This window comes from Agelaius tricolor, unplaced genomic scaffold (assembly GCF_023055355.1).
Source record: "Agelaius tricolor isolate 1412-34295 unplaced genomic scaffold, bAgeTri1.0.p SCAF_6, whole genome shotgun sequence".
Lineage (NCBI taxonomy): Eukaryota > Metazoa > Chordata > Aves > Passeriformes > Icteridae > Agelaius > Agelaius tricolor.
In genome coordinates, this window is record NW_027269266.1 from 55556525 (window position 1) to 55628613 (window position 72089).

The following is a 72089-nucleotide window of genomic DNA, read 5'->3' on the forward strand; positions in this document are numbered from 1 at the left end:
GTATTTTGAGGCTGCTTCCCAAGCCTCCAAAGCATACCAGAAACTTTTGGAGAGATGTCCAGAACTGCAATGTTATGGACAATTCATTCTGTGTGAATAAAATTACCTCAACAGGCAATTTCCTGCTGCCCCCCAAAATAGTATTTATATAAGCTAGAAACACAGTGAACTCTGGGTTATTTAAAAGGTCAACAAGAACACAATACTATTCATCTCTTTTATTATGAGAGATACAAAAACAGAGTGTAGTGAAGCTATCATTAGAAACATGAACTTTTTTTCAACCAACTCTATTTACATACACAAAATTCTCCAAGTGGAAAAAATATCAAATGTGAGACACATCAGAATACACCATATATACAAGTTTAGAGATTTAGTATCTGTTACTCCATACACAATGGCTACAAAAAAAGTCAATTCCTACCTGTTTTCCACAAGTATTTTAAATTAAGTTTATAAGACAACCCAAGCAAAATAAAGCAGAATCTGGGGAATGTTCTGCTATCTGAATGGTTACTTTATTAAAATAGTACAAAATAATAGAGCCAGGTTTTCAAGTCACGCTGAATATTCTGTCAAATAGTCCATACTCCAAACTGATGTAGGTAGAAAAACAAAAACTGTTACTGATTTTTATTGTCATCAAACCAGAAATATATCAGAAGTTCAAGATGCACTCATTTTCAGATCACTAATCAGCTACTAGGAAAAGCAAGTATTTTTGTTTATTTTATAAAAACTCTTCCTTCAAACAGAAAAGCCAAATAAAATACTTGACCTTGCTTTGTATGATCAGACATTCTGATTAAAAGCATGAAATACAAGAAGACACACCACTTGGTATGATTCTTAACTGGAACCAACTACTGCTTAATAGGTAAGGCACTTTTTCCTTTAGATCAGTCCACTTCCCTAGTTTAGCTCCATTTCACACAGAGAGGTGATTTCAGCTATGCCATCTGTGATAGCAGAAGGGATGTTGTCATGAACTTTTGCTCTCCAGGTATGGATGGCCTCAACAATACCTTCTGGATTGCTTGAACCCAAGTCACATAGTGAATATACGGCTGCCAGCTGCACACCCCAAGGAATAGCTGTAAAAAGTTAACAAAAATCAGCTTATAGATACTTTTTGATAAGCAAAAATGTTTTAGGGAATCTTGAATCTATAGAAACTATTATTCAAGAACTGAAAATAAAACACATCAGCAGTTGTGATGTCTAACACCATAATGTAGAAAGATGACAACGTGCAAACAAATTCTGTAACATCTCATTTTATACTAACACTTTCCAGTTTTCTCAATTCAGCAACTTTTTAGTACTCAAAGGGTGTACAGGAATTAAGAATCTAGTGACTTTAGCTCAGAGTAATCAGACTTAAGAAAGCAGTCAGGTTTACACTGAGTCAGAAAAACAGGCATACGCTGTACACTATACACTACCATGTTAGAACTTGAGATTGCAAGGAAGAGAAGTTATACAGGTGGTTCAAAACAGCTCCCAAACAATAACAAATGCTTCACTGCAAAATGTACTTAACATCCAGAGTAACTTAACAATGTGGATTTCTGCTGCTCTAACTGCCTTGTTTCATCTCATCAGGACCTTGAACTGTCCGTCTCCCAATACAACAATTTTATTAGTAAGCTTCAGCATAAATTGCTCAGTTAAAAAATTAGTTACTACTGCTCAAGTTAGAATCACCCTTCAAGTGATCTTAACTTGATCACCCTTTAAGTGATCTCTAATGCAGCTGGCAGGCTCTTACATGAAACAGTCCAATTCCAAGGTGTCTGAAACCATCTCACATTTTTCCTCTGTCTCAAACAGAAGGTAATACTGTTAATAGCTCATTAACTTTGTAACAGAAAGGGACTCAAACTGAAAACTGTTTGACCTGTTATATACTAATAAAAACTGCAAGAGCAGGCTGTTTTCCCATGTGTGCCTTAAAATATATTCTGGCATTGCAGAACTTCACATTGTGGATGTTACACTCAAGTTCCTCTAAAAGAACATTACCTTCCTCTTTTGCATGCTGTACAAACAGTCCAATTACTGAACTAATATTCTTCACTGCAGCAAGATAGCCTTCCTTCAAACCTATTTGTCCTAATCGACCTGAAAGAAAAAAAGTGTTACTACATATCTGACTATTTAGACAGTCAACTTCCCAGCTTTTATACTTCCCAACTGTCTGTCTGTCTGTTGAAATATCAACAGAAAATGTACATTTTAACTACAAAAAATTCCTGTTACCATGTTGTCTTCGGAACAACAGTTGTCTTATTCCTTGTGTAACTGAAGACCCCAATGCATTTTTCATCAGATTGATTCAACCTCCTATAGGTTTACAATTTTTAAGTGTAAAACTCAGAAAGAATGCAATTTTTTAAATAAACCCTGTCATATAGCCTACATACTGAAAATATTTATTGAAACTCAAATTATATATATTTACATCAAATGCCACCTAGATCCCAAATAAATTAATCTAACTTAAATTTATTATGGTATTAAGTTGCATAAAAAACCGCATTTTATACATTTTGCTGGAAACTATATGGCATGAAGCTGTGTCATGGGAGGTTTAGGTTAGCTATTAGAAAAATATTCTTCACCCAGAGGTTGGTTAGGCACTGGAACAGGCATCTCAGGGAACTGGTCACAGCACCAATCCTGTCTGATTTCAAGATGCATTAAGCATGTGGTGTGATTCCTGGAGCTGGCCTGTGCAGGGTAGGAGTTGGACTTCAATGATCCCAGTGGGTCCCATCCAACTCAGGATTTCTATGATTCTATATGTGGCTACAGATAATTTTATTTTAAATACATAAAACATGTTGGTATTTGTTATCATGAATCAATATGACATCTCTGAAAACTTAAGTACCTTCTTTCCACAGGCTGATAAACAGAAAATACCTGCAAAAAGATCCAATAAAATTCAATAATACTTCAACCCCCTTTCCAGATAGGCCTGACACTTTCATAAAGACATACTTATACAAAATAGAAGTTCAACCAAGAATTTAGATTACTTACCAATTAGCCTGAGTGTCAATGCTATAACACTATCACGAATTGATTGAGCAGTTTCATGCCCCTTTCTCTTCTTTATCCAGTTATCCATAGAAGGCCAAAGCACTTTGCTGTGAAAGAAAAATTAATTTGAAAATCTCATACTGCATGAAGGGGTAGTTATAGTATTCATACACAAATGACTCTTTTGTTTGTTACTAACTTTACGTAGACTGACTTGACAAATCTATATGAAATCGTGTTGCTTTCAAATGTCATGCTGATATGTTCTGTAAGTTTCTTATATGACTGAAAATTCAGTTTTTTTTTTACGAGTAGGATGTGATGCTTGTTTTTAAACCTAAAATGACCCAAAGTAAGACTTTTTTAATCCTTAAAATTATGCTGATAGACCTAGTTACCTAGGTCTAGGTAGAGTTACCTAGATAGAGTTACCTATTATGCTGATAGACCTAGTTACCTAGGTCTAGGTAGAGTTACCTAGGTCTAGGTCTAGACCTAGTTACCTAGGTCCTATTACCAGCACAACTCAAGAGACAATCATCTTGGTATGGCTTTAATTAAGACTACATATGTTTCACTGAAGCTAATTTGTATTAATTCTGAAAGTATTTCAACAAAAAAATCTTCTTTACTATCTGAAGGTATGGAATTTATATACAAGACGATGATTATAAGTATCACTTATTATGTTATGTCACAGATAAACAAATGTCTCCTAAGTCATGTAACCTCTATAGGGAAAATCAAGGCTGTCAGATCAGTGTAGCAGTCAAAATGGAGTCTTTCAAACAAGGTTAAGTATGGTAGCAGTCCATATCCTGGATTTTAGGTTCAAAGAAAAATTAAGACATTGACTCTAAGTATTATAATTATTTTAGAATTAAAATCAGACTGAAATCAACATAATACATTAATGAGTATGGATATATTTCACTTCCAGCACGTAAGCAGTGTTATTTTCATATCAGAAATTCCACCTTCATTTTCTACAGTGGGGGAAGGGGAATTCAACAAGTGCGTTCAGAAGAAGATAATCACTTTGCTTCACTGACAGACAATCTCAAAATCTTATACAGCTATTTTGAAAGCAATTCTTTACTAGAATAGCTCTAACAGGGTTCATTTCTTGGGACAATACCATAAAATACTACATTTCCTCATTGATAATTTCTCCTATCTTAAAATAATGCACACATACACAGTAATCTAGGTCTCATCAGGCTGAAACATCCTCATTTTCTAAATACCTATGCAACATTTTATTATGTTAAAAGCTAAGTCATAATGAATTTGGGAAACAAAAAAACACCACCAAAACAAACCTCAGAAAAAAACACAAAGGAAAACATTTGAAAGTCATGATCACCACAATACCTTATAACGTTATCATGTGTCCAATCCCACTTCATATGAGAGCAGAGTAAATCAACAGCAAATATATACTGCCAAGCATCTTCACTGAGATCTTCTCCATACTGCTCACTCAGGTGAAATTCTACTTTTGTACATGACTGCATTTCTAAAAGCAGGTTTGAGACCATAATACCAGCATCTAAAGATGAACTCTGGAATTTTAGAAGGTAATTATCTTAATGCATAAAAAATTACCAGCCCAGAACCAAACTCTTTACAAATATTTGATACCGACTGTGTACAGCATCTTACACCATATATCCAACTTTCGGGTTGAATTAGCACAAACAAATAGAGTACATAAACCAAAACCTTCAAGTACTAGGTATTTTTTCTGACACTTTTACTAAAAGAAGAGTTTGGGAAAAAAATACCCAAACAAGAAAACACACAGATCTCACACCCACTCTCTCAACTTCTCCTACAATTTGGGGATTTTTATTTCTCTCACTACAGGTAAGAAGTGTGTTTTTCCAGTGCAAGAAGATTAGTCTAATATAGTCTAATAATTAGTCTAATATAAATAGTTTTAAAATTTATTACTATTTATTCTTCATTAGGGGCGAATTTGCAAGCAAATACTTTCAATAGTTGAGGTAAATAAATATGTCATGTGAAACCATTCTGCCAATTAAACAGCTAAGGGAAGAAAGGAAATTTAAAAACAAACATTTTTTGAATATCTGACATATAAAAAAAGTCTAAGCTTATCACATAAACAGAATAGGTGCTTGGCAGATCTCCTCAGTACAAAACCTCATCTAATTGACAAGTTCTGCCATGGTGCAAGGCACTAAAATGACATGCTTTGACCAAGAAATAAATACCCATCCCAAGTGAGCTTTACTTTCAGAAGTAGAAAAATCTTCTCCTAAAATTATATGTATAACAGACTGTTAATCACAATCTACTTGAAATTTTTATCTGTATTTCTACCCAAGTAAAATAGAGCTTACAGACAGGATGATGTCATCTCCTATCTTCAATATAGAAAATTCTGAAGTATTTCTCCCCAGCTGCAGTAGCTCTCATATTTCAGAGATCCATTAATAAAGTAGGTAGTGTGAGTGCAAAGAATTAATATTTCCAGGAACATTTACTAGGACATTCTTATGTGTATCTCTACTGGCATGATACTAAAAGCTGTAACCTAACAGAATGGAGAATACAAATTCTTTGCTAAACAGGGACTGCAGCACAGTGTAACTGAATACCAGAGATTAATGCTACATCACAACTGTGATATAATAGTAAAAAAAACCAGATACAAATCCATGCCAAATTAATTCACTCCTGCACTAAAGCAGGTTTAGGGGGCTGTAATTTCAGTAATACCAAATTAAATTCAGGGCTAGTTTCAGAGATTAAAGAAAAAAAAATCATACAACACTGAAAGGCTATGACGACAGCAGTAAGACTACTGCATTCCTCAAGGCAGTTGTAGAGCAGCATGTTAGGATAGGGAATAGATGAGCTATTGTCATAGTTTAGGAATGGTATTCTCCAGATTAGTGCTCTCACTGAAACCAAGCACAGCTAGCTTCCTCCCTCCTCTCCCTTCCTATTCTCTGTGGCGGGATGGAGAGGAGAATTGGAGGCACAAATATAAAGATCACAGGTTGAGAGAAGAACAATTTACTGGAAACAGCAATGAGATAAGAATACAAACAGTAATAACAATAAATACTAATGATGGAGGGTACAAAAGAGAGACCAACAATTCACATGGAAACAACAGTACACAACCTCTCCCTCCACCACACTATGCTGGCCTGGAAGGGACTCATTCTCCCTGGAAGATACCCCCTTCCCCACATCCCTGGTAATGATGTGAGGTGGTACAGAATTAATCTCCAAGTCCTGGCCATGCTCCCTTTTGGCAACTAGGACAGCTATGAATCAATATGATTTTGTTCACTTGATATATACAAAATTATTTAATTTCCAGGAAGCAAGCCTGGCATTAATATGGAGTTTTCAAATATATGGGGCCCTAGCCTTTAAACAGACACACCAGCCTGTTACACAAACTCCTTTAGAAGCAAAGCACCTCTGGCTTTCCATTTGCATGATATAAAGTTGCTCCCAATTATTTCAATTTTCCTTTCTTGCAACATTCTTTTCAGGATGGTAATATGTGCCTGCTGAAAACTGATAGAAATTGAATGATTTGGCAAATGCTAAAAGGCTTGAAGTCAGCTCTCACTGATCATCCTTCTCCTGGTATCACTGGTTTTGTATTAATCACACCAACTGCTTAAGTAATTGAGTTTTTTGTGATAAACAAGTATTTACAGTCTACCTTGCTAAAAGATCATGAGTAAAAAGAAACCAGCTCATCTTGAAAATAACATATTATCTGTTACACAGAGAACTACAAAAGACAAAACAAATACATATTTTAAAAAGCAACAATATAAAGCAAAAGAAAGAAACATCTCAAAGAACAGTTCCAAAGATGGAAGGAATTCCCTAGTCCAACAATGCTCTAGTTAAAAGTTTAAAAACAACTTTTACTTTTAATGTTCAGTAGATGGGAAAACAAGAAAAGTATTGTATTCTAGTAGGGTCTAGACAACTAGGGGGAAAATGCCTGAAGCAGCATTAGTTGTGCAGCTGTACAGCCTCCATGGGATATTCACACCTTTCATTAGAAAAGAAAGTTGCTTGATTTGATTCAGCCAGCAAAGTGACCAATGCAGACAAAAGATGATATTGACAATGAAATCAGATATTACCTTTTCCCAGTTGAGATAAGCACTTAAACAGGCCAGCATCTCATTGCTTGCACTCTTCCTGACAACTAATTGCATAGCTTTGTTAATTGCACCTTGGAAGACAAATATGTCAGACCATACATTTGTGATAAATAAAATCAATTTTTCTGAGTCTGGATAGTCTAAGGAAAAAAAGAAATAATTAAGTAAATTTTTAACATTTTAAAACACAAAAATGAATATATTTTGGCATTAAAAGCTAGTGCATTCAGCAAGGTAACTAGGAAAAAAGGCACAGAAGTCACATCAGAACTGAAGCCTAAGGGAAGGGAGTCATACTAGCACATCTCAGTCCTGAGACTAAATAAGAAGAAAATATCCAATTAAAAAAACAAACAAGAAACACCAGCAGAACCCCAACAAACCTTAAGCCACCTCCCCCATTGTAATTTCACTCCCTCTCCCTTCATCTTTCTTACTTCACTTTAGTTCACTAAGGAGAGTGGTCTTAGAGCATTGAAACTGGATTCTTTTAGGATTCAATTAGACTGGAAGATGCACTCCAACAACCTACCTAATACATTCCAGTCACAAATAAGCACTCTGATCACTGGGCCAAACTAGAATTGGTAAAAAACCAAAAATCTACAGTGCTTGCTAATACTTTGCACCCATACACCTGTGAAATTATATGTAATTATATATCTGGATATATATATATAAAGCTTGCAAAGAACTTTCACATAATTCAAATCTGATATTCCTCAGCAGTTTTCCCAGACTTTGTCAGAGAAATTGCATATTATGCAAGTTGTATGTAAGCATATATGAATGTTGCATGCTACTATTTATACTTCCATAGATGTAAAAATTTGTGCTACTCCATATAATTGAAGAATCCTCATTCAATAAAGTAATTCAGAGCAAGTATCTGACAACTATCTGTTGACAGGACAGTTCCAGACCATCAGTGGGAACCCAAAAGACCCTTCTGAATACCAAAGCTGAGAGCTTCAAGGCAAAATACTGAGATAAAACATGAATGTGTAGATTGCAAGCAATAACAAATACACTGGAATAAGTAAAAAAGCAGATACTACTTCCATGCATGAAATGCTATACTGGAATGCATATGCCTGAAACACAATACAAAAAACAATGAAATCTAAAAGCTGAATTCACTTTTCACTTCAGCATAACATCTACATTTTTTGAAAGATCTTAAGTACTAGAAAACATATCAAAATATATCAAACTAAGAAGCGTTAATGAACATAAAGGATATACACTTCAATGAGGTGTTTTGGATGGAACTTCTACTCTGATGCTGCTCATCATGTGAAGAATTCAGTTTTTTCTATCAGGACTGCTGGTGTACTAGAATTACTGGCAACTAGAATTGCCTGCCCAGGAATTTGAAACACTTATAAAATTCACTCAACAATGAGTAGAGTTCAAGGGGCATAAAAAAAATTAAAAAAAGAAAAAAGGGAGGGAACAGAGGAGAGGTGAAAGGAAAATTAACCAGAAAGGTAACATTTTATTTATAGTCACTTAAGGCAGAACACTTGAAAGGAGAACAGAAGAAAAACGATGGACAAGTTATCAAGACAACAAATGATGTTGGTCTAAAGAAGCAATACTGACTGTTCATAGTGAATCTGGTAATTGTGTAGCTTGGGTTGCAATAATTCTGATGGGAATATGTGAAATTACATGAAAGAGAAAACCCAAAAATAAACGCATAGTAATCAAATAAAACCAAACAAATTTTAAAATGCCTAAACAGAACTTAAGATGTGTTTACAGCTGTCCTCACTCAAAAAATTACTATAAAACCACAGAACAATGACAATAGAAACTTATGCAATTCAATGTATAGAAGATAAAATAATCCAATAAAAGTCTGCATTAAGCTATTAAAGTTTGGATCTTAGAAAGGAAAAAGGAAAAAAGGGGAAATGTTTAATATTTGCAAGAGCCCACAAAAAGAAAAAACAGTAAGATACTGCAAAACAAAAAGCTTAATTATTATTTTAGATGCAGAAAATATATATCTGACAAGTAATAGTTTCTAACATGGTGCAGTATTAAAACTATTAACATGAAAGAAGTAAAAGTAGAATTATAACAGACTGAAGGATAGAAAAACAGAGGGGAGAACAGGAATTTGAAAAAGAACTCAAACAAAAATATTACAGCCCCTCAAAAAATGGTAACTAAGAACAAAATGAAATCACAAACCTTTTTAAGATTAAAACAAAAAAAAGATGGGAACGTTATATGAAACATAGCAAGTAATTGAAACAATCTCAAGCTTTAGCACTTTGCTTGTCAGTGCTCTTGAATTTTATTTTAATGTTAAACACAGATACCAGTATACTATTTTCAAACTTAGTGAGTTTTAATCTTCCAAAACTAAGATTCTTAACTTTGCAATAGTACATATGTGTTAACTTTGTTCCTGTGACCAAAAGGCAGGGGAGCAAAGGAAGGGAATGAAAATGAAAAAAACTTCTCAACAAAGCAAGAATTTGGATAACAGAAAGTAAAAAGATTTTAAGGAGGACATATTATAAAAATATCCTGGTTTTGATCAAGTTATTGTCCAGCTCCTGACACTGTGTTAAATACCTGGTTTTAAATCACACTTACTTTATGAATCAATACCTACTCAATTAAAATAAGAAAATACTAATAGGCTAAAAGGACGAAATTCACAGAAATCACATTATCATTTTGGAGATGGTGGGGAAATGAAAGCACAGAGTGTCCTAAATTAAATATTTCCTTGGAAAAATAAGTAGACTACTAAGAGCCCAGGTCACCACAAAACTACAGTACAGGTGTGGTGGAACTATGAGAAGGAGAATTTCTTCTAGAACAGTCTATATTTCTGCATTACAGAAAAAAATTCTGGAAAACAAGCCTTGAAGAGGAAAACAACCCTTGAACAGGATTTCTGTTTGTTTTTACAAACATAATAATTCTGACACACTGCAGCAAAGACACACAGCACATTTACAATATAAGGCCACTAAACCACACTATACCTTCTTTAAGTAGACTATAGCAGAAAAGGCGGGCTCTTTCCAAATCTCCCAACTGTCGACAAATTCCTGCATAGAGTCGACACAAAGCCTGACTGAAATTATAATTTGGGGCATTCTTCTGAGCCTTCAGCTTATTGAGAATAACACACAGCAAGGACTCTGCTAAATGCTATAAGACACAAAATATATTGTTAGACTGTTACATACTGAAGAATACTTGACAACACTGTATTCGTATAACAAGTAAAAAAACTACTATCTTATTTGCAAGAATACTGTTTGCATATATATAAAACGCAGGAAAGTAAATCAGAGGCAACCAGTGAAAGAAAAAAGAGGGAGGAGCAGGCAACTTCCCAGAATAAACATGCGATAAACAAATGAAGAACAGGGCTACTACTGTTTTAATATAAATTGTTTGTTTATGTGATTAACAACAGTCTTCCTCTAAGAACAAGGAGAATAATGACAAGTAGAAGGAACGAGGAGAGGAATAATGACAGGTAGAGTAACCAAATAACCTAATCAGAGCAAAGGTAAGCACCCTGACTTAGCTACTTCCAAAGATGTCACAGAAGGACAAACAGCCCATTGTTCAGGTGTGAGATTTACTAGGTAAGCTAACAGCAGTCTTTCTCCAGATCACTGTACACACTGCAGGAGACGGGGAGGAGATGTTGCTGCCTATAGTAACATGGGACTTAATATGAGATGCAAGGAAAAAGAACATTGAGTTTGTGCAGAGCGTGCATGACTTATTAGGGGATGCTTAGAGGGAGACCTCAAAGTGGGGAGTAGAATGAGAGGTTTAGGAGCCAGGTGCTGGAGAGTACACAGTTCAGACTGGGCATCTGTGAACCACAGGGATTCTGAGTGTTAACTTTGGGAGGAACCAGAAGATCTAAGCCAGCCACCTGAAAGACCACAAGTCTGAGGCCCAGACACAAGTCCAGACCAGCTGCTGGAGGAATGTGTGTATACTTCTGTGTCTCTAAGTTTGTCAGTACATGAGAAGTTAGAAGAATATCAGTCACCTACTGAATATACTGAGTGCCTAATGTTAGCTGCTGGGGGAATCCATATTATCTGTATATATACGAATGTATTTTCCTCTACCAGGATTTCAACCTGACTAACCAGACAAGGGAATAAGAGTAGGTGTGTACTGTGTGCATGTCTCTCTACTAGGAGTGTGTACTCTGGCTTGCTACTGGCTGGACCTGAAAACATAAAGCTACAAGCCTTGCTTCTATGAACTTAACAGACTTGACAACTCCTAACAAAGAGGTCTGAGATCTTGGTAGCAACTTCTAAGGAGAACTTAATTACGTACCAGGACTGTAACAGGACAAAATGCTGCCATGTACTAGTCAGTGAATTGCTCTGCTGTAAACTACAAATTATCTATGAGAAAGATGGCAACTGAAGCAAAATTTTTCAGCACTGATGCTAAGGAAGTTCTGAGAAATAAGGGAAGAATTTTCCAATAAAATTAAATTTGATAACCTGATGTAGAATAGTAAAGGTAAACATAGAACTAAATTATATACCAGTATATAGATTAAAGTTTATTTTTTTAATTAAAAAATTAGAGTAATTTTGGAAAAACTCCTACAACTGTTAATACTGTCCACTTCAAAAAATGCTGCAAAAATAAAGTGGTTTATGCATACATCAGAAAAGCATATGTATTTATAACTGCAGTTTTGCATCTTGGACACCACTGAAAAGTAATTTCTTGTGCAGTTCTGTATTTTCTTATGTTATAAAAATTTAGATTTCTAATAACCTTTCAAGACTACACTTTGGCACAGGACATTGCCACAACAATTGAGAATTCAAATACTACAAACTTAGACTCTTTCCATCTACACAGAAGTGATTATTAAACAACAAAATTTAAAATTATGCTACTTACCTTGTTTTTTATACCAAATTCATAGACAACTTCTCTCTCTTCATCTCTCATTACTGGAATCTTTGAGATATTACCAACATACACATGACCTTTGATAACTGGTAACAAGTCAAAACAGGATTCAGCAACTTTCTTTAATGCCAAAGAAACTTTCTGGCACTCAGAATCCTTCTTTACTGGTAGTGATTCTTCTAAATTGGAACACTGTGATGAATCACTGATTTCATAGCTTATACCATGGAAAGCCTCCTGCATTTCAGAGATGGTATTTTTAGTATTTCTGACAGCAGTAACATCACTAGGCTCCATCCTTGGTGGTTCACTCTCCAGCCTCAGTCTTTTGGCACTTCTTGGCATAGATACCTGCAGTAGCGTCCTTTTTCCAAGATGATTTGAAAAGAATTGCTGATTTTGCACATCTTTGTCTTCATCTTTGCCACTATCAGATTTCAAATTGCTCCCAGCTTTAACAAAAGCAGTTGATGTAGATGCAATTGCTTTGAATCCACCTACTTGAGGCACAGGTCCTGGAAAACTTTGGCTGTCTGAAAAAGTACATCGGTTAAGCTGAATATTGCCTTTCAGAATGTTTAGTGTCCTTGCCCTTGCAGACAGCTCTGGATACATAGTGTCCAATATTTTCACAGAGTTCTCCTGAAGGGCACCTGGACCAGCACTAACTGCTGCAAAGAGAGGAAATCTTCCTGGAACGGGAAGTGCATGCTTTGGAATGGAAGTACAAAATTTCAAAGGTGAGGAGCGAATCCTTCTACCTACTGCCATTTCTGAGGGTGAGGGAGGAGAAAATAAAATAGCAGATTTTACTGCTGGAGTATCTGTTAATGGGGACATGAGAGGAAGAACAGGAGTTTTGCATAGTGGGGATATTAGATCATCAAGAGGGGAAAGCAGAGAGAATTGACCTGTAGAAGACATTACCGGGGACACAGTACAGGCAGTTTTTGGAGGAGTAGCAATCAGAGGCAGTAGCAAGGGGGGCAGAGGAGGACCTATCTCTTCCCTGATTTTATTTATCATCTCAGATGAGCATTTTTTTGCCACAGAAGTATTAGCATTTGCAAGAACTGGCTGGGTAACTTTAAGAGTCTTTGTTTTTCTTTTACCTTGAAACAGTTTCTTTGATAGCTTGGTATGCATTACTTGGGCAGTTGTTTTGGCAGAAACAGTCAACATTTCAGATGGTTCTTGCTCTTTACACTTCCACTTATTGCTCTTCTTGAGAGCAGAAGACTCTGATTCCACCATATGTAACTTCTCTAATACTGTCTTTTGTGGTTCAGAAAGCTGACCAACTGTTTGACAACTGCACCTTACATCAGAGAGGGCTGGACTTGGAAGATAATTGAGTAAAATTTTTTTTGTACCACTATCTATGATAACATCAGTGCTGCTTTCTCCTGTATTGTAAGCAGTTTGATTATTATTATTATATTCTTCAAACACTGAGACCCCCATATCAACACTGTGTAATAAACCTTGTTTCCCATTTGACTGAAGTTTAGCAAAATCATTTTCTTCTAAGAAATTGCCAAGTGCTAGCATTCTTGCATTTAATTTACTGGTTTTTACAGTCAGCCTGCAATTTTCTGAGAATCTGCTTAACATCTTGCATAGTGGCAACCTATTTTTTGAAGCATTTGGCGTCACAAGGCTTTCTTTTGATGTTCCAGATTTTAATAGACTTTCCTCATTGTGACTGATGCATCCAGCTATGTTAGACTGCATGAGTTCATTAGCACTCTCAGTATTTTGAGAGGTTACTAATATACATTCCGTTTTCCAAGAGGCTGAGTCTTCAGGACAACTCTCCCCAGTCACACTTGACCACTCATTTGCAGTATCTCCAGAGTTATTTGGTTCACACTGTGGATTCATACCCACGACAGTGTCTGCTTTTAGGTGACTAACTGTGAAAGTACTTCCTGGGTGCATCATTGAATGAAGTTCACATACTTGGTAATCAGCATCAACAATTGCACCGGTTTCCAGAGCACCCAATGCAATTCTGCTGGAAGCTCTCAGTTTGTTTCTAAACATTGGAACACATTCAGAACACTTCATGTACTTAACTTTTTGTATAGAATAGTCCTTTTCTTCAGAGTCATTGCTCTGCTCTGGCATATCAAAATCACTTTTACAATTTATTATGGCATTCTTCCCAGAACCCACAAAACTATTCAGTTCTTTACTTTCTCTCCCACCTGTTAGTGAATAAATTCTAGAAGGACCTGTTCTAACCTTCCACATAGAAGTCCTGCATCCCGATTCTTGACAATCAAACTTTTGGAGAAAAGCATTCTTCTTATAAGTGTTTGCATATATGATCTGAGATTTAACAGATGCTTGAGGTTCTTTATCTACTGACTGCTCCTTATCTGAAGTTTTCTCTTCATTTTTGTGTACATATTCTCTCTCAGGGCAACCTGGCTCTTTGCCCATGTTGACTTGTTCAGTAGACAGAATCTCAGCACCCTCTTCTAAGTTATCTGAAGAACAGTTAAATATACTACTCATAATGGAATCTTGTCCCTTGTTTTCCCAAGTACAGGAAAAAGCAGCCTTTCCTGCTAAGTTAGTTTCAAGGAAACTAACAACTTTCTGAAGACTGAAATTTAGATCCGGAGATCTTGTGGATTCCAAGCCAATTCCCACTTGCACAGGAGAATTGGTTTCCTCATTATTTGTACAGCATTTCTCCAAGTCCTTTTGAGTAGAAAAAGCCAAGCCACTTCTATATTCCATTTCTGAAGTAGGATGGCAAATGATCTCCAAAATATCATTTTTCTTCAAAACATTCTTTTCCTGCTTCAGTGAACTGAAGCAAGTCTCAGTCACCAATTCCTTGCTTTGTTTATTTAATTTCCCTTTTATTTCATCACATTTAAAATCTTCAGTTATCAAGAGCTGAGTCAGAGGTTTTGCACACTGTTCCTGAGAAATGGGATTACTTTCTCTTAAGATAGATTCAATTGTATCCCCTCTTGCTAACAACTCACTGATTTCCCCTCCACAATCTTCTGGATTAACTCTGACTTCAGTCTCTAGAGATTCAAACAGTCTAAAGTTTTGAGATTTGGACTGCCCACATTCTAATGTCTTACATAAGTTTTCAGATTGTTTTATTTCACCTTTCACTTCTGTAAAATCTAATGCAGAAGATCCACACTTAGCTACACTGCTTTCTGCACCAATAATGCATGCTGTCTTTGATAGTGAAAGTATATTTTCTAAGTTTGACTTCCTTTGAGATAAATTACTACCATCTTCCTCGTGATGTGGTTTGCTTTGTAAACCTACCACCTCCTTTATATCTACTAGTTTTACATTTTCTGCACTATGGAGTAGCTCTGACAATTCAGCTATTTCTAGAACACTTCTTCTGTTAAATTTCATAGGTAGTTCAGGAGTTGGAGCTCTGGTTATATTCATGTCTTCAATTTTGAGGTGTTCATCATTTGGAAAGACTGACAAAGTTCTGATTCCTTCAGTAGCAGATACAGGTAAATAATGCCTAGAGACTTGAACAGTCTCTGGTTCACATTCTCTGTTCACTTTGTCTTTTGTGTGCATATGTTGTTTCTCCAGAATCTCTTCACTGTCATATTTTATTTCAGAGCACTGAGAGTGTGCAGAGATCTCAATAGCTCCAGTCATATTAGTTAATTTGACTGCATTTTTTGATTTATTTTCAACCACTTCATTTTCTATCAACTCATCAGATTTTTCCTCAGCATCTTCTCTTTGAAGCACAATGCATTGCTTAGATAGGAAATGAGAAACACTCCGCAGAACAGATGCTTCTCTGGAAGCTTCTCTCTGTGCTACTAATTTATCTCTCTCTACATTTACTAATTCACCACATTTTTCATGTGTACCCTCATTATCAACAGCTCTAATTAAGGTTACATTCTCCTCTGTTTGCTCTACCACACTACATTTTTCTATCTGATTCTGAGACTTGAAACTTTGTAACACAAAATCTACTGAAGAATCTCCCTCTTCACTGTTCATGTCCTCACCATCTCCTTTCTGTTCTTCCATGTCTCCCGATTTGTGTGCTGTTGCTCCAGTTAGTTTTCTGTTCTCAGTTTCCACATCCCCAGAATTCTCCTCCAAACAATATTTGTTAGTTACCATGTTTGTCATTAGAGTAGCACCTTCAGCTTGCTTTCTTTCAGCATCTCTCTCCTTCCTTGACATTTTAGGACTGATATGAATATTCTTTTCATTCCAACTCAGATTAAGTGAGATTTCTGCATCAAAACCATGCTCACATGATTTGCACTGTCTGTTACACTCATCACCAGGGCTGATTACATTACAACTCAGAGGCTGAACTTGGTCTTCTTGTAAAATATCCTCCAGTGCAGAAGTACTGCAATCATCTTCTTCATCACTGGAACCTGTGACTTCTCCCAAGAACATATCCTTCAATCAAAAAAAGCAAAGTTAATAATCTGAACCCTAGTATCAATTTTAGGACCTACTTTTCTAAACAAGTACACTTAAGGCCCTGACATGCAATGGTTTTGAGAGATTAAGGCTGGTCAACAAAATTACAACCCTCTCCACCATTGATCTTCATAGTGAATGAAAGTACCTCTGTAAAAATAGGAGACTTCTTTATCTACCAACTTGCATTCTAAAATTACCGGAAAAGAGCATTTGAGCAGAATCTAACTTTCAAGCTCTGGAATTTTGCTATGAAAGTCAAGCTTATATTGAACACAAATTGGGACTTAAGGTCTGCACCACTAGGAAATTATGATAGCAAGTTGAGACATAGGTGACTGTATACTGGTTTTGGCTAGGATAGTTAGTTTTCTTCACAGAAAAGGGGGTATGTTTTGGATTTGTGCTGAAAATGGTGTTAATAATATAGAAATGTTTTCATTATTGCTGAGTGGTGCTTGCACAGCATCAAGGGCTTTTCTGCTTCTCCTACTGGCACACTGGTGAGAGCACTAGGGGGATGCATGGGAAGTTGGGAGGAGACACAGCTTGGACAGCTGACTCCAACAGACCAAAGAGACATCCCATACCATTATGGCATCATGCTGAGCATATAAAGAGAGGGAAAGAAGGAAGGGTGGACATTTGGTCTGATGATATTTATCTTCCCAAGTCACCATTATGCATGATGGAATCCTGTTGACCTGCCTGCTCATGTGAAAGAGTGAATGAATTGCTTGTTCTGCTTTGCTTGCATGCGCAGCTTTTCCTATTAAACTGTCTTTATCTCAACCCACACATTTCCTCACTTTTACTCTTCTGATTCTCCCCAGCATCCTGCTTCCTCACTTTTACTCTTCTGATTCTCCCCAGCATCCTCCCTTCCACACATAACCATATGCCACAAGGTTAAAGAAGTATCCATACAGATCTAAGCACACAGAGACCTTTTCAGTGCATGAGTAAGTAATACTGATACAAACAAACAAACAAAAAAAAAACAACAACCAAACAAACAAAACATTATTATTTCTTTAGTATCTTTAGTAATTTTAAGACCAAGTTAAGTGCCAAGTCAGACGCATCCTGAAACTCACCTGTGTAGTAAGTGGTGAAAGCTGTACTGGAGAAAGTAGAGCAGGAAGAGGTCTGGCCCAATTCAATATATCCATCACATTTCCACCTGGGTCTCTCTGCTCCTGACTGGAGAAGCCTGAAGTGCTGTGCTCCCTGCCTGTCTGTATTATCACATCTACATTTTTATCCTCATCACTGTGAAGTTGTTCTTCAGTAGTCCTGTTCACAGCACAATCATCTCCAAAAGGCTCAGTACTTGTTTGAATTATCATCGCTGTTACAGAATTTTGCTTTACAGCACTTTCCCCTGAAGAACACCAAGGTAGTGTTTTGCCATCACTCTTCCTGATCTTTTGGTGGATTTGTATGGTGTCTAAGACAGAAAAATATCATTAAGAATTTTTGCCCTCCCATTTTTGTTTACAGAGATAATATATAATAGTAATAAAAATGTAATACCATATTTTCAAGTGACATTTCTGTAGAAGATCTTGGTCACTTTCAGAAATGCTTTCCTTATTTTTTAATGAAAAAAGCGTGTGCAAAGAGCTTTTCTCCAAACTCCCTGACTTGGATCATTAAAACATTCCCAATTTTTCTCATCAGGAAGGGTCATTCATGGTAGGACTGAAGGTCCATATGCTTTGTCTCAGTCTTTGCCCAGTAACTCACAGTCATAAAAAGCAGAACAACTGTGCACAGACATTCCCCACCCAGGCTGTAATTCTCAGCTTAAAGCAACCTGCAGGTTTGAACCAGCAGCTGTGCTTCCAAGCAAGTTACAATTATACCCTGCCATAAATACAACAAGGAAGCTCTTAGCTGCATTTCTAGTTTATGATTTAATATGCATATGCTTTTGAATTGTTTGTTCTTTAAATTTAAATATTGAATCTAATCACACAAGATTTTGCTTTAATGGTATTATTTAGTCAGTTCTGAAGCCTTAATTAAAAAAGGCACCACAACGTATCCTATGCACAAAGTTGTTGGAACAACTAAGATAACGATACTGAGCAGTTGACAACCCTTCCAAGATGTCAACTATACAGTTTTACATTTATTCTAACAAGAAGAAAGCATGTCCAAATGCTCTGTGTGATTCTTTGCAATACTTTTGTTTTGTTACTTTTCAAATTGCAGTTTTTACTATTACACAGTAACTCATTTATTATGCAGACAAAACACATTCATCTAGGAAAGTCTAAAGACAAATAATTTAAATTTATTATAATTATGCTAAATATTTCAAAAAGGGAAAAGATGGCCCAGTTTCCTGAAATTTAAATTCTATGATTTTATGAAATAAAAGTTTTACCTCCAACAAGACAGTAAAAATCAACAATTCCCAAACCCCAGTGTGTCATATGGAGCTAAAATCTACTCTGTAGTATTTGCAATTCTTATATGACATTGTATGTGCGATCTTGTTTATAGTATTCACAAACACTACTAGACACCAAATCAGCGGTATTAAAGCAAGAGATCAAGCCTATTCTGCATACACATGAGTACACCATCTGCAGTGACCCACTTAAATTTTGTGACTAAATTTTGCCTTAAAAAAGCTAGTTTAGATTTAAGAGAAACCGCTGTTAAACAATTTAACTGCACAGGCAGGGTAAGGGGTTTTTTTATGACAGTTTCACTCATCATAAGCTGCAAAACTCTGAAAGTTTACTCAGAACCTTTGTTTAGAAACTTTGTCCAACCCCTGAACACACACTCTCACACCCCTGCTTGGCACTGCCGGATTTCCATGATCTTCAAGAAAGAAGACTGTACATGTCTGGAACTCCTCCTGGAGGAGGTATTGGGGTGTTTACTGGAAAGATGAGGGTTATAAAAACCCCAAATTTTGATGCTTATGCAGGCCTCCACCTCTGACAGACTCCTACTGCATATCACAACCACAGACCACAATCACCCACACATCATTGTAGCCACAGGTGGTGGTTATCTTTGTCTTTTCTCCTCTTTTTTCTTTACAGTTTTCCTCCTTAGGGTGATCACACACTTCAGAATAGCTATATACTCCTTTCCAATCCATTACAGTGTTTTCCATGTATAGCTTCAAAGCAGTTCTAATAAAATTTGTTGTTATACCAATTATTTAGTGGTTTTCTACTTTAATCCACCCCAAGGGATCCTTCAGCAACAAATCTGATTGCCCTGCCTCAAAGGCAAGTCACACCATCCCACAGTAGAAATAACAGCACATGCATAAAATGGTTTTGAGTATAGGATGTACTAATTTAACTGGCACAACTTGCATTCTGTTAGGGGGAAAAAAAAATAAAATTGTGTGCTTCATTACTGCTATCTGTGTTAATCCACTACTAGAACTTGCACAGATATTTCCAAAGCAACATCAATGGTAGTATCATACTCAAAAACATTAATTAAACTTGATAGGTCAAAATAGCCTCCTCAGCAATCAAAAACATTTAAGCACATTCTGATACATCAGCACCACTAAAGGAGTAAATCAGAAAAATTGATCAATAACCCTATTTCAAAGATCCATCTCAAGTCACTTCATGTAACAACTCCATGAAAAGATCTCAATTACTGCACTGGACACCAGGAGGAGGGAGAAATTGATCAACCTGAAGGACCCTAGCACATCATTTTCACCAAAGATAAGAAAGCTCTGCCATTCCCTTTACGTTTTATAAGTATTACAACAATACATTGTTTTATAAAACCATTTACAAGCCACAGTCACATAGAGCTTCCAGGATGTTCTAAATTTTCTCAGGAGAAACCTACATTCTTTTTACAATTTGAGTTCCAATCCAAGGCAAAAGGAGCTCTTTGACAAATAGAAACAAAGAAAATAAGGAAAATTCAGAAGTTGGTTGTCTCTTAGATTTTTTTCATGTTGTTTTGTGCCAACCATTTCAAAGCTCAGAATTTACCCTGCACTGAAGCAGGCAGCAACACAGTTACAGATTTTGCCCCTATACAGACTCCATTTAGAAAATTAGGAAGTTTACTTTTCACAGTGAACTACACAATAGTACTGACTTATTAGGAACTTTACATCCTATCTATACTCTCAAAATCAGTCATGCACTTACATCAAGTCCAAGAATATTGATACGTACAATTAATTTAAATGTTTCCCCTGAACAATGGATCAAAGACATAATTTCTGAATAACTAAGAAATTCTCCAAACTTCTCTACTCATCCTTTTCCAACCCAGTCACTGATAACTGCATTTCTTTGGCAATGAGATACCTTTCTTATAGTTACCCACTTAACTGTAGGAAGGGTTTTCATAGCAATTTTTAAAGATTCAACATAAGTTTCTTCATTCGAATTGTCAACTCTTTGGCACCTTGGTCTGAACCTCAGGTCCAGGAAAAGCCTTATTAATATTGAGCCCATCTCATTGGAAGGATCCTCACAAAGATCATATTTCACAGACAAATTTTACTCTATCCAGGGAATCACACTCTTGTTTGTTATGTGACTCAATGAAATGATAAAGTTTTCTCCTGAAATCTATAACCTGGAATCTAGTTCATGTAGCTTTGAACCCTTACACTGCTGCCTTCTCTCACTTCTGAGACATTAAGATTACTCTGATTTGAAAATACCATCAAAATCTATCATGTACTACTTGAAATATCTTCTTCATGCAAAGTGGAGAAAGAAGCAGAGATTACATAAGTGATCCAATGCTAAAATTAATTGCCTTGGTACTAAACAAACTGAATTTTACAACTCAAAACTTTACTCTTGATTGGGTACATTGCAAGGCAATTCTCTGTTGCAAGTTGTCCTCTACTCACTCCAAGCAACAAAGCAACTTTTTGAAACAAGTCTTGTGGTTTTTTCGTCTCAAGAAGGACCAGATTAAGATGTGGTATTTTATAAAAATAAATAATCTAGCCATAGAATCTCATCTGATTTACAGCAAAACCTCATCAGCACAGTGATTACAGATGCCTGGAAGAAGCAACTGCACACTTCTCAAGAACAGTAGTGTTTCTCTGAGAAAAAAATTCCTCCACTGAAATTTTTAATGCCCTGAAAATGAGGCAGAATGTTTCAACCTGTATCCAATTATGTGAATTTCAGGATGCTTCATACACTAAATATTCTTTGAAGCTACAGGCAATATTCTGTTTTCTGAGACAGCAAATCTGATATTAAAGCAGACAACTCAAGTGCACTCCTTTCCATCTCTGCATTTAAGATCTACATGCAGCTTCTCCCCTATCCTGTATCCCCAAACAAAAAGATGAGCAGATAAGATGGGTATAGCTCCGTAGTAAGCCAAATTTAGCTCAGAACCCAGTTACAGAACACCTTTTGAAGAAGCTTGGCTCCTCCCAGACAGGGTCTTTACTTTTCTTCAATTCATCTTACCATTGCATATGAACAGAGCATGTTAGAGAACCCAACTTAGCAAAATATTCAGCACCCAGCTGCAAGATTCTTCAAATGCTTCATTAAATGTTTATTCACAATGTAGGTGATTTTATGTCCCAACTATATGAGATAAAGTTTTCCAAAGACTAAAATACTATCAATGTTAATAATAACCTTAGATTATGGCCCAAGGTTACTGGACTGATGGTCAGATGCAGGTATTGTCAACTTTATTACTGGTAGATTTGTAACAGTACTACCAAATGCTTTTAAATTAAGTTTGGCAAACCTCCATTATCTTATGAGGCTTTCACAACAGCACATTTGGAAAGCCTCATGAGTCTTCCAATTTTCATATATGAACATATTCTTCAAGAAAACCATTCAAAGTAGTATCAACCTTAGCAGAACAGGTAAGACGCTGATCCATAATGCAAAGCTTTGGGTATTGCGCAGCACATTTGAATATACTAAGAAATCTGTTAGAAGAAATACACTTCTGAAAGGCTAGATCCAGGCAGCAGATGAACTGACATTCTCTGGAAAAGATACTACCATCAAGCTGATCCGCTCTCTAGGTTGAAACTATTATAATATGGGCAAACTCATTAAGATCCTTTTTTTCCTAGAAGATTGCACCTGTAAACATAAGCACTTTGTTATTATGAATTCAAGGTAAAGGCCAGTTTCATAAGAGGATGAATAACCATATAGCTGTTCTAGGCTTGATGAGGGAAAAAAACAAACCAGTAACAGGACAAAAGACTTATTTCTATGAAATCTAGCCATTCCAACAAAAGCATGGTCTAAGCTTAGAATTTTCTCCATACTGAAATGGGAAGAAAGAAGGACTGGTTAGAAGAGACAGAGATAATTGCTTCCTTCTATGAAAGTACTGTCGTTTCCTTGAGAAGATATGAATAGGAAAGATGGAACACAGTTTCTGAAATCTAAAGTTCCTCTTTTGGTGGATGGCAAAGGGATTACTGTGGAACCTGATACCCCTAAAATCATATATATTTTAAACTCTTCAGTTTCTTGTGCTTGTTCTTGTCACTTGATTGATCCTTGATCAAGACATTAAATTCAGAATTGCAGGGCACAAGTGCCTAGCTCAGTTTTAGAGCTGAAGCCATATGTTTGCTGCATTAAACTCATGGAAGTAAGGGTGACTACCAGGTTTATGAGCTGGTCCTTATATTTCGGCACCTCTTAAGCGGATTCCATTGGAATACATCTGAAGGCAGATTCATTGGGATCTACACTAGTAGCACATTTTCAGACTTAACAGGGTCTTTGAAAAGTTTATCTTCAAAGCTCTTAATGCTGCTGGGTACCTATCCCAGGCAGTATCTCTACACCTTTAGTTACAGAAAACTCAAAGTCGTAGAGACACTGAAAAAACTAATAAAGCTTAATAAAAACATTCCAGAGATGCAACACAGAAATTAATGCAGTTTCAAGGCATCTATTACTCTTGAGTGCAGAAAGAAAATATCTGCTATGTAAAGTTAAAGCAGTTAAAGTTTGCTGTGAATATGCATGTGGATAACTACTCAGATTATTTTTTATCATTATCTGAATATCACATTACAAAGAAGAAAATGGAGGTAACAGCTTCTTAAACCTTATAATTCATCTATGTTACCACGTATTTGTTTCAGACTAAAAGAGCCCATATGCACCTTCATTCACATTATATACTACAGATTTGATAACAATATAATAATAATGTTTTAACCATGAGATGAGTTTTGACTACTTACAAACAGTAAAAGAATTTGATTTCTTGATTGCAACAGGAAATTACAACAGCTTTTTAAGAGAAGACAGTTCAAGTGTACTTACCCATTCAAATTAATATTTGTATTATTTTCAGATAATTCAGATTCTAATCACACATGTAATTGACCAGACAAAGACCAAGGAAAGTATTTAAGTCTTTCAAAAGAGTGTTACGCAGTTACTACCCAACTGGAACCTATTCTCTGTAACAGTTAGTCTTCTTTTGTTGGATCATTCCTTATCCCAAATAGAAGCTGAAAGAAAATACCAACATTGCCTTTTGGTCAGAAAAGGAGAGAGTATCAAGAAAATTTCAAGACTTTGCATGCCATTGTACCTAACACAGGATCATTTTTCTCATTCTCTCTTTTTCCTTTTGCACTGTCAATGCACATCCGGAGTTGTTCTAATAAGAACATCGCTCTTCCTGTTAAAATAAATAAATAAAAAATCTATTATTTTAAATGAATTGATAGAATTGAACTAAGAATTTGTGTTTATTTTACTCAGAACACAGACATGCCTACAACTAAATACAAAATACCTACAAAAATTAAAACAAGGCACAAGCTTCAGTGAAAGAGAAATGCTAGATGCCATTTAGGGAATAGATCCTTTAGCCTGCTATGGGGATATGGCCAGTACAGTAACAGCTGGAGAATGCTTTACCTTTTCCTTTTCATAGGGAGTACTGCAAAAAGTTATAACAGCCCCCAAAGTAAAAGGTAAAACAGATTCAAATGTAGCATTAGCGAAATTAAACAGCTCTGTAAAACAAATCAAATTACATGAACCTGGGAGAAAATCTTCTACGAAGATGCGTATCACGCTTCTGCTCACTCAGTAATAATTAATCTTAGTTTTATCATGTAATAGCACCATGTATCTGAACTAATTATCAGGCCACAACACTAGGAGACTGTCTACAGTTCTAACAGCACTATTGCTAGGTGATGTCAAACAACCTAGTTTCAGAGACAGAAGAGAAGTGGAGAGGGAAGAAAAACTCAAAACTGCAGTAAGATACAGAAGCACCTTATATACTTATGCCAAAAGTATCATAAATCCAACAATCAGGAACTGAGACTGTTTTTGTGCAAATTCTGTAAGTCAAAGGCCATAGCAAACTGCTATTATTTTATGAAGAGACATATTAAAAAACAGTCAGCATATACAAGGCAAACCTACCAAATTTTGCTAAACAGCTAATAACAACACTACCATTTACTCATTATTAAGAAATCCTTGCTGCTATTTGAAGCTCAAATTAATGTTCAGATATTAATTTTCCTATTTTGCCATTAATTAAAAATCAAAGGATGAAATTTGGTACCAATTCAGTACAATCCAAAAGTAAAAAATATGCCAAGACACACACAAACTGACAAGGTGTGGCTTTTTAAAAAACATTTAATTTCTGCAACAAACCTATTTTGCAAAGCAAGAAATAGAACAGTGAAGTTCTTTTGCCTCAAAACAGCCTTCAGCATATCTAAACAGTTCAAAAGCAAAAAATACAAAAAATAAATTTGCCTAAAGTTTGGCCTCAGTACTTTAGAGGAAGTTTTCAAGGAGTTTGCTCCATTAGAGTTAGATTCAGGAAATTTGTAGCATGTATTTTAGATCACTAAAACAAAGTCAATAAGATAAAATACAACTATACCTCCTGTATTTCCACTTGATTTTCCAAGTCTCACATAGAAATTTTACCGTATTACTCTCCTATTTGGTGCTTTATGATTTCAGTAAGCTTCAGAGGGATTGTTAGTGTTTTTTTTCAGTGTTTGCATTTTGTTTTATAATTGCACATCAGCTGACTTCACATATGCACAGGGTAGACTAGTCATTTTTATGAATCAAGAGTTTTCCTTGCTGAAAAACTGAAAATAGTAATCTATTGGATTGGTCCTTCATCAGTGTAACCTACTTGTATCAACCACATCTGCTCTTATAGCACTTTAGCAGTATCCCATTTCCAAAATTGCAGCTCCAGAAGAGCTGCGATAAATTCGTAACAATTGGTTCCACACAGAGAATGGACTTGCAAAAAGTCTTACCTTTGTCTATATACGTTGCAAGATCTTCACTTGAACTCTGAGTTTCTGCATGTTTAACTATTAAAAAGAGGAGAGGTGGAAAGAAAATATTCAAATGGAACAATACCACATACAAATTCAAAGGCATTCAAACATAAGCACTTACATTTTCTGCACTTCTCTTTAATTACACCATCAAGTTTTCCCTGTTAAAATGAAGAAGTACAGAATTTTTATGCCATACATATTTCTTAGAACATCAGTTCCTAAAGAGCATGAAATCTATATCAACATTTCTGAAGTTGGAAAATTTCTCTCTTACAGTGAATTGCTAATGTTTAATACTCAATATTCCCCCAAAACTGTAATTTTACTATTTCAGCACCTATTACACTAATAGCTTCTTTCTTTCCCCCAAAAATACTAAAAGAAGTTTCACACAAAGACAAGGAAAGCCTTACTTGTACTTTTTTCAGCTCCTTTTCAAGCCTTTTCTTTTCAGTTTTTAGTTGTCTGAAGTCCTGTGTATGTTTTGTTGCAGCCTCTTCAAAAAAGAGAACCAAAATTCAATTTAAAAACTACACTGTAAAGAGGCCACTAATTTAAGTGGTGCTGGTATCGTAGTTCCCTAGTTTGCAAATAAAGTCACCAGAAAAAAACAGATAGTGTGAAATACAGATCTACTGAAGTTATATTTTGGTTCATTCGGACAATATCTCATGCATAAAAGTATGTTGCCTTCTACTGTATAATTACTGTTTTGAACCACAGCAATACATTTATTAGTTTTCTTAATTATATGCAAGAATGAAGAGTGGGTCATATTGTAATGATATTGTACTGTAGAACAATAAATATACATCAAGTATATTGTTGAAAAAAGGAGATAAAATTGAGTTGCAAGGGTTTTTTACAGTTTTACTCTCTTATTTAAATAAGAGCTCTGGTTCAAAGATGAACACACCACAGCCAGCTGCATTAGAAAGATACATAAAGCACTCAAAACTAATAGAGAAGAGGACCTTATCTCTTAATGTCTAACAGACACCAGGCAAGAGTGCAGATGGGTGGAAATAGAGGGTATAGGGTAGGTGAGAACTGAACGCAAGGTTCCTAGGAAAATTCTTAGGTGACAGAGTCAGCAGAGAGAACTCCTGAGAGTTCAGTTTGATTACTTATATATGGATAGGAAAGAAAAGAAATGGAATCTTCCTGCTGATCAAATCAGAAGAGAGCCTATTAAAATAAAAGGTTTTAAAAAGGAACCTTGAGTGGTAAGCTAACAAAAAAACCAATAATGGCAAAATTTCATACTGCCAAAAGATACAATGTTTGAGATATTTAATGAACATAGAAAAAACCAAAAGAGATAAAATAGTCACTGAAATTGGACCTAACACATACTGTCTCTCAGTATTTTGTTCTAGTTCTGCCAGAATTTGAGATTTTGGAGGCAAGTGTGTAAAAAGCCTGGCTGTCCTGCAATGGAACTCCAAAATTCTCACCAAAATAAACACCTTGTACCTGCACTTTACAGTAAGATTCAGGGGGTTTCTAACACTAAGATATGTCACTCAGTTCACTGTATTTTGAACTATGGTAAGCACAGCTAAAATATGCATGATATGAATGCAAATATCTGCCTTGCCAATTGATGACACAGCAAGTGAAGTCTCAAAAAGTCTTACATACATCCATCCTCACAAACAAGAAAAACACAGGGCCATGAAGCCAATGCTTTTTCTCCACGTAAAAAAAAGCAAACAAACTAACTAACTAACCAACTAAAATACAAGTGCCAGACCATTTAAAAGTCAGAAAACACACATATATTTGTGTGTTTTGGAACACCAAATACTTTAATATGAACATAAACATGAACAATCCTGCCAGGATTATTAGAACACTGGAGCACATGGCCTGTGAAAACAGTCTTATTGAACTAGACTTAATCAGCCAGAGGGGAAAACATAACAAATCATAGAAAGAATACAAGAACAGCTTTCCTGTACAAAGAGGTATCAAGAAGATGGAATGAGACTGTTAATGAGATTGTTCAATCAAGAAGATGGAACGAGACTGCTGTATGGCAGACATTAGGTGTAAACTGAAACATGGGAGTTTCCAACATGTTAATGAACCAAGTTGCCTACAGATGCTGGTAACACTCCATCCTTTGAAGTTTTCATGACTAGAAGTTCCCTTCCAACTTCATCTGAGTCATGCCTAAGACACTCAGCAGAAAATATTCTGGAGGAGGGCTGATATAAATCAGAGACTAAGCACCCCACATAGTACTGGCCTGCCTTGTTCCTTGGGCATCAAATTTAAAGTCACAATTCCTCTGGACAGAAAAGGAAAAAAGAGATTATCTTACTGTACTGTTGTCCTACTCAATGTAGAAAGTTACCTTCAAGTTTTTTCACTTTAGTTTCCAGTTTCTTTCTCCTGTTAAAAAAACCACATTAACAGAACATTTTTTAAAATAGAACTATGTTGCATGAAAAGTCAGAAAAAAAAATCTAGCCATTCAAAGAAAACACACCTCCTATACCCAGGACCTTGTGAGATCAATGAGTCCCTGAAGTTGAAAAATCAAATTGGTGCCATGTTGCTGGCATTCTCACACAAACAGCTGTATCTGTTACTGAGGCAAAGTTTGCTTTTAAGAGAGTCAATCCACTAAATATACCTTTAGCAACAACCCAGTATTAGAAATACAACCGCAGAAAACTGACTTCGGTTTTTGCATTTCTAAGATGTAATGCAGACAGGTTAGCTTTACTCCTTAAAAACAATCAACAATCATTGCTTACAATGAATAATATCTAAGCAATGATATAATCAGGAATAACCCTCAGGATGACTTATGTCCCAAACCTTTTTGTTCAGAACATCCAGATACTTTAGACTAAAGTCAAACCAAAGGAAAAAACATGAAGCATCCCAAACAATTTTTACTTCAACATTTCCAATCCTACCTTATATGTAAAACACACAGAACTGGAAAATAAATAAATAGAAAATAGAAAAATACACATTTCTATTATTTTCTTCTACTAAATTCTAATATTCCAGAAATTGTTTTTGAACTGTTGTGGTAAGTAGACAATTCTACCAATGATCACTGATCACTTTCATGAAGCAGAACACAGTTAATTTATTCCCCATATTAAAACCTGTGTAATAGATTGAGACTTACCATCTAAGCCTTTCTGGATGTTCAGGCTTTAATTACCACTTCAGACAATAACCAAAATATATTCAAAAATCCACTCATAAATGGTATGATTGACCACCTTTTGCATGTTCAGTAGTCAAAGTATTTATAGTATAAAGTAATAGACCAAGGATTCTGTGCCTTCTCAGCCTGAAGAGGTTCATACTTACTTTCCTATATGATGGCTTTGACAGTCAAGCCATAGGTGAGAATTTCAGCAAAATTCCTCATAAAATACCTTTATAGAAAGAAATAAGGGGAGGCAGGGGAGGGGGGAGTTGTCCTTTAGAAAACAGGACGTAATAAACTTCTGTTTCTCTGTAGATTATCTTCAAGTGAATGCACAGAAGTACTACATATGCAATGCATGGACACTGGAAGCAAGATAAGTTGACATAGGAAGACCACAGAGATGCTGTTTACCATTGCTGGGAGAAGACTCATGCAGCCAAAGCTCAATTAGAATTCAAGCTGACCAGTACTCTGAAGGACACAAAAGGGGCTTTTCAAAATATCTTAACAGCAAATGGAAGATCAGAAATAACATCAGTCCATTGCTTGATGAGGTTAGTCACATCACAAATAGGGATGCAAAGCAGAGATATTTAATGCCTTCTTCACATCTGTCACCAATGACAGACCCTGGGACTCCCAGAAACCTGTGCTGGAAGACCATGAGTGGCTTGTTTAGCTCAGGAAAGAGAAGGCTGAGGGGTGACCTCATCACAGTTTACAACTTCCTCAGCAGGGGACAGTGGAGAGGAAGGTGCTTATCTCCTCTCTCTGGTGACCAGTGATAGGACAGAAGGAAATGCAGTCAAGCTGCACTAGGAAAGTTTAGATGGGACATTAGGAAAATGTTCTTCAGGCTCCCCAGGGAAGCAATCATTGACATCAAGCCTGACAGAGTTCCAGAAGCACCTGAATGATAGTCTTAGTCTTACAGCTTAGTTTTAAGTAGTCCTGCGAGGAGAAGGGAGTTGGACTCAATGATCCTCACAACTTGAGATTAAAAAAAACTAGGATACAAATAACAAGAATCTGAACAAAGAGAAACAAAGTGCCAACATTATCATTGCAATAATATTTATAAATTAAGTAATTACATTTACATATACAGAACTATACTAATTTCATCAACACACAACTACATGAAGAAAATAGGTAGATGTTAAATCTAGCAATTTACAAAAAGCAGTTTGCAGATGATGCATTTGGGCAGAACTCCTTTTATGTTACCCAACTCAAGTTCCTATCTGATCCTTAAGATACATGCACAACTGCAGCTGACAGAATGCTATGCTAACAGAAGTTGTACTCCATGGGAACTGCCATCCCTGTAGAATATTCAGATCTCAACTAGACAGTCCTGAGCAAGCTAACTTTAACACTGGCTCTAAATAGCAGACTGGACCAAAGGACATGAGTGATAATTTCTCACCTAAGTTTTTAATAGTACCTGTAAATTAACAGTAATTTTATGCACTATTCACTATTACTCTGATTCCAAAAAAATTCAGCTTTCAAATTACTGAACTCATATGACCTACTGCTTCAAATGGCCTCAGTATCAGAGGTATACAAAACAGCTATGGCATCACAGAATTGAGGCTGAGGTGGCAAGAATCCACTGGAAGTTATGGTGTTCAACCCACACTGCTCAAGCAGGGCCACCTACAGCTCACTGGCCAGGACCATTTCCAAATGGCTACTGAATATTTCTAAGGATGGTAAGGCCACAAACTCCCAGGGCAATCTATGGAAGTACTCAGTCATTCTCACAGCAAAAAGTGTTTCCTGATGTTCACAGGAAACACGACCTTCTTTGTCTTAGTCTGTTCCCATTGCCTCTTGTCCTATCACTGAGGTCCAAGGAAGTGAGCCTGGTTCTTTTTTCTTTACACACTCCCTTCAGGTATTTATAGACATTGGTAATACCACCCCTGAGTCTTTTCTTCTCTAGACTTAACAGTCTCAGTTCTCTCAGCCTTCTGTCATGGGAGAAATGCTACTATTCCTTAATCATCTTCATGGTCCTTCACTGAACTCACTCCCATATATCCATGTCTCCCTTGTATTGAGAAGTCCAGAACTAACACAGTATTTTAGGGGTGGCATCAGAAGTGCTGAGCAGAAGAGAATAGCATCTCCCTCAGCCTGCTGGCAAAACTCACTGAAAACCAAGATACTGGTACCTCTTTGCCACCAGTGTGTATCGCTGGCTCACATAATGAAATCATCCCAAGCTGCTGTCCACCAGCACATACTGGTGATTGTTCCTCATCAGGTGCTGGGCTTCACACTTCTCCTTGCTGAGAAGTTACCTCATTTCTTCAGCCTGTCAAGCTTGTCCTGGATAGCAGCATGCCCCTGTGGCCCATCAGCCACACGTGTGCCATTGGCAAGTTTGCTGACAGTAGGCTCTGCCCCATCATGCAGATCACTAACAAGATGTTAAACTGGAGTAGACTCACTGTGCAGCCCTCTCTGTCTCCCCCTAGGGTAGTATTATCTACTGGTCTCCAACCAGACTTTGCACAGTGTTCATCATCACACTCAAGGCCCAGCCATTCAGCCAGTTTTTGATCCACTGTCTGCCCATCCAGCCCCTACAGCACCAGCCTAATGGGCTATGATGAGGCTATTATGGGAAATGGTGTCAGAGATCTTAGTCCCTGTCAGACACTAGCCACTGCTCTCCCCTGATCTAGAAAACATGTCAATTTATAAGGTCAGTGAAGCACAACTTCCCCTTGGTGAAGACATGCTGTCTACTCTAGAGCTTCTTGTCCTTCATGTGCCTGAAAATGAGTTCAAGGATGACCTGCTACATCACCTTCCCAGGGATCAAAGTGAGGCTGACTAGTCAGTAGTTCCCTGGCTCCTCCTTCTTGAAGATATGAGTGACAGACAGGGACAAACATTATATCTATACTGACACAATAAATTGCTAGCACATCAGAGTGGTCAGTTCCCTCTTAAGATGCAGTTAGCAATGGGGTAGCTGCTCTCTGCTGCTCTTAGATAAGACAATGTACTGAATATTTCATAAAGCTCACAGTACATTGAGTACGTCTATATGTGAAGTAAGTGCAGAATGGCTGAAGAAATGACAACAATCCTAGTCTCCTCATACAGTCTTTTGGGTAATGGCTTGCTGCTCTGCTTGTGAACACTGTATGTTTCACAAGTCATGTAAAGAGACTAGTGTACTTCTTTGGAGAAATGCTTCAGTCACTTGATCATCTCTGTGGACCTTCATTAGACTCTCTCCAGTATACCCATAAACCTGTACAAAAAAGCCCAGAACTGGGCACAGTACTTCAAGGCATGGCCTCACCAGTAATGAGCAGGAGAGAACCAATCACTTCCCTCGACCGGCTGGTAGCACCAAAATAGCTTAGAAACACCAAAGTTAAAAATGATAACCAGCTTATATGGAAGCAAGGAGTCAGCAGCAGGAGTCCCATTGGGATGTGTGCTAGAACACATCAGAAATAAAAGTTGACTACAAAATCAAAAGGGTCTTAGAATTCCAAGTCATTAGAGTGCAATTTGCTTGTGTAAATGCAAAGTGATGCACATGAAGAAAAATAACCACAACTACCAACACCTCGCTATATATTAGCTGGTTCTCTTTTGAGAGCATGAGAACCTTCCCACACAATACTGAGAAGTCACAGTTCCCTGATATAGGTGATTTAAAGGTTAAAAATATTAGAGGATTAAAAAGCAATTAGACAAGCCCATTAGAGTATGTATCAAGAGCTGTAAGAGTTAACACACACATATGCTCCAGGCAAGGAAACCTTTGACTGACTGCTTACTGGAAAAACAAACTTTGGGAATTAACAAGGCACAGTTTCAGAATACTCTGTATTATGGCAGCAAAAATTACTTTTGCACTTTTGGTGCCAAATCCCTCCTGCTCATTTCCAAACATGGCAGACAGTTCATTATGAATTGCTGAGCTGTTACATTAAAATAATTATTTTAAGGACTGATTTTAGTACAGACCACTTTGGCAATATTATTCTTATACTGCCTCAGAGACTTAACAGCAAAACTGAAATGGATGGCAATAACAAAAAGCTGAAACTAAGAACCATTTAGAACTGGAGAAACTACAGCTTTTTTTCAATTTCATCCTGTTCTTAAAGACTTTCAATAAACAACCACATAAAGCCACTTCATGTCAAGACAATAAATAAAGTAACACTGCACTCAAAAGAGTTTGCTACAATACTTAGGATCATTCTTCCATCAACTCCTTGTTCTAAGAACCCATAAGTACAAAAATTTTAGTGAGATGGAAAGCATAACTAGATAAGGTACATTATCAAGTTTGGAAGAGGTAAGAGAGGCAAAGAAAGGTTGAGAAAAAACAACTCACACAGCATCACTGTTTAATATTTCTTCTTTAATTTTAACATATTCCAGTTGGGTCTCCTGATAAATCTTGAGAGAATTCTGAAGAAGGAAAGCACAGTTAAAATATGTCCATTCTGAGGGCAAAAAAAAATGGCAGACACCTTACCTCTTCTAATGAAAACAGTGCCTGGCCAAAAAAGTATAAGTATATTCAATAAGAAAAGAAGCAAGTTGGAAAGTCAGGTTATCTTCTTTCTTTAAAGGCAAAAGTTATAACAAACAAACACATTAATCTCTTTATGTCTATCTTTTGAGTACATGCCTTCAACACCTAGCTGGATAGGAACTTGAAGCTGAAATCAAGATCTTAACTATTATACACTATACATTTTTCTGAAAAAGTGCCATCAGGACATCAGCTACGAATGCTTGTTGAGGGAAGAGCAGTTATAAAATCATTCTAACACAGAACACTAACTACATACAGCAACAAGACAAATGTTAGTATCTTCATTATAAAAAAGCTACAAGAAAGAAAGTGGTGTATTTTCTTCAGGAATTATAATAATGTCTAGAAAATACATACATGTAGGTAATTTGAACAATCTAAACCTTCTTCCCTGTAGACTAAACCTCAGCTAAGCGATGGGAGAGAAATTAGGAATAAACTTCAGAAGCTAATGATGTAAAACATATGTTCAAAAAGGTAACAGAAGCACAACACTATTCTGCACAGACTCTCTTTCTTGGCACCCTTCCTTCCTTCCTTCCTTCCTTCCTTCCTTCCTTCCTTCCTTCCTTCCTTCCTTCCTTCCTTCCTTCCTTCCGCCACTTCCTTCCGCCACTTCCTTCCGCCACTTCCTTCCTTCCTTCCTTCCGCCACTTCCTTCCTTCCGCCACTTCCTTCCTCCCTCCCTTCCTCCCTTCCTCCCTTCCTTCCGCCACTTCCGCCACTTCCGCCACTTCCGCCACTTCCGCCACTTCCTTCCTTCCGCCACTTCCTTCCTTCCTTCCTTCCGCCACTTCCTTCCTTCCGCCACTTCCTTCCTTCCTTCCGCCACTTCCTTCCGCCACTTCCTTCCGCCACTTCCTTCCTTCCTTCCGCCACTTCCTTCCGCCACTTCCTTCCTTCCGCCACTTCCTTCCGCCACTTCCTTCCTTCCGCCACTTCCTTCCTTCCTTCCTTCCTTCCTTCCTTCCTTCCTTCCTTCCTTCCTTCCTTCCGCCACTTCCTTCCTTCCGCCACTTCCTTCCTTCCGCCACTTCCTTCCTTCCGCCACTTCCTTCCGCCACTTCCTTCCTTCCGCCACTTCCTTCCGCCACTTCCTTCCTTCCTTCCGCCACTTCCTTCCGCCACTTCCTTCCTTCCGCCACTTCCTTCCTTCCTTCCTTCTGCCACTTCCTTCCTTCCGCCACTTCCTTCCTTCCGCCACTTCCTTCCTTCCTTCCTTCCTTCCTTCCTTCCTTCCTTCCTTCCTTCCTTCCTTCCTTCCTTCCTTCCTTCCTTCCTTCCTTCCGCCACTTCCTTCCTTCCTTCCGCCACTTCCTTCCTTCCGCCACTTCCTTCCTTCCGCCACTTCCTTCCGCCACTTCCTTCCTTCCTTCCTTCCGCCACTTCCTTCCTTCCTTCCTTCCTTCCTTCCTTCCTTCCTTCCTTCCTTCCTTCCTTCCTTCCTTCCTTCCTTCCTTCCTTCCTTCCTTCCTTCCTTCCGCCACTTCCTTCCGCCACTTCCTTCCGCCACTTCCTTCCGCCACTTCCTTCCTTCCTTCCGCCACTTCCTTCCTTCCGCCACTTCCTTCCTTCCGCCACTTCCTTCCTTCCGCCACTTCCTTCCTTCCGCCACTTCCTTCCGCCACTTCCTTCCTTCCGCCACTTCCTTCCTCCCTCCCTTCCTCCCTTCCTTCCTTCCTTCCTTCCTTCCTTCCTTCCTTCCTTCCTTCCTTCCTTCCTTCCTTCCTTCCTTCCTTCCGCCACTTCCTTCCTTCCTTCCGCCACTTCCTTCCTTCCGCCACTTCCTTCCTTCCGCCACTTCCTTCCTTCCTTCCTTCCTTCCTTCCTTCCGCCACTTCCTTCCTTCCTTCCTTCCGCCACTTCCTTCCTTCCTTCCTTCCGCCACTTCCTTCCTTCCTTCCTTCCGCCACTTCCTTCCTTCCTTCCTTCCGCCACTTCCTTCCTTCCTTCCTTCCGCCACTTCCTTCCTTCCTTCCTTCCTTCCTTCCTTCCTTCCTTCGTGAGGAAATAACCAAATAATCTGATCAAAAATTTTAAGAACTACAACAACCTAAACTTATTGCCTCACTGAAACCTGAAGTAATTTAATTAATTTTACCTAACTTCACCAGAACTACCTGTCCCAGTGAGCTGGAAGTAAGAACAGAGCTCATTAAAAGTCAGCTTCATTAAGATGAGCATTAGGAATATGCATTTCTTTCAACAGAAAAAGCTCAAGTTATTTAAACAAGCACACCTTTTTTTCTTCCAACTCTGCCTTCAAGGAACCCAACTCTTCCTGACACTTTTCCAGAGGCAGAATTTTCTGTAACATCTTCTCCACTTGGCAACGAAGAGCAGAGATCTCTCTGAAATTAGATGTGCTATTAAAAAAGTTGCCAAAACCACAGATGCTTTGAAACTCACCATTCTGATTCTTCAATCAAACATCGGAGTATTTTGCTTTTATCCTATGGAAAAAATGCTGTAAGAGATACCTAAAAACTTTAATAGTTTCAGTGTTCTTATTTTTCCACCTATTTAAAGAAAATCCAAGATCTGACTTAAAAGCACTACACTGAACCCAAAGCTAGAAGCAAGCAGATGGCATGTGCCACAGAAGTATGCTGCCTACATTAAAGTGCCAGTAATAAGTGTCTCTGCATACACAGTGCTGTAAAGTAAGAGCAGAGTCCAAATGCAGTGTTTTTCAACAGGCAGGTTGGACTCCATAAAAATTATATGCTGCCTCTTCCTCTATAACCACAGAGTAAGCAAGGGCACACAGACCCAACTCTTAAGTCAAAACGCTTCACACAAATATGGACGCTCGAAATAGCCATACATTTAACTGCCACCAAAAGATGAGCTTCACATCTCCACTTGGACTCTCACTAGCCCAGGGCCAGGAAAGAATCCCACACATGTATTGTAGAGGAAGGACAGATTTTTCTCCTCATCATACCTTTGCTAACTATGGCCTAGGAAGCATGGTAAAAGTACCACACTAGAAGTGCAGCTTAGACCTATGGCTGTTGCTATGACACCGTCAGACTCCTAAAACTAACCACAACACAGAGAATATAGTAATACATCTTTAGTAGACAATATAAATCCAACTTACCGTTCAGCAAATTGAAGCTGTAATCTCTTGTTAAGGTAGAAATTAAAAACAGTTTATCAAATGTCCTTAAGTATATTTCAATCCAACTGCAACTTGCAAAGAAACATCCAGTAAAGACTTCCTCCCAGAAAAAAAACTCCCCAAGACTTGCAGAACTAAGTGTTTATACATGCATTTCAATACATTTGAAGTGAATAAGAAGAGTTTCTTCTGTTACATGAAAAAGATTGAGTAATTCTCAGCAACTCAGATTTCAAATAGACTACCTTAAATCATATAGCAGAAATAGGCGTATCTTAAATGGATAGTTTTAATTCCAAAGGCCTGTTTTCTTTACAAAATCCACCCAGTTTGTTCTTTATTAGAGACATCATCTCATAACCTAAACAGAAAGCCTCAAGCCCTTTTATAAATGTTTTAGGTATACTAATCCTGTAAGAACACAAAGAGAAAACTAAAGGATATCAGTGCATTTCTGTTGATACTCTGTCAGCAAACGACTGTAAGAAAAGAAAAAACCCAGACATTACTCATTTTCTCATCTGATTTTGACAATCATATGTTAGGGTATCTTTCCTTTTGCTTTATAGATAAATAGAGAAAGTGTAAGATTGGTTTAAATTTTCTGATAGTAGTCAATACAACCCTTTGATTTCATTAAGCCATTCAAACCTCAAATCAAACTGCTTTAAGTAGGAAAAAAAACCAACTGGCAATTACATGAAGTTGTAGTCATTAACTAATTGCAGCTTTAAAAAAAAGTATTGCTTAGATAAAGGAAATAATATACATATATATATATATATAAAATATATATAAATATATATATAAAACACGTTTCCATACTTGAAACGATGTTTTCCTAAAAAAGAACACATATCTCAGAGAAAGTTTGAAAGACCCTAAAAGGCTTTAATCTTTATATTATTTTCCTAGCAGCCATAAAGGGTAACATTTAGCCTGATGCAAGAAGGCCATGGGACAGCACCAAGGAAAGCTACTCCTTTCTTTTCTCAAATATTATGTTTTTTAAGAACTGAGAAAAGAAAGGACAAGAAAGAGTAATACCATGGGAGTTACCCTAATACAGAGAGGGCTGCATTACTTTCTATTGCAATAGTTAAGAGCAATCCAGTAAAGCAAAAAAGAAAGGCTGAGCTGCAAGTAGCTAAAGACGAGGCAATTTCCTCAAGAAATATATGCACTGGCAGAAAGAAGAGGGACACAAAATTAAGAGGTCAGAAAAGAAATTACAACAGAGTAAAGGAGCTTTGAAAAAAGGATCCTAGTTAAGAGACCCAGTGTGTGCTAGCTGAAATACTCTGGAAATAGAATGCAGGACTGTCATTTAGATTCACTAAAGCCAGATTGACATGCATCTAGAAAAGGATACATAAGAAACAAACCACTAAAATTAGGAGCCATTGCATGGACATTAGGGCCATAGTATGGAGGTAAACATAACATATCTTGATATATTATTCCATACAATATGTTGGATGGGTTTTGAGAAGAATTGGAAGCAAGCACAGAAAAGAAAGCAAACTGTAAGAAGGATTTTATAATCATATCATTCTGAACAATGTTCAGCTTCACTTTTCACATTCTGATATTTAATCCCAACAGAATTTCAGAATTTAATAATTAGACTAAATTCTGCTGAAAAAGTTCATATCTGTACTAAACTTTTAGTTCCCACATTCTTCACCACAGAAAAATTAAATAAGCAAGCACAATTAAATGAACAAAATGAATATCAATAAATATCATCTGCTTCTGCCTTAAATAAATAAATAAATCTCTTCAAAGAGTTGCTTCTGCCTGTACTTCTAATAATATTACAGGTACACAAAATAGCTCTGTTTACTGTCATTATACACAGATGTTTTACAGAATAAATTAGTCTTACAGTCTAGATTTAGGACATGTTCATGAAGAACTCTCATTTTGAGAAGCATTTAGTGTAGTGCACAAGCGAATATTCACATTCCAAAAATCATATCTCCTGCATTGCTGTAAGTACTTAAGAATAAAACCCAAACAAACAAACAAAACCGCATGCAATTGTACTTACTCTCCATCAATTATTTTTTGCTTCAATGCAATTAATGCAGCTACATATTCATTCATATTCTGTAAGGAAGAGTCTCAAGTCAGTAAAGAACTTACACCCCAAAAATCAGTACTGTAAATAACCCCTAATCCAATGGCTAATTTTATAGAAAATACAATAAACTGTCTTTAATCACGCAGAGAATGCAGGCTCCACAAGTAAGTATGCATCTTTAAGTGAGGCTTTGCTACAAAAGCTCTTCAAACTTTGCCTCTGCAGTAGATTATATACTAAATCCCTATAACTTTTTCCGTCAAAATTCAATTGACCTTTGGCAGAATATCAGCAATAAACATTAGCTCACTTGAGTCTACAGATTTTCCAGTTTCTCATCCATACTCATTCTAAGTGTGTCCTATGAAGTCTCAACAGGACCTTCTCTTCATTGAAAGGAAAAATAAAAATTACCCAAAGCGTAATACCATAAAAATACACACTCTCTTAAGAGCCCTCAAGGAAGTAAATTCTAAATCCTTATACTGCATCGAAGCAAAGCCAAGAGGACACAACTAGAAATTCCCTGATAGATCCCACTAAGCACGTCGCAGAGATACGAGCTACTTTTCCACACTTCGCCTAGCTAAAACTCGACATTGCTGCTACTTTGAGAGCCCGTTTACCACGCACGCTATCCGCGTTTCCGACGGCACAGGGAGTGGTGACTGTGGTACCCGACACTTCTCGCCAGCGGCCCGGCGCTGATCCACTACCTCGTCTGTGAGCAAAAACCCCACTCCAAGCGCCACAGGGACGGCGGTCGATGCCTACCTGCTGGAGAACACCGCAGTTCGCGCAGGCCCTGCCGGCGGCCGCAGTTCCGGCCGGCGGCGGTGGCGTCTCTCCAGGCATCATCGTGCCCACGCCTCCGTGCGGCCCCGAGAGCGGTGCGTGTGCGCCGCTCCATGGCGTCACACACCGCGCCACCGCTTTAGCAAGGACCCAGCTCGCCTTCATCTCCTCAAGAATGCTGTCCACTGCTGCCTGACTATTAGCAGCAGCAAAGAGTGGTCTCTGCAGAGACTGAGCGTTGAAAGCAACTGGTGGAGAGCGACTTAGTCCAATGAAAGGCACGGCTTCAGCCACGCCCTTCTACCACTACTAATATTTTGCCTTCTTCTAGGTGCGGGCACTTTTGGTAAGGGAACTACTGTGGGCCTGACGCAGGTGCGGAATAGGGCAGCTTCTTTCACCTGGCACGAGAGGAGGGACGGAGCCGCCGCTGGAGCGTCGCGTGGGGGGGAAAGGTGGGGCTGCGCGCGCAGGGGCGGCTGTTCCGTGACAGTGCGGCCGAGCTCTGTAATAAATTACACGAGGCCAGGCCGGGCAAACCTGAGCTCCCCTGCAGCCGGAATCACCGAACATTGGTCTCGGTGATCCGCGACGAGCCTGAGGTGATACCGAAATCGGCCGGAAAATAAACTAATAGAATTTGAAAGCCGGCATTCTTTATTACAGCTTTGGGAGGGTAGCTCCTCTAATCGGATGTGTGTAATGAAACTACTACAGGGCATTAATTCTATCATGATCATACATATTCATTACAACTTGCTTCTTAGCTAATAGGTAAACATCACTGGCGTAGAACTAATTTGCATGCGTCCGCCTCCTGTTGGAATTCCTTTTATAGTGCTAGACGGTCATCTAAAGGGGTCTATGATGCTCGTACTCACTGAGTGTCCCAACATTACAGATGACCTTCCTTTGAACATTTTTTTTTTGGGCCCGCGTTGTTGCTTCTTGTTACGTAACTTTGCCAAAAAATCTCACTATATTCCTCATTATTTATCCACTGGTTCCAGCCACGTTTATCATCTTGTGCATACTTTTACATTCTTTTGGGTTTGGGTTGGGTTTTTTTTGCTAGTTTTCAAACTCTATCTAGGAACTGAAGGAGAACTGAAAATTTATATTCTCTGTGTTATCTCTCAGGAGCTAATCACCCTTGTTACAGGGTGATTCTCTCTGCTCCCATGCTGCCAAGCTAGAGCTGCCTCCTAGACAAGGGCATGCTAAGCTGATGCCATTCCCTGACACACACCCTCTCCTAGTTTTTCGAACGGGAGCGTACCAGTTCAGCTCACTCACACAGCATCTCGTGGGAACATAATACTCATGGGAAGAGATCAAGCTTTTTATTTCGTCCAAGCATTTGTAAACACTTTTAATCCTTAACATTGCTTGTCATGACTGCCTGTATTTCCCACTTACACTACATCTTTCTATAGCGAGTAAGCTTGGGAAAGACTTTATAGAATTACAGAATGGTTTGGCTTAAAAGGGACCTTAAAGATTATGTAGTTCCAAGGCCCCTGCCATGGACAGGGACACATGCTGCTAGACCAGATTGCTTATGTGTTTCAGGCCATGCTTTCAATCACTTAGAGGCACAGAAGTTTAAGTAGTAACTGCTTACTGTTGTGAAAAATGCTAATCACTTGTTTTAAAATTTTAAATGTTTAATAGCAATAAAATGGTTATAAAAATAGTAATAAAAATTAGAGTAATAAGAATTTGGGCAATCAGAGTTGGGACAATAAAGTACAATAAAAACAAAGACATATGGACAGTCCAGGTGCCTCCTGGGCAATTAAGCCCCGAAAGCACACACGCTAACAAAGGATTAACCCTTAAAAGCAATAGCCTGTTGCATATTCATATATCTTATACATGATGCATAAATTATTTTCAAACAAAGGGTGTCCTCTGGTTATTGTCAACTTCTCCCCCTTAATCCTGTTGGCTCCTCAAAGTCGGGAAGGAGGTGGAAGAAAGTTGGTCTTTTCCAATAAGGAGGCAATAATTTTTCTCTTGGAGATTTAGGTGTCTTGTTGCTGTTATCTCTGTGCAAAGAATTTTTTGATTATCTCATCCCTTTCTTGAGCTAGTTAAAAAAGTATGTTACATCACATAGTTTCTATTTTAACATTATGTTGTAACCTAAAACTATATTTACCACACTACTTAAAAAAATACAGTACTACTAATTAATACAACGTAACACATACAGTATTCCTTTTAATATCTGTGAAGAGCCAATGATTTATGTACTTTTCACACTGTATTGTGCCACCCTGTGTTACTGTTTAAGGTACATAGAAATCACTCAGTATTTAGCAGACAGGACAGATGGTTGCACAAAGTGCAAATTAGTTTGTAGGAAGGACATTTCTGTTCTTGTGAGCCAGCGAAGGCTTCCTGAAGATAAGAAAGCCTCCTATCTCTCTTAAGGAAGATACCAAGGCTATCACCATGACAACATGAAGAAAGAGAGAAAATAAAGATATGGACTTTGGTTGGCTCACAGAGTGACATGGCTCCTTTTCACCTATTGAGAGTTTTGTTTCCTTTTTATAACCAATGGGTAGTGTATGTGTTTGTTAAGTAAATGTAAATATCTTGTAAAACTATAAAAGCAACACGTTGCTTTAATAAATAGATCTATACAGCCTTCTTTGCGCCACGTGGTGCTCGATAACGACATTAGTTTGTGATTTTTTTCTATTCAGCTGATGGTGGTGGACTTTATTCACTGCATGTTGCTGCTTACACTTCTAGTCTACCTGAAACTTTCTCTGGCTTACAATTTATCCAGTTGCTTTTTCACTATTGTCTTCCTTGTAGTTTATACATATTCCTTAGGGGAATCAATATTCATTTCTAGTTCTGAAGACCATGTTAAATCTTCCTTCTGATGAACAGTAATGCATACAGTTGCACAGTTATTTGGACCTTGATGAAGACATTGAAACTTGTAACTCCTGTATAAGTGCTCTGATGAAACATTGTGTCAGGCTTTCTCTTTCTACTTTGAGAGCCTTACAACAGTATAATAAAATACCGTTTAGAATTACAATAGAGTTTGTGTGTCAGTGTCACTGAAATGAATTTACCCTCTGGGCTGAGTAAGTTTCCCATGTGAAGTGCCCTTCCGAGGGAATGGAGCTGAGTACTACTTGTTTTAGATTTGAGAATTTGGGCCTGTAGTCAGGTCAGGTAACAAGGCACTATATTAAGTGAGTTTCTTAAGGACAGGGTTCTGCAGAAAGAAGCAATGCTATATCGGAAAGAAATTAGTAGGTAAGATGTTTTCAGAAGAATTCAATGTTTCTTGTAACTATTCATGCTTGAAGTGAAAATGTTACCAAAATTTTGGTTTAACATTAAAGATGTCCGAATTTTCTAGTTGTTTAGACTTCATGGAATCATTTAAGTCAGAAAAGACCTCCAAGATGATCAAGTCAAGTTTTTACCAATCTCCACCTTGTCAACTAGGCCATGGCATTAAGTACCACATCCAATATTTTCTTGAACACCTCCAGGGATTGGCAATACTACTGCCTCCTTGTGCAGCCTATTCCAATCCTTAACAACCCTTTCCATGAAGAAATTCTTCTTATGTCCAATCTAATCGTTCCCTGGCACAGCTCAAGGCTATGTCCTCCTGTCCTGTTGCCAGTTGTCTGGGAGAAAAAAGGCTGACTCCACCTTGCTACAACCTCCTTTCAGGCAGTTGTAGAGCACAATAAAGGTCCCCCTAAGCCTTTTCTTCACACTAAACCCAGCTCCCTCAGCTGCTTCTCTATAGATTCATGCTCTAAACTCTTCACCATCTTTGTTGCTCTCCTCTGACACATTCCAGCACCTCAATGTCTTTCTTGAATTGAGGTGCTCTGAACTGGCCACAGTACACAAGGTACAGCCTCAACAGTTCCAAGTACAGGATGGCAATCACTGCCCTAGTCCTGCTGATCATACTATTGCTAATACAGGTCAGGACACCATTGGCCTTCTTGGCCATCTGGTCACATTGAAAAATGCACTTACAGCCAGCTGTTGACTTACACCCCCATCCTTTTCTCCTAGGCAGTTTTCCAGCCACTCTTCCCCCAGCCTGTAGAGTTCCATGGGGTTGCTGTGACCCAAATGCTGGACCTGGTACTTTGCCTTCTTGAACCTCATACAGTTGGCATTGGCCCATCAATCCAGCCTGTCCAAATCCCTCTGCAGAGACTTTCCACTGTCTAGCAGATCATACACTCCTGCCCAACAACTTAATGTTGTCCATGAGTGGACAATTGGGAGTGCACTGTATTCCCTCATCCAGATCATCAATAAAGATATTAAACAGGGCTGAGCCCAGTACTGAGCCTCAGGGAACCCCTCTAGTGACCACCCACCAACTGGATGTAGCACCACTCACCACATCTTTCTTGGCTCAGCCGTCCAGCCAGTTCTTAACCCAGCAAAGACTGCACCTGTCCCAGTCGTGGGCTGCCAGCTTCTCCAGGAGAATTTGTTGGGAGACAGTATCAAAGGCTTTGCTGAAGTCCAGGTAGACACATCCACAACCTTTTCCCCCATCCACTAGGTGGGCTGTCTGGTCATAAAAGATTAATTTGGTCAAGCAAGACCTGCCTTTCCTAAACCCATGCTGGCTGGGCCTGAGCCCTTGGTTGCCCTGTGTCGGCAATGGAGAGAGATGGGGAACATTGATTCAGTGATCAGAATCCGATTTATTTGTGAGATACAAATGCTTAGACACTATTTTAGGGAGACTAGTAATATGTGCTACGATGATTAGGTTATAATCACATACACAAACTTATGCATATAACAACATCTCTTGCTTGCAGAGTTTAATGGGATGTTCTTTCTCCAGTAAACCTGTCTGATTTAATCTTCTTGCAATCTAGGTCTAATTTTCAAAGTTCTGTTTGCTTTTGCCAAGGCATCCTGTTAACGAATCTCTTATGTTAAGCAGGTCCAAAGTCCATTGTCTGTTTTGTGTCCCCAAATATCCAAACATCTCCTCCTTTCCTTTTGACTAAAAATACTCTTTTAATGACCTTATTAATTAATCTCTGCATACATTGAAAGGTATCATGATTAATACAATTATTATCAGAATTACCACACACGTACCTATCTTAAAAAGAATCTTTTAGTTAAAAACTCCAGCAACTAAAAGGCTCGGGCTTGATCTTTATAAACTAAAAACATTCCTGATGGCAGCCACATTACTGGATTTAGAAAGTGTGCCAGAAGTGTAATTGTACCAAAAGGTTTGATTCTTATACACAGGGTGGTAGAGAGAAACATTTTTAGACTGATTCCTTCCCATGTATTTAAAATTAACACAAAAATCCAATTTCACAGGACCCAGGAATTCTAATTCTTGGGGTTCCACCAAAGGTGTTTCAGGAGGTTAAGGGATCCAATTTGATATGATGTGGTTTGCTTTCAAAAAATTTTAGTGTAAATATTAGTATAAAATTCTGGAGGAGCTATATCCCCCCAAACTTTTTGTGTAAATATTAGTGTAAAGTCCTGGAGGAGCTATATTTCCCCTTAATTTTTTGGTTTTGAATAACGTGTGTTTCTCGTTATGAATATGAAGGTAACATAAAAGCATAACAATATGTAATAAAACAATAAACTTATACTAAGTAAAAATAAATCAGATCATAGACAAAATTAGTAGCATGTGAAAAATAAAAAGGTGATTAAAAACAATACATTATCAATTTCTTAAATATTGTACTGTTACTTAGAGTCTGTAGTAATTGGCAAGTTTTAATTTTTAAAGTGAGGGCTTGGAAAATCATTCCTGGGTGAGATTTCCATGTTCACCTGAAAAGGAAGTTTAGCTATTATAGGTCCAAATTTGGTAAGTCAAAATTACTTGAATATAATTTTGGTGCAGAAAAATTTCTCTACTACTTAAGGCCAGGACTTGGCCAGGGTCCAGGCTTTTAACTGGAAGAGTCTTTTTAATATATTTTAGAAACCTCTTAGTAATAGTAGTTAGAAAAATAATATATGTCTTATAAATAGTTATACAACAGTAAGTGAAGCCTTAGTAAGTGAAGTGAAGTAAGTGAAGGTTTGTAAAGTAGCTGGCTTTCTCATTTATCGTTAGTTGGACAATGGTGCCATAGACAAATAGCAAATAAATAATTAATGCTTGTTATAAAAAGTCAGTGAATTCACATAATAAGATTAACAATATAATCAGGTTACTAATATATCAGTAAAAACTATCTTAAGAAATAGAAGTTATATTTTCCTAGAAATTTATGCATATATGACATTAAAACAGAAAAATAAAAAAGAAAGCATTAAATAATTCATAAAATTGTTACTCTTCTTCAGTACTACTTATAAAAAATAAAATAGCAAAAATGGTTCTTATTTCTATAACAAAATAGCACTATCTTGTAAATTAAATGAGCAAATTTTAACAAAAATTCATTCCAATTTTATGTAATTTGCTTGTATAGCAAAGGAATTATATCTTATAATTCCAACAGGTATACTTCAACAAAACTTAATCAACTTCACTGAAATTTAACCTTAATAAAATATATCTAAAAGAACATCACTAAGGCTAAAGAAAAATCAATCTTAACAAGAATTAACTTATTTAAACTCTATTATTACAAAAAGGTTACTGAAAATTTGTTATATAACAGTTAAACAGCAAGATAAACAAAAACTGTTCTGAGAAATTTACAATAAAATTACTTTGCTACAACTGTGGAGTAAAAGACAAGGAATTGGTAAAGCTGTCAGTGAAGTTTCATGTACTAATCATGGCTAAATCTCAAACAACTACTGCAGATAAAGTTCAACTTTGTCTTTAATGTGAGTGAATTTAAAACTTATCTAATTCTTCTTATCTAATTCTTCTTAGTGAAGTATGTAGGTTTGCTCTATTACTAATATGTAAAAAAACCCCACCACATTTATACAACACTGATGCCGGAAGTTTATTTACAGCCATGAACAGGACGGGGCTGCTATGAAGATTGTCTTGAGCTATTTATTTTTCAGCATCAGTCTCATTACAAGATTATGATAATGGAAAGATGCTAACAGCTCACAAATCCAGGAAGCAGGCTGGAAAACTTAATGTTACAGCCTACTTTATAACCTTATCGACCAATCACGTGAAGCAAAAGCATATTGACAGTAGTTCTATCCAATCACCATAAGCACACATAGCTTTGGTTAAAACAATAGTTGCTTATTTCAAATACAATACCTGTTTGTGAGGCACAACGCATAGAGCCCTATTCATAAGCTTAACCTTCCTAATATCTTGCTAGATAAACTTTTTGCAACTTAGAAAGCCAAACAAGCACTAATACATAGCTCTATTTTTCTTATTCCCGTGTCTTCTCTACAGCTTAAATATTTTCTTCTGCTGCTTTAGCACTGTTCACAATTCTGCTGTATCTGAGGCCTGTCTTCTGCAGTTTTCCTAAAACCCTCTGATTTTATGGATTCCCACACAACACCTTTGAATTTTTCTAGTAACAATCCTGTTAAAAATCACAAATCACAATTTATTAAAATTATGAGAAAAATGCATATTTTATGATTGGCTTTTTGCAAATATCACCACAAATATTATATGTGTTATGTTAGAAAGTTATGCTGTATTAATTTTCTTAAGTAGTGTGTTAAATATAGTATTAGGTTATAACATAATGTTAAAATAGAAACCATGCTATGTAAGATATTTTTTTAAAGAAAGGACTGGCAGCGAGATAGCAGACACAGGACACCAAACTCTTTCAGAGAAAGAGAATTTATTGCCCCATTATCAGGAGAAACGAACTTCTTCCCACCGCACTCAGTCATGAAGACACTGGTTAGGATTAAGAGGAAGAAGTTGACACTGACCAGACAGAATCCTGTCTTTGAATGGAATTTATGCATCATGTATGAGATGTATGAATATGCAACAGGTTATTGTTTTTAAGGGTTAATCCTCTGGTAACGGGTGTCCTTTTTCGAGCTTATGTTGCCCAGAAAAAGGTACCTGGACATCTGTAACTCTTTGTTTCTATTGTCTCATATTGTCCTAATCCGAATTGTCCAAATTATTAATACTCTAATTATATTATTATTTTTATAACCATTTTACTACTATTAAACTTTTAAAATTTTAAAAACAAGTGATTGGCGTTTTTCACAATTAGAAGGTAAATCTCAACACTGGCTGGTGCCAGGCAAGGGAGGCCACACCCCCTGCAGCAGCTTTTAAAGATTGCTGGTAGGATAGTGTGAAAAACACATTCACTCTCCTGTGAAAATTTTAAAAGTTTATTAAAGGACAGTAGGAGACAAGGACCATAACCAAAGGTTATTACGGGTGCATCTTGGCACTGAGTCAAGACCACACTGTTACCTTTGGGGATACCCCTTAAAGACCTTTTCCCTTACATCTGCCTGTTGCATATTCATAGACCTTTATGCATATCCATAAACTAGTTTACATTTTCCAGGAACTATTTTACATGGCCCCTCCTCAGGTCCGCCTTTTTAGAGCATGCATGTTTCTTGGCTGTGGTTTTAGCTCCTTCTCCTTATCACTTTCAGTTTGGGCCTTGGTCCATGCTTTCTTCAGATGGTGAGTCCTGATAGTTGGTATATCACCTGGTATATAGCAGGTGTCCTCATCCTGTGTTCATTGGATGTTATCCCATCCAAGGAGGCATTTTACTACAAGCATAGCTATTTCACTACTATGTCCAAGCTTAATTAACAGCAGAAATACCAACTATATCTTTATACAAAGTTACTTTAACATCACACATAAAATCTGTTAGGGAAATTAATCCACAAACACAAGAGGTTTATGTCCAAAAAGGAGACAGAGGAGTGCTTTTACTTTATTCAAATAAAGGGAGAGACCATGGGGCATTCCCCTGGGATCTCTCAAATTTTTGGAGAATGCAACCTCCTTTTTATCCTAATTTCCTGTCCACATTTCCCTTCTCTCTTTCCCCATTGGCTGAGGTACTTGAGAGGTACAGACTTCCTGATACGCCTGATACTGAAGATTTCCCATGTATAACCCTCCCTTTTAATTTTTAATTCTTACGGAATTTAGGGGTTTTTCTTCCCCTGTTGTTTCTTTCATCTTTCAATGTCCAATTTCATTTATCAGCAAACCTAAAGATTATTTGTAAAAGGAAATATTTTCCCATTAATCAATCAGTGGAATCCTTCCCATTGTTTCTTTTATCTCCCAGTGCTAGTCTTATCTACCAGCAGACCCACAGCTTGTTTGTGAAGACAAATCTGCTATTCCTCTCAAATCCATTTTAATATTTGTGAAAAGCCAATATTAAAATATTTATCTATAATAATAGATTTAAGTTTGGCTTATTAAGAGTATGGGATATAAGCATTGAAGGCTAAAAGAGATTTAGTTATATAGTACTAAATTGCTGTACCAAAAAATTCACAACAAAATTGTTAAAAAAACCCAAGCTACTGGTAATATAACGAATTTGACCAGGGCTAACTGTCCCTCAGGGCTTTAGATCTGTATCAAGTGTCCCTTTGGTAGCTGCTGCTCCTTCCAATGCTTGCAAGTGCCTGGGGCAGTTTACCCAGGGACCATTGTGGGGGGTGTCCCAATGACTCCTATACAAAATCTGAATGCATAAAGATTTACCACTGCGTTAACACATCCCTCCCCCGACAAAACCAGGGGGACAGACAGCACAAGAATTTTAACTGTGGCTCTCCACCCATCAGGCCCTGTTATTTGCAACCAGTGTTGGCTTTGCAGGTTTCCACACCTATGCAGAGAGTTAATGGCCAGTCACTAAGCCATTGGCTTTTTAAAATTACTGTCACACCGGCTCCGGTATCAATGAGTCCTGTTAGGAGTGTCTCTGCCTTTCAGAGTAACTTTGCATTGACACGCTGGATGGTTAGACCTGTGGAAGCAAAAAGTCTGCGGGACCCCTGTAGAACCGAAACCCCCCCTCCCTCTTCTCAGTTATCGGGATGCAGATAGAGATGCTGCTGGAAAAAATATGAGCTGGGCTATATTGCTTCTGGCCGGGACTACACAGGGTGGCTGGGGAGCCCATGCCATGACTCAGAGTTAATAGCTCCAGGAAGAGCAATCAAACAAAGTATGCATACACTGTCCAGGTGGTCTGAAAATTCCTGTGGGAAGCAAATGAACAGATGAATCAAGCAAAGCTAATCTGTTGGAGGTTGCCAGGTTCATTCCTGTGCCGCCTGGGGTGGCTGGCTGGTGATGGTCTGGCCAGGACTGCCTGTGGTCCAGTGAAGGCTGCTTGGGGCGGCAGCTGGGCTGAGGCTTGGTCTGCTCTGAGGGATCGGCTGGGGCATCTGTGTCTTCGCGTGGTGCCACGCTCCAGCTCTGGTTTCCCGATATTGGACACCCTTCAAAATCATACTTGGACCGACATTGATTATGGCACCGAGGGCAAATACCGTGAGTTTCGGATCTGGCCTCTCCCTTTTCGAAACAGCCCTTTTTCAAATGCCGAGATTTCCTGCACCGGAAGAAAGTTTGGGGGTCCTCCTCCTTAATGGTCTTTTTCTTTAGTTGCATCCACTTATCATGAGGGTCAGGAGGGAACAGATCAGTCTCATTATCTGAATCTATCAGTCCTGGATCGAAGGGCTCCTCCTCACTGCTAGAGCCGTGATCAGCGATATAAACTGCTAATGACCATAAGAAAGGATGCCTTCCCCTCCTTTGTCTGGGCAGGGGCGAGGTTGATGGCTCTTCAGTATCAGAGGTGCCAGTTTCAAGCAGGGAGGGCGAGTCAGAATGAGGAGAATCAGAGCGAGGTAAGGGGCCAGCAGCATCCAGCCGTTCTCACTTTTTCAATGTCTTAAAAAGTATTCTCCAGGATGTAAAAGTGTAATATATGTTAGAAATAATTCATGCTATAGAAGAATGTATTTTATAAACATTGTGAAATCCAAACGAGTCTCTGACCACAAGCAGCCTGAGAGGCGGATGTCTATTCAAACTCCGAAATTCCAAGAGTCAGCCAGATAACGATCGATCGTCATTTTAACCCAAGAATGGATGCACCCAACGCGATGATCAGATGATCACCGGTATCCCAAGCCATCGGAAACCGCCTAAGAGCAATCATCGCCCTGCGGATAACATCATTCAAGAGAGCTGAAGTCGAAGTCGCCAGAAAGATACATGTGAATACGCGACTTCCCAAGATTCGATTAACACTGGCTATCAACCAGGAAATGGCGATTGTCCAGCTCTGAACAGTGAAAGAACCAACTATGAATGTGAAGAGTTACAAAAGAAACTGGGACTCCTTCGCCTTGGGCACAATAAACTGTATAAAACATCCCCGCTAGAAGCGACTCTCGTGAACGGGGGGGGGGGGGGGGGGGGGGGGGGGGGCGGGGGATTCGATGCGATAGAGGTTGGATCCAGGTTCACCCAAGTGCCGATCCCAGGCTTAACGCTGTCTCTGGCTGTGGTGGTTTTGAGGACCGTATTTTGGTCACAGAAAAAGATAAATAAATCTTTTTGCATTTTTTATAATTTGGCTTTCGATTGATCATTTATAACAAAAGTGACTTAAGGTCTGCCTTTAGGATAGGGGAGTCATGCTTGTCCAGAAGGGTGACATGATTTCATTGACGTCTCTCTCTTTGGATATTTTCTTTCCTGTTTTTCGTTCCTTTTGTAGTTCCCCTGGCTCAAATGTCAGTCACAGCAGACAGGAGATTGTGGGCCCAGATGCGGTTCTCTCACCATCACGATCAGTTCCAGGGGCTCACCAACTGCTCACCAGTCAGGCCAGTTCACTTCCTCATATGGAGGTACCAATCATCGGTGATGGAGAGAGACAGGGAAGACTGATTCAGTGATCAGAATCCGATTTTTTTTTGTGGGATACAAATGCTTATATACTATTTTAGGGAGACTAGTAATGTGTACTACTGTTAAAAATGGGACCAGACTCCTGGTACTAAAAATGATTTCAGCATTTATTATAATAGAAAGGCCTAAAACAAGGGGGCCCGTGGGCTGAGCAGGAATGTTCCCATCAAGCATGCCGCAGCACCAGTGCTGGGTCTTCTTGAGCAGCGATGTCCCTGATGTTCCAGGTGGAGCGGCACAAATTCAGTGGGTCAGATGCCTCTTTTTATCCTGTTTTTTGTCCTTCCGGATTGGTTTATTTTTGGATCCTTCATTTGCATTAAGGTTGAAGGCACTTGATTGGCCCATTACAGTTCTGTCCAGGCTGGCTCATTTCGCTTGGGGGTGGTGCACTTTACTTAGTTGTAATATGGTACATTGAGTACCGTATTTCTTATAACTACACTTTTAACCCCTTTTACCATAACCAAACTAACAGGACATGCTTAACAATTATCAACTGTTTTCCACAGTTTCTAACCTATTTTTAACACTACAATAATTAGGTATAATCACATACACAAACTTATGCATATAACAACATCTCTTGCTTGCAGAGTTTAATGGGATTTTCTTTTTCCAGTAAACCTGTCTGATTTAATCTTCTTGCAGTCTAGGTCTAATTTTCAAAGTTCTGTTTGCTTTGCCAAGGCATCCTGTTAGCAAATCTCTTATGTTAACCAGGTCCAAAGTCCATCATTTGTCTTTTGTCCTCTAATGTCCCAACAGTCCTGTACGTGCTGCATGATTGCACTGAACATGATGTGTTTCATAACCTTCCTGGACACCAACGTCAGGCCTGTAGTTCCTTAGATCTTCCTTCCAACACTTCTTGTGTATGGGCCATTGGCCAGCCTCCAGTCATCTGGGACCTCCCTGGTTAATCAGATGTGATTATAAATGATAAAGAGCAGCTTGGGAATCTTTTCTGCCAGCTCCCTCAGTACCCTCTCATGCAGTCCATCCAAACTCATAGACTTATGAGTATGTAAGTTGTTCAGCTGGTCACTAACTGCTTCCTTCTGGATTATAGGGGAGTTATTCTATAACAATACTGGCAAATATTGACGGGCATGACACTTCCATGTTTCAGCAGCAAAAAGCCCCCTTTAATGTTACAGCCTATTTTTATTTGGCTTTCCAAGTCATCGTGTTTCATTCTAATTGCTTAGTAAGTTTCTTGCCACTGAGTTCATTGGTTAGAAGGTGCTTGTGTATGTATGTGCTGACTCTCTCTTTACAGGGGTGTTTACAATTTTCTTTGTGGATTCTCATGGGATAGAGTCTTTATTTTTAATAGGTATAACATGTTTTTCTCACAAGAATAGATTGTAATGTGTGAGAGCAATGCTCACTTTAAAAATTTTAAAAGGTTTATTAAACCTTAAAAAAAAGCGACAAAAGGACTAAATAAGGAAAAATTGCAGAGCTGGGAACTGCCTTTGTGGGTGCCTACCACATCATCTTCAAGATGGATGCTCAGTCTTTTATACCCCTGGGGATTGCCTCAGCCAACCCTGGCCCTTCCCAAAGTCTGTCAGTCAGCTCTTCTTTGCCACTTACTGGTGGAGACTGCTTTCTTGTAACTTCATTGGAGGGTCAAGTGTTGTCATGCCACGCCCCCTAACAACACCCATTTCCATTCCCAAGTGCTGCATATAAGGGGCACATGTGCATGCCTTCTCTTTTACCTGTCCTAGAAAACCCAGGCTGTCTGATGGCAACAACACAATGGGGGGGCGGGGGAAGGGGGGGGGGGAAGGAACTATGTGGAGAACAAAGGACATCTAAACTACCATAATGTAACTATACATCACTAAAGCTTCTCTTAATATTCACGCAATATTCATCCCTTAATTGTGAAAGCCAGTCATCTCATTATCTATCTATAACTTTATGCAAACTGATTTTCATTCTTACGATTCTTTCTCATGGGAAATTAACATGCTAGCTGTTAATTCAGCTGAGCAAGGCCTGATCTTATAAGGCCTTTCTTTTATAAGGTTTTACCTGTATGCAATACTGGTCTGCTCCCCTTTCCTGTCTACTAGCACAGAGGACTGGTTGCCTTGCGGATAACTGATCTTAATGTTAAAGACAGAAGCAAAGAAGGTATTAAGTACTTTAGCCTTTATCTCATTCTTGGTTACAATGTTTGCCCCATGTTCAATAAAGGATGGAGATCCTCCTTGGCTCTCCTTTTGGTTTTGATGTATTTGTAAAAAACACTTTATTATCTTTCACAGCAGTGGCTATATTGGATTCTAGCTGAGCTTTCTCCTTTCTAATTTCCTCTCTACATCTAATGACATCCTTGTACTCTTCCTGAGTTGCCTGTCCTTTCTTCCAAAGGTCATAAACTTTTTTTCCCTGAGTTCCTGTGAAAATTCTGTTCAGCCAGGCCTTTTTTTTCCCCACCAACTCTTCTTTTGGCATATAGGGACAACATGCTCCTGCTCCTATAAGATTTCCTTCTTAAAATGTGTCCAGCCTCCCTAGACTCTTTTGTTGTCAATGATTGTTTCCTAGGTGGCTCTCTGAACCAGTGTCCTGAACAGGCCAAAGTCTGCCCAGTGGAATTCCAAGGTACAGGTTTTGCTTACCCCCTTCATTACTTCACCAAAATTGAAAACTCATCTCATTTTTGTGGTCACTGTGTTCAAGAAAACCTACAACCACCACATTTCCCATGAGCCCTTCTCTGTTTGTAAACAGCACGTCTAGAGGTGCACTGGCCCTGACAAGCTTGCTTACCAGTTGTGTCAGGAAGTTCTCTTCCACACAATCCAGGGAATTAGCAGAAAGCCTTCTCTGTGCTGTGTTGAGTTTCCAACACATACTTGACAAGTTTGGCAAGAACAAGGTATAGGGATCATGAATCATCAGCAAGACTTTTAGAGAATACTTCATCTGCTTCTTCATCCTAGGTGGGTAATCTGCTACAGACTTCCATCAGGATGTCTGCCTTCCCCCTGACTCTTACCCATATGCACTCAGCCTTGTCATCATTAGCTTTGCTCTTTACAGTTGATACACTCCCTAATGTACACTTATTTTAAAAAAGGTCTTAAGTTTTAATGCTTCAGACTCTGAATACAAGGCAGAATTAGGCAGGTAAATTTATGAAATTTTTGTATTTGCTTTTCTTTATGTCACATTCCCAATCCTTGACAACAACAAAATGTTTTAAAACTGTTTTAACACACTGTACAAAAACTAGTTACTAAAACCATTTCCTTCAAAAATCTAAAATTTTAAAATCTAAAAGATTTTAACAGAGTAGAAATAATAATGCAAATTATATATTTTTGGAAAAAATTGTACTTGATTAGGCCAAGAAGGAAATTGTAGGGTATGGAATTCCAGATTCTGCTTCATTATATCTCAAGTGATGAGCACCTCAGAGTTCAGAGAAGATGCATGAGGATGCATGGGAAAGGGCAAACATGACCTAAAAGAGGAGGGTTATAAATCTGGAATTTAAAAACTCTTGTGGGTTCAACTTATTCAGGGCTAAGACATGTGTGCCATGAAATCCAAGTCACAGAGATTTTGGTCTCTTTTGTTGGTGATAAAACAGAAAATTAACCTCTTCTTTAGCTGTGAATACTGAATGGGGCCATTAAAAAATAATGAAATTATGCCTGCAGGGTTATTGTATTTATTTATCAGAACTGAAATACACAGCAGCATATAAACATGATTTCTTTACTGTTCCTTATAGAGACAACATAAAATGTCCGTCCCCATTTTCATGAACAGTTAACAGAAAGGTGTTGACGTTCCCAAAGAATTTCTGCACAAAAAAAGCCTTGGGTGGTCATTCATAGCATTCAAAAATGTCAGCATTTCACCACCAGTAACTGAAGGCAATATTGGTGATAGGTGAAATTAGAGAGACTGAAGAGGAAATGAAGATGCCCAACCATCTTCACAGCTTGTCAACATGACAAAATCATGGTCTCTGGCACTCTCAGCTTTATATCAGAAAAGTTTATTTACTATAGCAAGTATGAACAAAATCTAGCATGGTTAGATTAGGTATTAGTTCACCAAAGAAGGGTTGTGAAGCATTGGAACAGGATACCCAGGGAAGTGCTTGAGTCACTATACCTGGAGGTATTTAAAGGCCATGTAGATCTGCCACTTACAGATACAATTTAGTGGTAGAACTTGGAGGTTCTACCACTAAGTAGAGAGCTAAGTTAACAGCTGAACGTGACTACCCTGAGATGGAAATGTGTACTAATGTATTTATAAACAATTTGATAGGTGAAGGTATGGATTTGAACATCTTTGAAATGGGTCTTAATGTCTCTACTGACTCTGGGCAGCAGATTTGTTACAGAGCCCTGACACCTTGTCTCCTGAAAGAGACAGGTGTATCTGCACAAGCTTGAGTTTCTGAACAGGTTCAAGGGGGGAATATGTGGTCAGCACTTTTAGAAGGCTGTACCTTCCTAGTACCTCAGCCAATGGGGAAAGGAAGAGGGCAACATGCAGACAGAAGTTTAGGATAAAAGGAGGCTGTGCCCTCTGAACCTCAAGAGAGAGAGAGAGAGAACCCCATGGTGTGTGCCCCAGTGGACCCTCTCCCTTTATTTGAACAAAGTTGCAGAATTCCTCTATCTCCTTTATAGACACTGGCTTTTCATAGAGTGATTCTCTGTAAAATCCTAAAAGTCTTTTTCAACCTAAATGATTCTATGATTCTATTATTTTAATATTACTTTGTGAAGATGTAATTCACTTCAACTGTCTTAGCTGTAATCATATGTAGAGTGACTTCCTATGCAAAACTTCTATGCAGTATTTCAGCTGGATAATGTTGTACAAGGTCCTGTCCAGGTGTTTTTTTTTACATCTGATGCCCAAAAACTAGGCAAGAAAACAGTATTCCATCGTGTAGAGCCTATAGAGCAGGTATTTCTTTATTTGATGCCAAGAGTGAAGGGGATAGCTCCAGCACAAACTCACTTTTCCATTCTTCACAAAGTACAAACTTCTATACTTTTTTACTTAATGTGCACATTATGCTTTCCTAAACTTCCTATTGCAACATATTTTCTAATTACATTATTACATGCACCGTTTCGGCACAAGGTGGTCAGTCAGCCTGCTGGTGGTTGTTTTGGATAAAGGCTCAGAAGTCTTCCCTGGGCTTCAAGTTTTCACCTTTGTTTCTGTGCATGCTCTATAAGATTATCTGCTCAAATAGCTAGTGGTTAGCTTTTTTCAGTTAGCTTGTTCCGCTAAATTTGCTGATTTCTAAAAGGTGCACATACCCTGTTACAAACTACTTCTTTCTGCAGAGCTACAGCTTTTTGCAGAGTTGTTATAGGTAAAAATCGATAAAGCAAAATTAATAATAATAACAAAAGATTTTATTTTCATGACCAAAAATACGGTCCTTGATAGCCACATTCAAAGAGACAGCGTCGAGCCCGGGATCGGCGCTGGGTGAACCTGGATCCGACTTCTATCGCATCGGACCCACTCTGTTCACAAATGCCATCTTTGTTGGGGCTGGTTTTATACAACTTTTTCTGCCTGAGGCAGAGGTGCCCCAATTCTTTTGTTACTCAGCATATGCATGAAGTCTCCTTTCTCTGTGCAGGGCTGGACAATGCTGTTTCTGGGAAGTGGCTGGTGTTTGATAGAGTTAAGGGAACCCAGTATTCAGATGTATGCTCCTGACTACTCTGGTTACCTTGATTGAAGATACTTATCACGTGTTGATCGCTCTTGGGTGTTCCCTGGATAGTCCCTGAAAGGCCCATCTCCACATCAACTATGTCCTTTTGCTTGCTAATTAGGCTTTCTTTCCTTCCTACCATCTGGAGTTTCACAATTTCGATGTGGCAATCTGTCTCCTGAGTGTCAGTGGTCTTAGGCTTTTGGATTTTTGTTACATACACAATTTTATTTACAACTTTATTTCATATATATTTCATATAAGCACGAATTCTCTCACACCACATATTACAGAGTTCTAGCATTATCTTGTTGCCTAGGCATATAAAGCAAGGAAGGGAAGTGGGGGATGTGTAGGAGAGACATTCTGTGCTGTTCTTGTGAGCCAGCAAAAGCCTTCTGAAGAAAAAGGAAAGCCCCATATCTCTCCTGAGGAAGACACCAAGGTTGTCACCATGGAGATGTGATGAAGGAGAGAAAGTTAAGAGATACAGACTCTAGCTGGCTCACAGAATGATGTTGCTCCTTGGTCACCCACTGAGAACTTTGTTTCTTTGCTATAACCAATGGGCAGTGAATGTGTATGTTGGATGAATGTAAATATCGTGAAAAAGTATAAAAGCAACATGTTGCTGTAATAAATCTCTCTTGCACCCTTCTGATGGAGTCGTGGTACTTTGTACTGTGTCGTGCTCTATAACAACAGGGGTGAACCAGGCAGCATGATGGGGCAACTTTTTCTTGTTGGCCTGATGTCACAACTTCAAAGGTGTAGATCCTACCATCTCTCTAGATGTCTTATTTGAAGACAATTTAAAGAGCAAACTCTCCAAAGTAAGGTACCTCCCTTTTTAGTTTTAACTACTTCCCTTTTCACCAATAGAAGAGACAAATGTAAGAAGATATAGGTGAAAAAATAAGTTTACTAGAAAATGAAACAGCAGCAGGCAAAAATAACAGTGATAGTAACTAGATACAAAGTTGTTGAATCTCAGAGACTCCCCAGAAACAAAGAGAAACAAAATGGTGGAGTAGCCTCTCCCCCAAGATGGTGCCCTCCAATAACGACCTTGTGGTCTGGGAGACAAGCGCAGGAATGGCAGACAAAACCTGCCCCCCCCCCCCCCCCCCCCCCCATCTGTATGGCAGATTATCTTTTGTCAAGTAGGCAGTTTGTCTTATCTCTCTGAATGACCACAACCACACCTCCCTCGGGAGGGGACATCTGCTGATAATAGACTATTGAATGTCACTGCATGACTGATAAGAACTACAGCATCCCATTGTGAGATGTGAGGCCAGAGGGAGGAGCCAAGCATTGCTACCCAGATATAATCCAGAGGTTTTTGAGACACCTGCACGGCTTTCTTCACTGGATTCCCCAGAGGTACAGCAGCTGTCTCTTCTTCCACTAGATCTTTGGAGGAAGAGTACATCCTTCTCTACAGGACCCCTTTGCTCCAACAGAACCACACCTGACACTTCAGCAGGACTGCAGCCACATTTCCAGTTGTACTGCTACCAACACCCCACAGGGTGTCAGGTTGGGTTCTGACTTTGTCAGTGTTGTTCTAGTGTACTGCATTGTTTATTTTATCCTTTTATTTTTTCCTTCACGATTAAAGAACTGTTATTTCCTGCTCCCATATTTTTGCCTGAGAGCCCCCTTAATTTAAAATGTATAGCAATTCGGAGGGGTGTTGAGGGTTTACATTCTCCATGTCAAGAGAGGCTCCTGCCTTCCTTAGCAAACTCCTGTCTTTCCAAACCAAGACAAGAGTGTTTTCTCCTAAATTTGTCTCTAAACTGAGACACCTCTGCAGTTCCATTTCTAGACATCATCTCTTCAAGAGACAGTAAAAATTTTAGGCAGATGACATAGCACAGCTAGATAGTTTTCTTTCTAGAGATAGAAAACAATAACATTCTGGGTTATGCAGGACACTGGCCAATCTACTTAACTGTTCTAAGATTGAAGGATATTTTATCCTCTCCAGTCAGAATTCCTGTTATTTCTGTTTCAGTCTGCTGCTACTTGTTGAGCATCTCAGAGAATTGCTTGGCTCATTCTTCTCTATAAAACAATGTAGATAATTGAAGACAGCAATCAGATTTTGTCTTCTCTTGTTTGGATAAACCAGTTAGATCAGCCTCTCCCTGTATATAAGCCCCCTAGTGGACTATTTCTCCTGCTAGTCAAAGTCAACGTGAATCACAGGACTGCCTTTGAATGTCATGTGCTCCGTGCAGTTTTGTGTCATATGCCAACTTGCTCAAGGTCCTAGGGCCCTTCTGTCCCCTTTTCCAGACCATTGGTGATGATGTGAAACGTTTCTGTTACATAAATTGACAGTAGAGGAATTTGACAAAGAACATTCTAATTTTTGCTTTTCTATTCAATTTTTATCTGCTTTTTTTTGATTTTTGCTCTAGCATAAGACAAATCCAGACACACCAGTTGAACTCATCTACTGGGTTATCACTGCATAGTATTCAGAGGGCTGAAAATAAATGTATAGTTGTTTCAGGTGAGTGTACTACAGGACACAAAAAGCTTCTGTTTCCTATAGTCTCATGGACATTGTGTAAGAGTGGGTGAGTCAACATCTAGTTCAGAGTGCCAAGGATATATTTTTATCTCCCTTCTCAAATTTTCTCCTTCTTTACCATATTTTATGAGTGTTCTGTGCATATTTCTTTAGTACTGCAATATGTTTTTTTTAGATCTTATCTTCTTTTTCTCTGATTTGTCAGATATTAGAAAGCAGCTTGTTGCCACTCATCATTGCTAATTTAGAGGTACACTTTCTTTTGATTATGAAAATAACTCTGAGAGGGGCTTTGGTTCTTCATTCTGTTACCATGACATCAAAGATTTTTTATGTGTAATTCCTGAAGTATCATTCTTAATGCCTCTTCTTAGTAGTGGGAGGACATCCAAGTGGTAAATTATCTGGCATGGTTCCTCCTGTACAGTTTTACTGTGTGCAGTGAATTATTTTATGTGCTTTACATGATAAGGGAAGGAGAGAGTACTGGTTACAATGATCTATTTAAAATTCCTCGTGATTAAACTTTAAGGTCTTTCTTGGAAAAAAGTTCACTCTTATTGCAGTAAATTCAGTGACAAGACTTTAGTAGAATCTGCTTTTATTCTTTTCCTTGAAATTACAGAAATTAGGAAGAGTTGACTAGAATCACAGGGATGTAACTACTCTTTGCTAGATCCACCACGTCAGCTGTACATGTTACAGATGCAATGGAACAAGTGCCTTGTGTGCTGGTTAGACGTATAGTTCTGAAAAATATATACGATTGTCACTGCAGGCCCCTAGCCAGGTAATAGTTAGCATTGACTCCATGATTGCAGAAGGCTGATCAATTCCTTTATTCTATTCTGTATTATACTATATCTGTTAAGAAGCTCATAACCCTTACAAACAGTCTGATACAGCTAGGACCTAATTGGTCAATCAATCCAAATACCATGCACTGTCCAATTAAGAAATCACCCTTTGGTAAACAAATCTCTGTAACACATTCCACTGGTGCACAACAGGTGCAGCAAGTGGAGATAAGTATTTCTCATTCTTTTCTCTGACCTTCTAAAAGCCTTCCACAAGAAAATGCCTGGGAAAGTCTGTGCCTGCTCTCTGTGGCCAGAGAGCTGCTGCCACACATGGTAAGCCCAATATGTGAGATTTCACATGGACATTGGAAATGCTTTTTGTTCATACTGGAAATCTTAGCAGCACATATGACCACTCATCCAGATTTTCTAGGCAGAACTATGGATGTTCAGAAACTTTGAGGCAAGATATAGTTTACAGCTAAATTCTTCACCAAAAATAGGTTGCCTGCTGCAAGCAAATCAGAAGTTGTGACAGACTGAAATGTTACGGTTAATGGCTTAAACATTGTTATGAAAGATTTTTTGCCCATTATGGCAAAACTAACTAAAGGAGTTACCACCATCTAAGTCCACCCCTCCCTGAATATTCTTCTTCACTGAAAGTTTGGACTGTGAGTTAAACCACCTAAAGGGAACTTGAAATAACATAAAGGTGACACTAATATCCAATAATCTCAGGTCTAGGAGGAAGTAACAAGGCTGAAGAAGAATGTATCTACAAAGAAAGCCAAACCCAGCAGCTGTCCTGAAAATCAGCTCTGGCTGGGTTTGGGGTAGGGAGGCCATAGCCCACAAACTCATTTCCCGAGGCTAGGTTTGCATACACTCTACCCCAACCAAGGGGAGAAGGAGGAGAGTTTCATGTGTGTGGCGTAGTCTCTAGTCAGAGAAAGTTAACACCCATCTTCCCTTACACTAACTGACTCAGTTGTAAACTCCCCCACATCCTGGGAAGGCCCCATCCACACAGGACATTCATATGAGAGGTAGCTGAGGAGGTTTCATAAACCATTAAAGCCCGAAAGCGTCCCTCAGACTCATTCCTGAGGCTTTGCACCAGAGGACTGCCCACTATGCAAATTGATGCAACAGATGCAGAGTCTGTTGCAAGAGACAATGTCAAACTTACCCCCGGCTCCCAGGGGAGGTAGCTGGGCATACCCATCTGGCCCAAAGGTATATTTGTTGCAGTGTGATGCCATTTCCTGTTTCACCTATCCCAACCCCCAGGTGTGCCAACCTCTCCTTTCCCCTCCCCCTTTGCCCTCCTGCTGAGAGCTGTCCATCAATCTTAACATTCCAGCAGGGTCTTGATGTGGTTGGCAGAAGTTCAAAAGATGCCCCTCAGGTCCAGGCTCATTGGCCTGTCCAAGTGTCTTTATCCCTTGAGCCTTCCCCTCCTCCCACCTGGTTGGTGCCTCACCTGTCCCTTCCCATCCCCCTGTCCCCGGGCTTAAAAGGAGATGGGACCATGTGGTCTGGATTCTGTTGGGAGCTGTTACAAGATTCAGAGGTCTGTCATCCTGGAATAAAACTCTGGATTAAAACTCTACGACAGAATCCTCTCCTTTTTCTCTTCACCGTCACCTGGACCTTTTCCACCAGAGTTAAATTGAGTTTCTACTATGCCTGGATTTGTTGCGAGTGCCTAGTTGCACGATCCAGCCAGCCAAAGGTATCTCTGAGGTGAAACACCACGGCCACCGCCTTCGGCCCAGCAGCAAGGGTCAGACGAGGCCAGGCACATCCCACCCGGTAATATTGTGATTAATATTCCATATATATGAATCCACTGAACTCTGTTTTGCAGGACCCTCACTACCAAGAAGACCAGAAGAAGAGGATCAATGGGGACACCATTGGGATGCAGGGGGTAGTGATATTTTCTACTTAATCTCTCAACTCTGTCACTCTCTTTCTGTCCCCCACGATTCTCTTATTTCTCTTTCTCACACTCTCCCCTCTCCCCCCTCCCCCTCATATTCACTGTTAAATAACATAGATACTACTGACTTCAGCATATGGTCTCATTTGCACCTTAATTCAAGCAGAGGCATGTCTCTAATAATTTTAATAACTGCATCATAACAGAAGTCAGCTGCCAGGAGTCCTTTCGCATGAAGGCCTTTGGTCCTATGTGCCACCATATCTTCCTAATATGCCATGCACATCTCCTGTTCCTTACCTCCCTATGGATGCCACACTGAAATGATACTTTATACCTCCAGACTGGTGATCTGTTACATGGAGTCGGTGGTTGGAGACACAGACTACATATACTCTAGGTCTTCATGCAACAACAGTGTGTTTTATTGTCCACACTCTCCTTAAATAGCAGGTTTTGAGTCTCTTGGTCTAGACAGCTCATTGGTCTGCCTTTAACACTGCCTAGGTCCCCAACCAGTGAGATGTCTGCAGCTTAGGTGGAGCGGTGGCCGGTGGAAAATAAAACGCCCAGGCTAGATAAGTGTCCAGCCGACCTCCAGCCAGTAAGGCACTTCCCCAACCCGAAGTCAGGGCCTTGTGCCTAAGGCGATGTCAAGCCTTGTGGACGTGTGGCCGCAGCAGAGAGCTCCGAAGTCGCAGGATGAAATGAAGAGGCGACCCTCAGTTTCTTCAGGGAGGGTGGTTTTATTGGTAGGGAAACGTGGAGGTTCAGGTAGAAGGAGCTGAGAGCCCCGAGGCAGGGAAAGCCTCGGTTTTACAGAGGGTGGGAGGGGTGAAAGATAGCAAATCAGAGAGGGATACATTAAGGATTGGCATAATCAGAGAACCCATCAAACACAGTTGCGGGAGGGACCCTGGCCCCTAACCCAATCACTCGACACCCTGGCCCGAACTCTCTAGAAAAAGAGACAGGGGTGTCGAGTGACAGGCAGGCTGCCAGGGGTGGGGAACAAGAAAGATAACCAAGACAACTGGGGAGGGGTTTGGGGATTGACACAAACTGGTAACAGGGCAGGACCTTCTGAGAGAACAATGGGGGGAAAACTGAACAAGCATAAAACACACCACAATACTTAGGGTGGAACATGATTGGCCGAAGTCCCTGTGTGTATTCAAATCTATCCTATCATCACTCAGCCAGGGACCTGTTTATGGAACCAAGCTGGGTTTCTTATTTATAGCCAAATTAATTGCTCAGTACAAGCCAGCTTGTACTGTAGCATCTCCTCCTTTCTTTCTTTGTTAAAAATTGCAACCTGCTCTCTGTTGCCTATCTGCAAGGGCCCTTTGCAAACAGGGTGACAGAAGACAGCATGGGTTTAATTTGCATGAGGCCATGTATCACTGGAGCTGCAGCATTCATGTCTAGGAGCTGTTAGGCGAGAACTACTAATCTTACAATCTTTCAGGCTAACATGTCCCAGGCAATTTTTCTTAAAAGTTACAAAGTTACAATTTAACACTAAAATCAAGAGACCATTTAACCCTTAGAACCCTTAGAAAGAACCCAACTACTAGAAAACAATTTGTAAACAGAGTTACATCTTAACAACAAACTGAAATTATAACTTCAAAGCATTCAAATTTAGAACTGTGAGAAGAACCAACTTTACAGATGAAACAATTTGTAAACAGGAAGAACAATTTGTTGTTCCTTTTATTGTGAATTGATTGAAAGATAGGAGAAAAATATGAGAACATGAGAACACTCGAGACCTTTGAGAGGGGTGTATATCCACCCTTCTTCACAGTACCAGAATCCGACAGTGGAGCTCCCAGCTTCTCTGCCATTTTGCGTGTCTCTTGGGCCATGTGCTCTTTGCCATTTTGAGTGACTGGCACTGGCATTCTAGTCGCTGCTGTAATATGTGGTGTGAGAGAATTCGTGCTTATATGAAATATATATGAAATAAAGTTGTAAATAAAATTGTGTATGTAACAAAAATCCAAAAGCCTAAGACCACTGACACTCAGGAGACAGATTGCCACATCGAAATTGTGAAACTCCAGATGGTAGGAAGGAAAGAAAGCCTAATTAGCAAGCAAAAGGACATAGTTGATGTGGAGATGGGCCTTTCAGGGACTATCCAGGGAACACCCAAGAGCGATCAACACGTGATAAGTATCTTCAATCAAGGTAACCAGAGTAGTCAAGGAGCATACATCTGAATACTGGGTTCCCTTAACTCTATCAAACACCAGCCACTTCCCAGAAACAGCATTGTCCAGCCCTGCACAGAGAAAGGAGACTTCATGCATATGCTGAGTAACAAAAGAATTGGGGCACCTCTGCCTCAGGCAGAAAAAGTTGTATAAAACCAGCCCCAACAAAGATGGCATTTGTGAACAGAGTGGGTCCGATGCGATAGAAGTCGGATCCAGGTTCACCCAGCGCCGATCCCGGGCTCGACACTGTCTCTTTGAATGTGGCTATCGAGGACCATATTTTCAGCCATGAAAAAAAATATTTGGTTTTATTATTATTAATTTGGCTTTTTCATTTAATACATATAACACTGCTTTTGCATTTTCCTTGGTTTCTAACTGCCCCAGCCAGTTTGAAACGGATTTCCATGATTTTATAATGCCTATAGTGGCTTTTAAATCTTGTTCCACAAACTTCCACGGTTTTATAATGTTAAAAAGAAAAGTTCATACTTGGAGGGGAGCACATGCTCCCATGTTCCCAGCAGTGATTCCAATCTCCAAAGGCGGACTTTAAACCACCCGGCACACTCCGTCCTTTATCGCTGGGATTTCACAGCAATTTTTCTCTGCCTGAGGCAATTCCACCACTTTCTGCTCTCCCACCGCTATTCGCAGCAATTTTTTGCTGCAGCAATATTGCACCACTATCCACCATCCCACTGGCTATTTGCAGCAGTTCTGCTGCATGTAGCTATTTTTAGTGTTTTTCTACTGTCCCACCTGATGTTCACAGCAATTCTGTTGCCTGTGGCAATATTCTGCTGCTGTTCTTGTCTTCCTGTAATACCACAGTTGTTTAAAATGGCTGAGTCCATTCCTCACTTGGGCCACCAAGTGTTACATGGAGTCAGTGCTTGGAGACAGAGACGACACACATTCCAGGTCATTATGCTACAACAGTGTGTTTTATTGTCTGCACTCTCCTTAAATAGCAGGTTTTGAATCTCTTGATCTAGACAGCTCATTGGTCTGACTTTAACACCACCTAGATCCCCAACTAGTAAGAGGGTGTGGACCCTGCAGCTTAGGGTGGAACGTGATTGGGTGAAGTCCCTGTATGTATTCAAATCTATCCTATCATCACTCAGCCAGAGACTTGTTTATGGAACCAAGCTGGGTTTCTTATTTATAGCCAAATTAATTGCCCAGTACAAGCCAGCTTGTACTGTAACAGTGATGTATTCTTAGTTCCTGGTAACAGAATGTGCTGTCTCTGGGGATGCACATTTCTATCTCATTTGGTGCTTTCCAAACTGTTGAGGAATGCATCTGGTCCATGTAGACCACTTTGCTAGCTGCTACTGTGATTGACAGGGGTCTTGCCCAATCATATATCTCCCAAGGCTGCAGGCATCTCACTGGCCAGAACCTGAAGGGGTGCGGAGTTCAAACCAATGACAGCGTCCAGATCAGGTCTTTCAAATGCCCTATATAAGGCAGGGCTTGGGAAATAAAATCTCTCTGTTGCCACATGAACTTGGGGGTAAGTGGTCTCTGTCTCCTGCCTGCTGCCCTCCCTCCACATGACCTAACAGCAAATTGAGATGCAGATTGAGTTCTGGGTAGGAGCCTGAGACAAGAGGTTGAGAAATGCTGACCTTTTGGATAACAGGTTTCTGTGTTACTGTTCAGTGAATAAATTGCTTTTTGGAACTCAACATCTGAGACTCCATTATGGAAAATCTAGGGTCAGACTGGGAAGGAAACCAGGTCTGACTGCATGTGACTGGGGTCTGTCAAGGGGGCCACCTGCAGCTCATTGGAGCCACTTGCTGTAAAGCAGCTTCAGTCCTAGGAGTTAAGATCTCTGCCATTGGGAGTGTGACTACCAGGAGTTAAGGTGTCTGCCATTGGGAGTGTGACTACCAGAGAGTTTCATAAACATTTCTTAACACAAACCAGACAGCTTTCATCACCTATTTAGGTCCCCTGCTTATTTCTTCCTCCTTGGACAGCAGAGCTGCTGCTTGCTGAAGTCTTCAAACCAAGGTGCGAGCTATTTGGAGCCATGTGGGACTGGTCTGGTTTCTCAGCAGTGTGCAGAAGGGAACAGTTGCTGCAGGCCACCTATCTTTGTCTGGGTAAAAGGGCTATGTGAGGACTTCAGAACTTGTCTTCCATAAGCATGAAAAACACAGTTAGCACCTAGGACACCAGAAGCAAAGGCAGGATCAGCTTGTGCTATGCACCTCAGAAATCAGAAGTGGGTACAGAATTTCAACATCTGAAAATTCATGTCTGAGACTCTTATCTGGGCCACTGTCTTTTTACTGACACTCAGATTTCTCAAACCAAACTGGTCATTGTGTTACTAGTACCATGCTATTAGTACCCTACCATTATGGTTTTCAGCTTCACACTTTTTTGGTAGTTTAAGTGCTCCGTCACTGCTTCCTGGACAGGACTCCAAATGATCTTTAATTCTATGTCACCTCTCAAAGTCATTTCCCCATTCCTTTGTCCTCTGAGAAGGAGGATCCACGTTTGTGTATAATATTTATCAATTTATACACTGTCTTGGTGTTATCTCTACTTATTCTTTACTAATTTCTTAGAAAAGTTTAATAATTTGATTTGCTTTTTTCTTCCACACTACTGAGCATAGATAAGACATTTTCAGACAACTACCTGTCTTGTAACAGCTCAGGGCTCTTCCTTTTAAATGTGAAGGTGAGATGGTTTTTTTCCCACATGCTGTGCTTTACAATGAGCTCCCCTAAATTCTGTCTTTTTGCCCATATACCCAGTACTCAAAGATTCTTCTGCTTGTAGTTCTTCTCAGCCTGCCATTGCCTACATTTCTCTAAATAACACAGAGTGAGCAGACTCTGACTGTGCCATTTCAAGAACCTTGAGAAATATGTTGCGCCGATCAGGTTCCAAAAAACTTCCTCATGGTACTCTATTGATATCTTCCTTTTCCTGTGAAAAAGGACTATTGACTGTCTTATTTGCTATCTTTCATTCAGTTATTTACACTTGCAATTATTTATTTCTTGGCAGTGTAACTTTTAAGAGCTTTTGATGACTGACCTCTCCAAATTCCCTCCAGAAATCCATGGTCAGTATTCCGGGATCTATCTCCCTTAGCCATGAGGGACTACTAAGTATTTCGGTAGGACTGTGAGTTCGTGAGGCAGCTCTTCCCTTTACAAAAGCCCTTTACAAATGACTCATCCCTATTACATCATCTTTATGCATATGCTCGCCAATTCTAATCTATTTTACAGTTTCCACAAAATTGCCTGCTATGGACATTAGGACTGTACTTTTCTAGTTTTCTTATGGCATTCTTTTAAAATCAGCTTTCAAGAGTTAGCTGTAGCAGATACAACCCTGCCTTCTGCTACCAAACCAGTTTTGTACTAGAGGTTTTTCAGGACAGTTTGTAATTTACTCTTGAATTCTTTTAGAATTGCCTGTTATAAACTGTCTGGTCCTTGTGATTTATTATTATTAACTTTGCCTATAAGTTCCATAACCTATATGTTACATATGGAGTCTTTCAAGACACAACCCCCACTGAGTCCCTTCATAAAAAAGAAGAGCTGGCTTGGGAATCTCATCCATCTCTGCTGTAGTGAACACTACAGCAATACTCTAATAACAAATTATTTTAGATTTTCTGTTATTTTCTTTGTATGCTCTTTTACATTTCTTTCAATTTTCCTGGTACTGGAGTCTGTCAGGCAGACAGCCAGGGCCTGAAGTGTGTGTTTGAAAGGGGATTTATTATTAGATTTTATTTCTTATGCAAACTATTCCTCAAATTCTTTTAGACTGTCTCATGGTGTTGTTTACTTTTTATCTGTCACAAGTTTGGATTCTATTTTCAATTTCATGCCGAAACCTAGCTTTTGGAAGGATGCTTCTAAAAACTGTCCCCAGCAACAAGCATTTTTTAAAATGAAAGAACATATTGGTGGATGATTTTTTTTTTTTTTTTGCTTGTCCGTAAGGGCTTTATGTAAGGAAGGAAGGAAAGGAAAGAACAAAAGAGAGAGGGCATCACAGTGTGCTGCAATTGATGGTGTCAGCAGCACCTTATAACTCCTCCCTTGCCTTCTGGAGGTGTACACAGAACTGTATTAAACTACTGCTCCTGCTTGCAGGGATTGTAACCCCAATGGCATTTGAAATACCTAGGAACAGCTTCTTTAAAAATCAGGGACTCCAGGAAATACTTCACACAAAAGGGTACAGTGTGTATGCAGGAGACTCATGCTGAACATCTAGACTTGTAGTTTATTGGCTGTAGTCCATTTCATCTTCCTCACCAGAATCTCCACATCATGACAACCTTGCTGTCTTCATGTCAAGGCATGTCCTGAGCAGTCACTGACCCCACCATGGGCTGGTTTTTAGAAATTACTATAGGTTGATGACTAAATGGCTAAATGAAAATAGGTTTTTAGGAATGACTATACCATGATGAATGTTCAGAAGTGAATGTATTGAGATTCGTCCTCCTTGACATGCTGACACAGACCTAGGCTAGGGCTTCTCTTCCTTCTGCTTCCTTGTCTCATCTCCCTCTCTCCCTTGAAAGGCAAGGCTGTTTACTGTCGTCCCTGCTGCACATAGGAGAGATGACTGTAAGAGCCCCAAGTACATATCTACCATGTCCCTACTCCCAACATCCTGAGTGTTTGTCGGGATGAGCTCACACCAACTTCAGAGTGCCTACCCTTTGTTCTTTCCCTCACTGCTTTAAAACACCTGCTCTCTTTCTGCCTAAACTATGTTGCAGGTATGCTTGTACCTAACCTCACTAAATTTTACCCACTGTCCTGACTTCTATCTTAAGCTGCCCTGTCACTACAGGCTTGCATGGCAACCTGGACTGTTGCCTGGTGAACCTACTTTGCTCTTCTTGCTCAAGTATTGAATTTGCTGACTCAGCTCCCAGCTCTAGCTTCTACATGGAGCAATCTGTCCCTGCTATATCCTGATGGTCATACTGTTCAGATGAAAAGAAGCAGCCACTGAGCAAAGAAATGAGTGAAAAAATGGCAAAAGGATTGGAAAATAAATATTCAAGCATGACAAAGTAGAAACCAAATACATGTTTTAAGAGAGGGTGTATGATACAGTGGGGAGAACCTTTCCACTATCCCTGAAATGAAAAGAAGAAATTATGAGAAAAAGATAAAAAGGCTATTTTGGCTAAACTAAAGAAGAAAATAAAAGCAGATGCTTGTAGAGAAATGCTGGACAGTTAAGTTAGACTATCAGGAATGGCTGGAATTGACTCAATGCAAATTTAAGACAGGGAAGGGGAAAAAAAAGCAGAACTGTTTAGATAAAAAGGGAAAATGGGGAACAAAGGAAAACCTGTACAGACCTAACCATTAGCAATTGTGCAGCCGAACATACAGGAAAATTTCATTAGTGCTTTCCAGGCAGTGATTGGTTTCTTGGTGACAACAAAAAAACAAAAAAAAAGAATGTGCATACTGAAGTGTTGTGGTATTCAGGAAATGCAGTGTTGAAATAAAGTAGTAGTTCTAGGTGAATATTATGGTCACATCTTTAGTGACAGAGAAGTCTATGGGAACTAGAGGACTAATGCAAGCTTCTTGACAGCAGCAGGAAAACCACACACCATCTCTGAAAGGATGTTCCCGACACACACCTTTCTTTGCAGTCTTAGATGATCACCATGTTTACATACAGCAAAACACTTCATATACATTCAAAATATATGGGAATCATGTAGCATCTTCATAAGGCCGTTGCCATACTGGTTTGCAAGCTTCCTTTGCAGCAATGGCATGAGTCTGGGGGGCATTTCAGTGGCTAGTGTTTCTGCAATAACCCACAAGTTCTTTAAGGTCTTTGAAGCCATTAACTTTGCCCACAATGAACAATAGCACTATGCAGCTAGTGGAACTTTTAAACGGAGAATTTCACTCGGAGGGTGGGGTGTGGAGGTTAAAATGCCAACAGGCTGTGTGAAGCAGTCGTGCAGAGGGGTCATTCTTTGGAGTTGCTGATGTTATAGAACTATGAGCTTTCTGTGCAGTCTCTGTGAAAATCAACAGCTCTGTAAGGCCTTTGAGCTGTTCAGTAGATGTACTGTTACCATGGCACTGTAAACCTCTGCAGGAAGGTGTGAATCATAAAATGGTTAAACACTGGTGCTGAAACCCGCAGTATGATGAATCATGCAGTTCTATGGAGTGTTTGTAGCTGGAACCTAAGATTTTTCTGCAGCATCAGCTGTAGTATGGAAATCCTTGTGTGGACTTTTTTTATGTCTCTGCTACCTCCTTCAAGATAGCCTGAGAACAGATCCCTGCTTTCTATCCTGTGCCTAGAGAAAGCACCTCTTTTACACATGGAGACAGAGGGCCGAGCCGTCCTGTACCCACCCTCCTGCTCTTGGCCGCTCAGCCGGGCTCTGAAATGTTGGAGACAAGCCGATTGCCCACCAAAAGATCCATTAATTGCCAGAGCTAGTGTTTCTTTCTCGCTATTTGTCTTCCTTTTTTCCTCCTTTGCAGTATCAAACAAGGTTTGGCTTCCTAGCCCTTTCCGGGTACAGGAAAAGCAGCACTGCAGCACACAACGCTACGTAACCAAACCCCGCCTTGCGCACGGCTCGGCCCGCCCCCGGCTCCGCCCTCCCGCCTCGTGCTTCGTTCTGCTCTCTCTCTCTCACCACTGCGGTGCAGGCTGCGTGCGGAGATAAGGCTCAATCGGTGGCGCATGCGCAAGCTGTGCGCGTGCGCGGCAGCTAGGACGCCGGACCGCGGAGTGGGGCTGGTGTTGGCATGGCGGAGGCGCGGCCCGGCTCAGGTGAGCGTATCTGCCGTTCTGGGGCAGGGGTACTGAGGAGAGGGACTGCAGGATTGGGTGGGCGCAGTGAAGGGGAGAAGCAGTCATCACTCCCCAGCGATACTAGCGGGTAGAAAGTCGCGCCGAAGCGGTCGCCATCGAACGCTGGCTTGTCGAAGGGTGCGGGCTGCGGCACCACCTGTTGCGGCTGGCCCGCCCCTGCCCGGCGCGACTTAGCGGTGCTTGTCGCCCCCAAAATGGCCGGACTTGCCTTTGCCGCAGGGCCCTGTAGGAAGAACTTTGCCCGAGGAGGAACGTGCTTGCTCCTAGTATGGGACAAACGAATGTAACGTCTTTGG

The 72089-nt window shown here is 39.2% G+C and overlaps 2 protein-coding genes across 4 annotated transcripts in view; one reads left to right on the forward strand and one right to left on the reverse strand.

Moving 5' to 3' along the window:
- Nucleotides 1-203: 203 nt before the first annotated feature.
- Nucleotides 204-40176, reverse strand: ICE1 (interactor of little elongation complex ELL subunit 1). Of its 3 annotated transcripts, XM_071429881.1 has the most exons (19): nt 39716-40176; nt 38909-38967; nt 37299-37334; nt 36835-36852; nt 35968-36079; nt 33522-33598; nt 28319-28356; nt 26370-26452; nt 26075-26114; nt 25930-25986; nt 24210-24299; nt 17723-18075; nt 12153-16601; nt 10235-10403; nt 7203-7363; nt 4426-4616; nt 3052-3158; nt 2029-2127; nt 204-1097 (listed from the first exon to the last, which is right to left on the reverse strand). In XM_071429881.1, the coding sequence occupies exons 1-19, from the start codon at nt 39899-39901 to the stop codon at nt 916-918; spliced, it is 6507 nt and encodes a 2168-aa protein (XP_071285982.1). In that variant the 5' UTR covers nt 39902-40176; the 3' UTR covers nt 204-915. The 3 variants fall into 3 exon arrangements, with proteins under 3 accessions (XP_071285982.1, XP_071285983.1, XP_071285984.1); XM_071429882.1 differs by lacking the exons at nt 24210-24299; nt 25930-25986; XM_071429883.1 differs by lacking the exons at nt 33522-33598; nt 35968-36079; nt 36835-36852; ... (1 more) ...; nt 38909-38967; nt 39716-40176 and adding an exon at nt 28454-29292.
- A 31416-nt stretch (nt 40177-71592) lies between these two features.
- LOC139591321 (transcriptional repressor NF-X1-like) overlaps nt 71593-72089 on the forward strand; it is a 25419-nt gene continuing 24922 nt past the window's right edge. The window contains exon 1 of the mRNA XM_071429884.1: nt 71593-71751. Coding sequence (XP_071285985.1) covers nt 71727-71751 — 25 coding nt within the window. The 5' untranslated portion in view covers nt 71593-71726. The remainder of the gene's footprint in view (nt 71752-72089) is intronic.

What these genes read in the sequence shown, in the direction of transcription:
- ICE1 (XM_071429881.1), bottom strand. Translation starts at nt 39,901, where the DNA reads ATGAAGGCGAGCTGGGTCCTTGCTAAAGCGGTGGCGCGGTGTGTGACG. An exon ending in AGGAGCTGAAAAAAGTACAA is followed by an intron (nt 26,115 to 26,369) that starts GTAAGGCTTTCC and finishes TCATTTTAACAG; the next exon opens with GGAAAACTTGATGGTGTAAT. An exon ending in GAAAAATGATCCTGTGTTAG is followed by an intron (nt 18,076 to 24,209) that starts GTACAATGGCAT and finishes TTTCTGTCTTAG; the next exon opens with ACACCATACAAATCCACCAA.